Consider the following 72,089-nt stretch of genomic DNA (forward strand, 5'->3'; position numbering starts at 1 on the left):
TTAAATTTCAGTGAATTCTGGTTTAGGTGGCAGATGCTGGATGTAAGCAGTTGAAAGTGTTGTTATAGAAGCAGATAAATCATTTTAATTGTTTCCATTAAAAAATGTTTAAAATCATAAATAATATAGGTTGCAAACAAAATGAGACAAAGCAAATAGTACAGTAATAGATACACACCCATATTTATACTGTAAATCAAATATATGTAGTTACAAAGTAGAAATCCATTATTTTTAGGAAAGTTGGTAAGCATTTCCAAAGAGATGTTGCATTGCTGAGGCTATTCTAGGCTAATAGGAAAATTATTTGAATTGTTCAGCAATAACATCTTGTGTACTTGTGTCATGACAGCAGATTTCTGAAACGTTACTAAACCAAACTCATTCTTAATTCCTGTGATGAGTGACACAGTGAGTGAGAGCAATTATCCCAAAATGTAGCTGTTCTTTTATTCTCAAACTGATGTATATTTCCACAAAACATTGACTGACTGTCTTCTAAACAACCAAAGTTCAGTCTTTAGAAACTGCTTGCACACTACTCTATTCAGCTGTGTGGCGCAGCATTTGTGGTGTGCAAGGAACTGCCTGTGCCTATTGTTTTTGTTCCCAGATTAAAACTCTGAAGGCTTTGGCAGTCTTTCCCCAAGTCACTGGGCTCTGAAAATGCTCTCAACTTCATTAAGTTGATGTCAAAAGTGTTGGAATTTTCAAAGGCCTACCAACCAAATACTGCAAATGACAGTAGGTAAACTTTTTCATTTTATACGATCACTTGTGTGATTTGGAGACCATTCCATCCCCAAATGTACATCTGTTGCAGAAAAGGGTTACCAGAAACATGTAACAGGGATATCAAGACCATTGCTCAATAAGCACAGGCATTATTTTGCAATATTTATTGTGCTCTGCAGGAGTTTTCCTGGGATCAAAACTTGGCTGGTTTTATTAACAGTATTCGCAGTTGTGTCACATGGATTGTTTCATGTTATTAGAGCTGAATGCTGTGAGTTGCTATTTCAGAATTGCAAGTTATAGATTTTGCAGGAGTGCATTTGCATGCTGTAGCCTCTAACAAATGCTGTGTAATTTGAATACCACCTTTATCCAGCATGAGTCCCTCTGGTACGTATCGCTATCCAGGAAATGTGTCTGGATACCTTTCCCACTTAACCTGCTTGATTTTACATGACACAACCAGGTGCATTATTTTCAAGATGCATTCTTGAGTGTTTAGGGTTAAACCAACCCAAGAGAAGCATACAGGTAGCTGTCACTTAAACCAGTTTTGTGGAAATGATGTATGGGGATTTCAAGATGACCTTCATGTTCTTTACCAGAACTCAGCCTACATACAGACACAAGTACAATCAGATGTTTTTACTTGCATAGCTAAGAGACACGATTGGTTTTTTTCAAATGATTTGCATGTCTTTCTGTAAAGAACTATTCTTCTTAAGCAGCAGGTGAGGAAAAAAATATGGGTAAGATACATGGGGAGTAATGTGAAAAGAAATTTAATATATTTAATCTTATTATACATTTTTCTACATTAAATTCAACAGGCTGCAAATATATTTGCTAAAAAGCTTTGTGTAAGAAATATCTCTATAAGAAAATACATCTCATTAAACATTTCCTGTAAATAAATTATCCCAAATAACTGTGTTTTGCAAGAGCAAAATGGGAGGGGTAGGCCAATAAGAAGAGCTAAAAATGCTGGGACCCCATTTCTGCAACTCCCCTGCTCATTTTCTCTTATGTGTAGTGAGCACTTGAGCAATGAGAGTGCTTGAGTTCCTCTTCTGAGTATGTGCTGTGTCAGTGTAAATAAAACTTGTAAAATTGGTTCCTGGACTTTTTTAGTATTTTGCAATTTCTGAGCCTTATTCCTGTTTCAGTGATGTTGGAAAATGCTGGAGTAAGAAGAGCTGTTTCCAGTAGGGATGGAGGAGTGTGAAATACTCTTGTGCTTTAGACTCTTACGAAAGATAAGGGCAGTGAAGCTGAGGTCTGTGTCCTAATTAGGAAGGCTGAGTCAAGTGGTGTAGCTAAGCTAAAGCTTTAAGGCATCCCACTGGTGGAAAAATGTGTCAGATAATGGTAATGTGATCTTCAAAGTTAAACTACATACTGGCCTACCCATGTAGTGCAGAACTGAATAAACAGAAAAGTATCTTTTTATCTTTGTATCATAGAACATGAAAATGGGTAATTAAAAATGGGTAATTACAACTTAACAGTAGGTCAATTATAGAATCAGACTTCTTTAAAGTAATATCAGTCTCTTTACCAAAGTTTATACGAAGTAATATTTGAAAATAAGTAAAATTTTAAAAGTTTGAAAAGACCTGGGAGACAAGTCACAGGAGAGAGGCTGTTCTTTTTTAACCAGTACACAAACAACGTAGGGTTGGCAGCTGTTTCCACAGTCTACATATTTCTGTCATTCCTGGCAGAACACTCCAGAGTGAGAGCACATCAGTTTCAGGCTGAATACATGCTGGAGGCTGGTATGCTGTGACATCACATAATGTTTAACAAGTCATTTGTGGTCATGCCATCTTCTTACATCCTCTTCTGCAGGAGAGGAGATGCTCACAGGACCCAACTCCTTTTCCTCTGTTGTCTCGAGAACAAATCCATTATACTGCTGCAGAGTGCCATAAGATGCAAAAATTGAGTTTGTAGCACTATGCTCAAAACATCTCCACAAATGTTAGTTGAACATGTTATATTATAACAGCAACAGAGAAAAAACTTCAAAGATCTTCATGTTAAGCACTTCAACACTGCTATTTCTTTTGGAAATGTCTATAATGCAAGAATGCTTAGGCAAGGAAAGTATATTTAGGACTAATGAGGAACTGCCTGTATATAATTCTGGATTCAGCATGCACACATATTTGCTTCATCTGTTCAACCCAACGCATATTAGCAGTAAACTGAGAAAAATACAAGTAATTAAGTGCCTTACTATGACATTGAACTACATAAAGCATTTCAATTTACCCATGTATAGGAAACAAAACCCTGTTTAAATGCCTCCTCTTAGGTAAACTGCTGCTCTCTTGAAATTTTGAGATGGCCAGTTTTCACCTTCTTCATAAGGGCCTGGAAAACATAGCACTCTTGTCCTGCAGGAGTGCTTCCTTGCTGAATGTCAGCCCTGAATAACGAGGGCATGTGGACATTCACAGTAACTTTATTTCCATTTCTCACACCTGCAATGTGGCCAATAATGTGTTGACAGATGAGTCTCCCTGGCATGCACTACTTCCTATAGGTGTACAAGGTATACAATTTCTGTAGAAAATCCTTACCACACTGTAGACCCACTGTAGACCCACTGAACCCCTGAAACATCGTGGGACAACACAGTGAGGTAAGTGACATTCATTACCACTCTACTTGTTTGCATAGTAGCATTTCCCACAAACTGGAGAATTATTTACAGGAGAACCACGTGGTAGGTGAACTCCAGCTACACTTGTGTTTGCCACCAGCTCAAAAAGAAATGCATTTGGTGTGACTTATACTCTAACTGTTAATTTAGCCACTCCACTTTCATTTGCAGTCCCCTTTTTCCACCATGCCATAATGCATAAACACATAAAGCCACAGTCACTCAATACTATCTTCCCAATCCTCATTCAGATCTTCTGGCACACATGAAGTCTTGATTTAGAAGAGGAGGTCGCATCTTTCCATACTTTACAAGACAAACCCTTGGCACAGTCACATCGTTGGAAAATCTCCAGTCCATGGGAGCCTTTCTTGCGCTGTTTGGTGCACACCTCCCCCTGATGCAACACAGGCTTGCAAATTTTGGTCCAGAAGTGGCGAGCACAGCAGTGTCCCTCAATGCAGTCTGATGACCGTAGGCAGGGATCGCCTTCGTGTCCTAAAAAGAGAAACCAAATTACTTTACCTCATGGAAAAATGTGAAACTACAGATTCAGTGCAGACTTATGCAAATGGAACTGAGAAAAAGGAGAGGTGATATTTCCACCTGTGGCTATTGGAAGGATGCAAACACAAAAGAAAATATTAATTAGCAAGATTCAAGGGTGTAATTCATGAGACCTGCCATATGACTCAGTAAGGAGAAATTCAGCTGCAGGATTGTAAGCAGAATTACAAGTGTTCAATTACATGGCTGCTACAAGAGGAGGATGTCTGCAGTCTTGCACAACTGATAACATGATTGTCAGTCCACATCTGATACAGAGAAGAAAGCAGATGCTGTTTCAATCACAGAACTGTCGGTTGACATTACATCACTTTCTGAGTCATGCTGTGATCTCTCACAATAGACATTCACTCCCTGTGAAATTACTGCCTATCTCTGGTTTCCACTGCTGTATCTTAACACCAATAACATGATTCATGACCTGAAGAACAGAGCAGTCCAGTCCAAATGTGATCTTACCCTTTATGTGTGACAGCTTGGATCGGGACCTCCCCAGGTTGTGCCATCCCAAATCCTTGCTCGCATAATGACCGTTCTTCTTGTTGCGTGGCCCTTCTAGAGCAGGGATGTGAGGAGTAAGGATGCTTTCAGTCACTGGTATGCAAATACCTGCAAGGAAAAGACAGCCACTCAAAGATTTGAATGAGAGGAAAAGCAGCTGAGAGACATGCCCCGACCAGGTCAGGATGATGAAAGCACCGGGCTTTGGCCTCAGTGAAGCTCAGCTCTAATCACATGTTCATCTCTGGTTCCTGGCACTTAGGCTCACCACAGATCTGCTTCGCTCACTGTCCGACAGTCTCTCTGTCACTCTGGCTTGATGGTCGCAGCCCCTGGAGAGCTTCTTACAGACATCCCTCTCCAGTCTCCATGGAAATGCAATCAGTATGGTTATAACTCTCCCGAGGGAGAGTAGATTCAGGATTCATTAAGTCTCCTTTGCTTCCTTACAATATGACTTCTGTGCAGTCTTCCAGGGAATCAAAGCACACTGAATGTAGAGCTGTGATTTTAGGCAGCATTTTGTGTTTCTCCATCACAAAATATAAGAAAAGACTGGTAGTACCTGAGCCCTGTACTATTAAAGAAAATTAAGCAGAGTGGAACAAAGCAGACAATTAAGTTTTCTTGGCTTAGAAAAAGAAAATCTACCACCCAGGAAAAGATACTGTTGCTGGGAGCACTCATAGCAACAGATGGTGTCAAGAAGGCTGATTTTGTGCAGGAAAGCCCAGGGCTGGCAGCCGTACCGTTGTTGCAGCGGTTCCCGGGGCAGCACATCCCGTCCCGGTGGCAGCGCTTCTTCTTCCTGCGGCACACCATGCACGCGGACGTGGCTTGGTGAGGGCTGTGGCAGTACCGCCCCACCTCACACTCCTTGTCGTTACTGCAGGGATAGGCCTGGAGGGGAACAGAAAGGTCTACAGTGAGGCACGCCTTTGCACAAGGAATGGATGCAGCCTGTTAGAAAAAGAAAAAACAAAACAAGCAAACAAACAAAAACCAAGAAAACAAACTGCCGCTGAAACCTCCAAAATAAAACAGTAGCTGAGGTAACAATTCATGGGGCTAGGAGATGCAACTAGGGGTGCTCCACTGCAGCCACACAGCAATCTTTAAGCCCACACAACTGCTGGTCATTCCGTAAAGAATAAGAGAAGCTTGCTCATGGTTTCATCTTTCCTTACTTCAAATGTATATGGGCACAAGAGAATTCATATTTTTGTGGATTCAGGGATATGATTCATAGGCAAGAGCTTAAAACTCCACAATGAACAATCAATACAGCCATGAAAGCCAGTAACAGTACTGAAACACATCCTCCAAAAGGTAGCGTTTAATTTTAAACTCTGAGGAGGTATTCTTCCTTTGGCAGATGTCAAACACACCGGTTTTTATTATCAATAAGCTCAGTGTTGTCACCATGAGTATCTGCATCACACTTATTCAAATGTCTGTAACTGCACCACTCATCCCAGGCCCACACCAGTGGGACTCCTTGGAAGTGACCAAATGTCACTGGCCAGCATTTCACTTTGATAACCTTTCATTCCCTTCTAGTCTCAGTATACTCCTTATACTTGCCACCTGCTAAACGACACCCTATGGTATGCACCATGGAATGTATTACAGAGCACAAAATATCTTGCATGTTTAATTCCCTACAAGCAGATACATGGGTATACAATTCTTCTCTATTCATCAAAACCAGCATTACCTCATAGGAAAACAGACTTTAAAAAGGAAAAAGCAAAAGCAAAAGCACTGCATTCTCCCATAAAGATAAAGAAAACTTTGATCCTAAAAAAGGAAAAGAGAAGATTCATGAAAGAGACACAATGATACACACTGCCACATTCCAGGATGCTTTCTGCTGACTCCCACACAGCTACAACTATGCTATCTGTTTCAATCTAATTTTACTGCCTGTAAAATTAATTACAGATTTTTTTCCCATTCCTCAAAATTATTCTTGAAGCATTTGTTTAAATTAAAAAATGACAATAAATTTTGTGCACTTCCTGAAAAATTACGTTTACATTTCCTCAACTAATTTTCTCCAGTATTTCAAGTAAATAAAACTATTGTTTTTCAAAATTATTTTTCAATTAATTGTTCACCCCCCTCTAAAAAAAGCTCAACTGACTAATTTCCAGTGTAGCATGATTACTTTTCTGTAATAATTTTTGAAATCAAAACATATATTTCTCTCAGAAAAGAAAAACTTCAAGGTCTTTAAGAATACATTTTGAAAGTTGTTTCTTTAGGTGAAGAAACTCTTGTTTACCTATTTTCATGTGATTCTGTTGAGAATCACATAAGAAACAAGAGGTCTTCAAAGAAAACCTAATTTGTCTCATGTCAGTAGTGGGAGGGGAAACTATGCCATTTCTCATGTGACTTCATTAGTTGTTTGTCAAAATTTACTTTACAGTACCAAAAGTGCTGGCTGGGTATTTCCCAAGTGCTGTTGCCTCATTACTTCTGTCCTCTGAATATGTGCCTTTGAGAATTTTTCCAGGGTGCAGCTGTTTGGAGTAATCTGAACTATGTGGAAGTCTTTTAGCCTTAAGAATGGACATTTCCTCAAGAATATGAAATCAAAGAAGGCCAGATCTTTTAAGCTAGAAGTACCAATAAAAGACAAATAGTAATACCTTTTTGGTACTCTTAAGGCATAAGCAGATTCTACTTATTCTAAGTGGAGCTAAAGTGTTCTTTCCTCAATCTCATCACTCCTGTCCCTCATTTTTCCAAAACTAATAAATAAAACTGACCTAAAATTTATTATATAGTTACCATAAAAGTAAGATTTTCCTTATGTAAATTGTACCTTACTAACTTATGGATCTTACAATGCAAAAATAAAGCGATTTTATATAGATTTGTGCATGGTTAGACTGAGTTTGGAAAATACTAACTCTGCTAGCTGGAGGAAATGCAAATAGAAAACAGATGGACTGGCTGAAATCTGGAGATGAAGGCATTTTAGACCCTTGTCTGTCATCAAGACCTTCACAACCGCATCTTTTTTCCAATATGGGCATGTGGCATACACCTGCAACTTGTCAGCAAGAAGCCTACTTGCAGTTTTATTTTGGTTCCTCAAATTGCTTCTTAAAAAAAAGACTTCCCTGATCCTGAATGGTGCTAATGAATGCTCTCACATACCATATCTAGTGATTGTTTTACTTTTGGCTTTTAAGCTGAGTGACATGAAAAAGATATTTTAAGATATGCATCTAATTGTCAGTTCTACGCTCTGTCCTTGAGAATGGTGAAAGTAACAAAAGACAACTTCAAAAATTGCTAGGAAAATCAACAGAACCCAGCCTTTCTTCCCAATCTAGAGCCCATTCCTAAATAAAAATGATACTTCTGAATTGCAATAAGCCAAAACTGACCTACCTAAGGCAAATGACTGCAGCACATCAAAAAATGTCTGTTACATGTAGCTTAGATAATAACTAATAGGTCCACTCAAAAGACCAGCTACCAGCCAGCCATACAAGAAACCCTCTTGCAAATGCCTGCTGCCACCAACTATTTTGATCTGCCAAAATCACTATCGATTTATAGCCTGGCTATCAATCACAGGACCTTGAAACAAAAATACCTCTATAGCCTTGTATCTGTTTCCTAGTCACTAGACATTCATTAGAATAGAAATAACTCCTGCTCTCAGCAGAGTAATTCCTATTGCTGTGTAGCATTCATTATAGAAACAGAAAAATAAAATAACATATTGTATACTTAGCCTTGGCTAGCAGGAGGGAAATGCATCCATAATTATTCCTTTATTGTCAGTTGAGTCAATCTAGGTATACTTCTTTAAAATACAGGGTAAAGAAAACATACTTGTAAAAACGTGCATGTTAACTATTATCTATGTAAAAGTCAAGGTTTCCAAAATCTCCTGCACCACAGTGCCTGGAACAGAGTCTTTACGTTCAGAGAATTGAAGAGAACATTTCCTATATACAACACAAAGACACAGATCAGTCCCAGATGGAGAGGGAAGAAGCAAGCTGTAAACCAGTTCTACTTCCCCAGCAATGATAACTAATTCTATAAGGCACATCATCCCTTCACATTCTTCAGCTACACATATCATTTTCTGGTTGTAAATCTCCATCCACTAAACACAGCTTTGATAGCATGGGAAACCAGATGAAACTGAGATAAAATACGTAGCACTCTCTGAAGTTGCATTTAAACAATCTTATTTTTTTATCCCGCTTGCAGGCAATCAAGTCACCCGTAGCATGACATGAACTAGATGTCCTCTGTGATAATGAGTCACATTTTCAGAATGTGTTGTCTGATTAAGAGCATTGTTTTTCCTAAGCCATTCCAATTAGCTTTGTATCCCTGTATAAAAGACACTGTTGATTACTTGTCCAAAACTGTACAGCAAAGGGATTTTTTCAATGTTGGAGGATTCAGGCTAGATGTTGAAATGGGTGTTGCTTGTGCTGCGCCAAAATGTCACCTGCATCAGTCCACCAAGACTAACCCTTACCAGTCAGGTCACAACAATACTGAGATGTTAAACTTTTCTCTTGGGGAGAGAGAATATTCCTTCCCTTCTGAATTTATATTCAAAATTTCATGAATGCATGATAGAAATACTCAAGGAAATTTATGCAGAGGATAGAGGACAAAAGTTGGGGATTTTTATAGTTGAACAAGTCCTTCCAAGCACTAAGATCTTCCTTTTTATATTAACTTCCCAGGAAGGCTGTGTAAGGAACTGATTGTCTACATTTTATGGTTAAGTGGGTAATGTCATTCCCACAATCTGAGAATCATGCAGCAGTGAGGTTTATGCTTACCTTTGTCTTTCTCCTTCTGACAGAGGAGCTCTTAGCCCCTTTTCTCAGTGCAATGACACTTTCTTGATATTTTTACTGGAGTCATTTGCTATCACATATATTTTATAGGTACCACAGAGTTTCACTGCAAGCTGTAGCAATATTAAGTGGTGAGACTGTTGTGCTAGGAAGTCAAACAATTTGAGTCTCTCTGTCTGGCACTATAAAACGTAATGGAGAAGCACTCCAGGGGGAAGAGTAAGACAGACACTGTAATGTGCTGAAGGGTGAGAAGACTGATGGCAAACATACTTTATTGAGCTTTGGGAGATAAGGTCTCGAATTTCAGCATGGCCTCCAGCAAATATTTGAAGAGCATATTCCCAGCCAGTGTCTTAATCACCAGGCTCTCATCTGCTCGTATTAGGATGTTTCATTTGTTTTTATGCTGAAGTACCCCACACCGTACTAGGTAATTACAAGTCAGTGAAAGGCAGGAAGAGTCACTGGCATTTTTACCTAGACTGTGTCATCACTTATCCAGCACAAGCAGTTGAGACACTGCTGGCTTCAGACCTGCCTTCAATGCTGACAGGAGCTGTGCCCAAATAGGTGTTTTGATGGAAAAGATATCAGTAGTGATTCCCCCAAAAGCAATTAACTTTTTTTAAAAAACACATCATAAAATCCAAGTGCAGAGTCAGTCCTGGCAGAAAATCATGGCTACTATCCCTCCCAGCAGAAGAAACAGCATGGAGATTGTCCATTAGCCTTTCACTGCGGATGCCAAGCAGCATTCAGTGAGACAGATGAATTTCATGTACCACAGAAATGACAGTACCACTGCATGTATTGTTCTGCATACCCTGCCAGATTTGGTCCATACAATCATTTCCTGATTATAGTGGAGACTGAGTGGAAGAGGAGAAAAGCTACAACCAGTGGTATAGCCAGGAAGTGAGAGCTCTCCAGAGCTACCAGGTCAGTCCTTCATCATCCTCTCTCACTTGACAATGAGGCAGTAGCTATATTGCAAAGGTGAGACAAGGGACTAAAGGAAATGGACATATATATTAACCCAGGAATGGCCTTGCTTCCCTGGTACCCATATGTCAGAAAACTAATTTAAGCTTTTATTCAGTTGTGTGCATATTATCCTTATTTACTAATATCCTGTGCAAATACCTGTGCCACTAGGCTGTGCTACCACATACTACAGACATCTGCTGTCAAAATCTCTTCTATATCACATCTACACAACCTTTTATATTCATACAATGTCTGTGAGACTGGTTGCCACAAATGAATTGGTACTGCAACTCAGTTTATTATTCACTTGTTACTTAAGAAAAAAAAAAGTTATTTTCTCCATTTCAATTAATCATTCTTCTGTACATTTTAAAATAATGACTGTGAAGGAGATGGAAGCTGAATTCTCTGTAGCCAGTATGCTGGCTACATGATCAAAACTGTCCTGAACTATAGGCAAGAGGACAGAGTTTCCAACCTCCACTTGAGAGATGAACAAAAGAGCTTATTTGCCTTTAGTCTTGGGCATATTGCTTAATATTCCAAAGCCATCAGGCACAATGAAGCAACCAACTGGCTCAGTCATGGTGAGAGTCTCTCCTTCCCATCCTGCTTTGGACAGGACAGAACTATCTTTCAGAGCAAGGACTTGATCCCCATGGAGCAAACATATGAAATAGCCACAGGGGTGCCATGTTTTCTTTTTCTTTTCTCTTTCTCTGAAGAATTAGTAATCCAAATTAAAAGCATGCCAATAAATTAGGAAATGCAAACATATGCTTTAACCAAGTAGCCTGCTGTCAAGACTAACTACAAAGAATGCAAGTCATTGTTTGGCTCCCCAGTTGGGCCTGATTCTGAGTTGGGTCTCAAATTTGTTTTGGCCTTTAACAGATCAACATTGGTGGGACAGTTGTATGCAACATGTGGCCTGTAGAGCTAAATGAGTACATCACATGTGGGATTTGTCCTACTCGCCTCTTTGGAGACAGAGTGAAGATTCTCTCAGAAGTCTGAGAGAAATCCTAACATGATCTCACAGGATACAAACCTTAGTAACAATGGAAATAACAGCTCTTTATCCAGCACCATATGAATGTGATAAAGCAGAATGGAGGGGGTAAGAGGGGAATTCAAAGCCTTTTAATAACCAACAAACAAAGCAAACTCCCAACTCTTTGTGGGTTGTCTTTTTCCCTGCAAGGCAACTAAACTACTTACTGAGAGCTTCTCAGGTGTATCCAGAAAAATCCACCTTTGACAGACTCCAGCCTAACTTTCTCCTAGCTGCTAAGCAGACATATAGGTTAAGATGTGCAAGAGAAATTACCATTATTTACTATTTTATTATTAATCCCAAACAAGAAAAGCATTTATCAGCAGCCATCTGGAGTGATGTATTTTTCCCACAGCACTGCTGATGTTGCTTTTTTCTATTCTTAGCTCAGCAGAGGCATAGATGATAGCGAGGGATCTCACTGTGTGCAAGCACAAAGCCATGGTTAATTTATCCCACAGAGGAAATCATGCTGTGCTCTCAGACAGCTCCAGACATGGATCCTGTCTCAGACTGAGAAACCAGAAACTCTCAACTCTCAGTGACTGCTGTGGCACAGATCCTTCCTAAAAGAAAAACTTAACAGTAGTTGCAATGAAACAGTTTTACTTCTTTCAGTTGCCGTAGCAAGCTTAATGATTCAATTTTTCTCACCAAACCTTGTTTTTGTTAATATGACTCTGACCCATTTCTCTCTCAGACCTAAAGAGAAAAGTGCCATATTCAGCCTCTAGATTCAGTACAAGCACTTTCTTCTAGAGATAATTTATTTTTAACTCTTCAATTTAACACAACACTGCTGTTACATGAGGTCTGATTCACAGAGTGCTACATCATGGACACATATATTGCAGCTTCCAAAGATCATTCCGTCAAACTGTGTGGATAATGGTCCCAGAAGCCTGCATTATTAAACAATAAATATTCATTTTTCAAAGGAATTCTCAATCCACTGCTAGACCACCAGGGAAAGAACATTTCTATGACCTGCAGTAGTCCAGCTCTCATGATTTGCTAGAGCCAAAGAAAACTCAGATCTTAACAACCAGAAAACAAACCTCACTGAGGTCCCTCTGAACCAACTGAGGCAAGACTCACAGGGGTCCTCTCGCAAGTTTTCCTTGTCCAAACAATAATGCCATGGAAAACAACATCCTGTTCTGCAAGCACTAGGCATTTTTGGAGGGAGCTGTGCTCAGGGGGAGTGTGTAGCTGCATCTGGTGGAAAGAAAGTTCAGACACCTCCAAATAAACAGGGGAGCTGTGCTGCCCAATTTCACACAGCTCTAGTCAGTGTTAGCAGCGACTCTCCCAGTGCAGACAGGAAAAAACCTCCAAAGATTTTCCTGAATGATATCTCACTCAATGTGACCCTATGGGTCTCTCAGCCCATATAACTAATTTCAACAAGCATTTTAGGTCTAGACTATCTAGATCACTCCAACCTATTCTATAGCTTATTAATCTACATCTTCTCTTAAGAACTACCTACATTTTGTGTCCTACTGGGAGAAGGTAGTATCTGTTTAAAGCTGGCCCTGGTTTCAGAAAGACATATGGAGGAAGGTAATCTGAAAGAATGCAAGTGGATCAGCAAAATTTCCTGGAGGATACTATTATCTCAGTTTAACTTGCCTTAATTCAGTGCATTTTACATGTGGCATGAAAGTATAAACACAAATGTTTAACACATTTAGAATAATCCACCTTAAAATTTTATTGAACTTAATTCACCTTCAATTCCTCACCATACTTCTCTAAATTTTAAAATAATGACTGTGAAGGAGGTGGAAGCTGACCTCAGTAAAAGCAGGTAAAACCAGAAATGAGTTACATTTACAAGTAACTTAAGGGGCAGCACAGTATGCCCAAAATATGCACAGATGTACATTGCTTATCACAGAACAGCATCAAACTTGCTCCAGAATACAGCATGTACATTGCTGTCCCTGAGGGAGCACAGCTATGAGTTTTCCAATTCTATCCCATCTTTAACACAAATTATCACCCATAGGTCCATATTGGCATCACTCTGCTGAATCCTCTTTTCTCAAAGGAAGCAAACTATGTTTCCTGCCCCATGCACAGTGTACATACAGAGGTGCTCAGCTTTTCCCTGTCTACCTGGTATTGTGACCATGGTATTTCATAGCAGTGTTTCCTCCTCAACATTTAGAGAGATCACGAGCCACCTACTCTGCTTGATTTTGAAGGTGGCTTCCTGCTCTGTAGAACTGGGACCTTACAGAAGAGATGATTAAAGAAGGTACAAAAATTTGGGGAACATTCAGTTTGACCTCAAATCTTACAGGCTCTGTCTCAATGTGTCTGATTCATGTTGTTTGGTGAACCAGCAGCAGCAGCATCACAACAGAGTATCAAAACAATGTTGGGTAATCTTTGAAGTCAACAGTGTAGCTCTAAATCAATACGACAGAAAGCCTCCAAGTCTTGATTTTATGTCATTTTCGAATGCATCACCAAAGGCTGCTCAAAGAATGAAGGTTTGTTAAGACATACTTTGTTCTATGTCCAGTCTTTTCAGCAGACTGTTCTTGCCCTTTTATCTCTGCCTTTTCCCCACTCGTTTTCAGATGAAAACAGCTAGCAGACCCTATGGCTCCTTAAGTACCAGGCATTAAAACAGAGGGAAATAGATGATGTGGTTGGGTGTAGAATAACACTCTTGGAAACTGGCAGCGAGTTACTGCTTAACACCTGGGTTTGAACATCTACAAATCATGGCACACTGTCAAGGTGGAGCTCTTACTGGGAGCCATCTCTGCAAGCATGTATACAGAGCAAGAAAAATGAGATGACAGCTTTACCTTCTGTAGTATTCCTACTAAGCAAGTAAACTGCCTTTGCTTTCAAACATTCACAAATTCTAGAAAAATGAGGGGGAAAACCTGTCTTACTGAAGTCAGTGCAAAAACTCTTCTTTGTCTGCTACACTGCCTGGAGAGAGAATGTTTTCAGGTTATAAACATTTGTGCAGCATCTGCAGTCCTCACCCTGGAAATGACTCTTTGCTATTCCTTACAGAATACACATTGCATTGCAGAATTCAAAGCATTTAAGACACCATTTTTCAAAATGCGCTTTCTCTGCTTCTCATATTTAAAAGGAGAGCCCTGAAAGCATGAGTTTGTGGCAGATGGAGAGACAGCCAGATGCCTTATGTCTGAAAAGGATGAACTGCAGTCTCCACCTCAGCAGACTGCTGACCACAATCTAACATCATCATTGAATGCCAGCATTATTGTCTCCTTCCCTGATGGTCATCTGTGTGGGAACACCTGACTCATATGGCTCTCCCAACCCCCAGTTCTTTCTCTTTGCGTCAGAAACCACCACTGACATCTGATATTCCAAACACCTTCCCTCTCTTCCTCTTCTACATGAGTCCCTCTGCAACATGATGGCTGTGACTGCTCCATTGCAGGGGGAGCTGAGAATGCCAAAGCACCTACAGAGAATGGAAATCAGATGTCAAAATTCCATCAGCTTTAATGTCAGAACAACAAACCAGCTCTGAGGTACCTGCAACAGCTCCCACTTTCCAATCTCTTGTACAACAGATGATTCAGAGGCATTGCCACAGAAGTCCATGAGTTTTAAGGAAAAAGAAAGAAACAAAAAAAGTTATTATTTCTTCAGTTTTTACAATTGGTCTGCACGAGTGAGACTGACAAACAGGACAAGTCAATAATGCAGCTGGGGGCTTTCCTTTTCATAGCACCAAGAAGGATTACAGTATGAGAGTATAGCTTCTCATCCTGACTCATTCTAGGAGCAGTTTTGCTTGGATGAGGAGTCAGCAGTGCCTATGCAGTGGGAGAACCTGCAGAAAACCAGTTGTCCTGGGAAAACACCTGGTCACAGCCCCCTGAGGGCACAGGCAACCTCTGTGAAGTGCTTAGACTCATATTGCTGCTCAGCTGACTCTTCAGTAAGAGTAAAATGAAAAATTGTAATTCTAGGCTATTAAGGCAAATTATCACAGTTTACTCAATGAAGGCCAAAGATGACAAAGGGAAAGGATTCCTAAAAGCTCCATTAAAAATGCCATTGTACTCTTATTATATGATTAAGTTGGAACTGCCTACCAAATTCAGCCTGTGGTAAATAACGTAGCAATCAAGGTTTCAACACTATTCACCCTTTTACCCCCTTTTCTTTTAAAATGCTCCTGGTTAATTTTGCATAAACAAGAAAACAGGAACAGCACAGCAAGGCAAGAATAGCTTGTGAGTAAAACCAGATGAAGACTAACATATTTACATAGTGTAATGACTTCACTATTAATTCAAACAAACCCAGACCCCAATTCTCAGAAGAGAGAGCGAGCACATGCAGTCCAGGAGGCAAGAACAGGGTGGCTTCAGACTACATTTATGTCTGCAGCCCCTGAGTTAGTAGAGACTGCTCTTAGTTTCAGTCTGCAATAGTCACTGGGGGACCATCTTTCATTCCAGACACTGTACTCTGACTACACCCTCTTCTCAATCTTATGGGCCCCTTTCCATTTTCAAGCAAGGCTTCCTTTAATGCTAGGGACCATAACACAAAAGGGACAGAACAGTAGGATTTCAGAAAATATCTGATTTGTACGGAAAAAAACTCCACCTAATCCGAGGAAATGAAAGAAAAAAGAGAGGGGAAAGAAAGAAAGAAAAATAATCCTATACAATTTCTGAACGCAGCCAAAATGGACACTGTTCTATTCTAGTCATCGTTAGCAAGCAATTACATTGAATTCTGACATTTAACATGGAATTAGCTCTAAATCTCTTCTCCACCCTCAAAGTAAACTGTTCTGCTGCTGAGACATGCATTTATCCTCTTCCCTGGTACCTTTTATCCTATCTTCTGAACTTATGTTTTCAAGTACTCTCTTCTTGTCTGAAAATAATATTCTTTATGTGGAGTTACAGAACATTCTTTTGTTCCTCGATGTCTTGGATGTTGGTCAACAAAAAGTCATTAAAAAGTTTAATCCCCTGTGTTTGGCACTACATCAGACTGAGAGCAATTTCTTTGTAACAGCCTTTGGAATAAATAAGCATTAAAACGGGGGTGCTTTTTCCTTATACTGGTCACCCACACTTTATAGTGGGTGGCCCTTTCATTTATCCCATTACTATATTTCCACTTCTAAAGCTAAGCCAGATGCAGCAACCTGATACTACTTTTTAGTTCTCGCAACTTTATTGTAGTGAAAACTTCCGTGTATATCTGATTCTTGTTAGGAAAGGCAAAGAAGCAGGAACCATGGTAATATTGCACCACCTTCTTGACAACTTCTATTCTGCATGAGCTGCATTCCCCAGGGTACTGCATGCTTCATTAGCAGGCATTTTCCACATTTATATGCCCTGGATTGCAAACATAGAGTCATCCTGTATCTGGCCTCCTCTTGCTGGCATTGTAACCTTGCCCAGAGGCAGCCTCTGGGTGCTGTGTTGTCTAGGTGCTGTGCTTTCTTAAAATTGTACATGATCAGTTCTTTACCTGCTAGACAGTCTACACAGCGAAACCAACAAGGGCAGAAAAGATTTCAAGTGTTTTACTTCATTGGTTTTGTCTGCCTTTATTTTTTTCTTTCTTATTTCCTTTAAGCAGATGGACACAAGGTAGTGGAGTATAAATGGCTTGCTGTGCCAAGGCCACATAAGTACACAGAACAGAAACAATTCATTTAACTGTATAATTATTTCTTTTTTTTTTTTTTCTGAATTTGTACCCGTCTTTTCAGATGTGCTAAATATAAGTGATAATAACTGCAATAATTATCTCCTTTACAGAGAGACACAAACACAAATCAAGATGGCCATATTTTCCAGCCAAGTGGGAAAAAATGTATCCTACTTTTGAGTGATACCCATGGAAGCATAGTTTAGAGAAATAACTTGATTTTTAAAAACATATTTTACAGACAAACTCAGAACTGGCAAAATCTTTTAGAACATGGCTATGAGCAGAGTTCTCCTTAAATTTCATGCTGAAATCAAACATTGACCATGGCTATGTAATCGTGACAAGAAAAGATTTCCTTCCTTACTTTTTGCTACAGTGTTTGCTGGAAGACAAACAGTAGTAGTAGATATGAGGATATGACTTGCTGTTTCCCTATACTTCATATGACACTCCAGGGAAAAAAATAATAGACAGATAAAACTATTTATAACTAAGTCTTGGGTAGTTCAACCAGCAGTAGTGACGTTATTTGGATCCTTGATGTTATTTGCATATTTATATTTCTGACAATATACGTACATTTGTAATAGTTAACTGTACACAAAGTGTGATTCACCTATTGGGCAACAGATTATTTTCCTACGTGACAAGCAGGCAGAAAAACAGACCAGGCTGACATGAATTAAAAGTACTTCATCACAGAAAAGTAATGAACACTAGGTGGTTTTCCCTAGTCATGAGAAGGATATTTCCCAAGTCAAGTAATTCCCTTTCAGTTTCCTGCTCTTCTAAATCTCCAGGAGACAGGATTGCTCAGAATACGTTAGAACTAAAACAAGAAGACAGCACAATTCCCTTTGGGCCATGTCTTTAGCTCTGATGAGCAATTGGCCCTGAGGATCTCCCTCCACCTGCACTAAAGTAACTCTTGCATAGTGGTGGTTACACACCTGCTCTTGTTGGAAGAGCTGCAAAACCCACTAGGCAGTTCTTGGCATAGCCAAGTGACTAAATTCACCTGAGAGTTCGCATATTTTGTGAAAAATCACAGGGGAAAAAAAAAACCCAAACCAAAACAGAAAATTACCCCTTTTCCACAGACCACTCATTCTCAAAACAGGCACAATTCCTATTGTCCTAAGAAGTTTCTCCCAGGTAGGAAAATCAGCCCATAAAGTAACTAAGTACAACTGTTTAAAATTAGAGATTTTCCTAAATTTGATGGATTTTCCTTGAAACCAACTCAAAGGTTCATATGAGATAGAAGCATTCAGCACTTTGCCTACTCAGAGGATCTCTCTAAGCTGAGGCACTGGGGCACAGCCTTGTGCTACATTCTGCCTGAAAACCCATAATTGGTCATTTTGGTGCACTACTCTCATTTTAATCAAAAGCTCCTCAATTAGGCATGTCACTTCAGGTCCTGGCCCAAAGGCAAGTCAGTGCTTATCTTAAAGGGTTAACAGCCAAGAGATAATATATTTTAGAGAGGTAAACTTTGTCAGTATAAATAAATTATCAGTCAAAATTCTTGGTTTGAGAGTGTCAGGCTATCTCCACCTGCAACAACAGGATATATTAATTACTCAATACTTAGCTCAAGCCTTAGATAGCACATAGGGTATTTTCAAAGACTTAATCTAATGTAAGTGTATTTTCCCAGGTTTATTCAATAAAAGAGATTTTTTTTTCCTCAGTTAAACCAATGCAATCAGGCTGAAGCCCACGTGTAGACTGAGTGAAAGAGTATGATCATGGATACTGAGAAGTCCCTCAGTAAAACATGTCATAAGTGTAGAGTCTATCAGTTAGGCCTGTGTATGCTTCAGAATATTTCTTGAACATAAAATACAACTACATTGATATTTGGATGTTTTTCTAACACATTCTGAGAGAACATAATCATTCTGCTCCAAAACATCCCTTTCCAAATATTTTCTTTTTTTTCCTTAGCTCGTATTAACAAGACTTACCATGCTTGATCATGAGACCTGGAAAAAAAACAAAAACAGGAAGAAGTACATCCTAGTGCAGTTAGTCCATTTTTCTTTAAGTTGGTCTACACACACCCCCTTGCAATCACTGACCTATTCCTCTGCTGTAGTTTTAAGTCTTCATTATAAAACTCAATGAAGCAAGATGGGAGGCACTGACAAATATCAGCATTAGCAGCAGTGAAACAATGTGCCACACCACTAAGACCCAGCCATTTGTAGAGTGATGGTCAGTAGAGAGTGCAGGCTAAGAGCAAAATACAAATGCCTGGATCCTCCCCAGCACCTCTTTCAGCTATTCATGCAAACATTTACTGAATTTCTTTCCTCGTTTCTTTTCAGTGTCAGCTGCTCTTTACCAATGCCTAAGCCACAGTCATTTACAATGCACCAAAAATCAAAATTAATGATCTTAGAGTCTTCAAGTCAAAGCACATCTGGTCTCAAAACAAGACTGTGTCTTAGGCCCAACTTACATGTAAATACACACACATCTAAGTGGAAAAACACCCTGTGTGTTACAGATTTGCTGAGGAACGTGCAGCAGTACCCTTACCATTCCTATCAAGTGTAACTCAAGAAAGACTTTTGAGAAGTTCAAACGAAAAGCAGCAAGCCACAAGTCTAAATGAGACTCCATTAGGCAGAACTCTGCTCATGACTCTCCCAGATCACTATTTTTATTAGCAAGCTACACGAATAACAGTAAAGCTACAGTGCTTAGCAGGCTGGGTGCAAGCACCCATCCTGCCAGAGAGCTTTTAGATGTTGAATCCAGCACTGCTGCTATCTGCTCTGTGAGAAAAAAAACCTGATGTAAACAAAAGGAAATTTTGTGTTTGGCCAAAAAAGGGGCTTTCCCAGCCAAAATCAGAACAAAGTTTTAAAGTTATTTGATAAATCAAATGGCTAAAAAGCCATGATCTTATAATCTCTCCCTAATGTGAATAGTCCTCACAGTGATCCCATGGTTTCACTGAGCTTCAAAATAGATTTACTCATTGCAGACTTACCTCATGATCAAAGATTTGAAGAGCCGGTCATCAATACATGGCAGAAGAAAAATTATTAAATGTAAATTTTCTGCTGTTTGGAAGCATTCACTTTCAGTTATTTTAAAGCAACTTGGACACACTTTTGAAAAGAGGCATAGAAATGCTTTGTTCTGATCACAGAAAAGCTAAGACGGTGTCTGTCCATTTTTCAGAAACACCACATCCATTTATCTATGTACTGAGTAATGTCATGGTCTGACAATGTCCACCAAAATCCATTTGGTACATCTGAAATGAAACTCTTAAAAACTTAAATAATCTGATTTGCAGACAAACGTAGTCCCTGAATAAATGTCATTAGAGCAGTAATTCATTTAGAAAAAGCAGCTATAGAGCACTCCATAAATCTATTTCTGCTTCCTCTGAGCAAAACCCCAGCTTCAGAGTTAAGAATCCAGTCCAATACTACAGAACAAACACATCTGGGAGAATAAACCAGATCAAAGGCCTGATCCTAAGTCTTTTCCATTGGTAATTATGGCTGAGACAGTACTTCCATTTCGGCTGCCTCATACAGCCACCAAACCTACTCCAGAAAATTGATTTAAGTAGCTGCAAAGCATCCCCCACACATGACCCCATTAATTTTGATGGGATTACTGACTGATGGGTTTGTCTCCCAAGCACAAACAGTGAAGAAACACTGCTAATAACACCTCATCTCCCCAAAGGTGCAAGAAGTGGGTAAAGTCACCCTTAATTTGCTGCCATTCAATGAACTGCTGAACCTGGCTTGTAAAAATCAGGAAGTAGCACACGTCAAAAAGTATGCTATCTCAAAAAACCCACCACTTTTTAATGAAGAGTTTGCAAGAAGCAAGACTAAGGCTAGAAAGGAGGCTAACAACAAGACTAAGAAGAAAGGCTACCAACAGTCTGACATGGATTCTCAGAGAAGAATCACCAAGAAACACAAGCAGGGAAAAACTTCTTAAAAAAAAAAAAAAAAAAAAAAAAAGCTGTTTTTTTTTCAGAATGGTCTTGGGAATAAGATATTAGCAAAAGGGAAAACAGCAACAAGAATTGCCAAGAAGCAGATATATAGATACAACTTTAGAGGCTGGTCTGCACCCAAAAGCAGGACTGGTGAGTACCCTGAGCAGGCCAGGCTATCACAGCTTCTACATGAATGCTGATGTGTTCAGGATTCCAGGGAGGGAGACATACACGTGCTCCTATGCTTGAAAAATGTACTGTCTACATGTGCATACACCATACTAAACCCTTTTCTCACCTGATAAGAAAAGCAGTGATGAGTTCATTTTAAACATTCCTTCATTACCTAGATATATGTCACATGACTTTAGAGCAGAGATACAACATGGGACCACGCTGGTGTATGGCAAATAACAACAGACTACAACAGAGAGCTACTTAACTTGCAAGTGTCATTATAACCGTGCTATATCTGCTTATAATTTTTTTTTACTGAGGGGCAGTAGAGAAACCTTGGTTAGAGATGAGACCTGTATTGTTTTAAGCAAAGCAGAAATAGGAATTCAGGGCAAATGCCAAAAAGGTTCAAATCTAGCTCTAAAGGGAATTTACAAAGAGATTAATGAAGTCCAAAGCCTTTTAGGATAGGACAACAAATCAAATTGAAAACACAGCTATTCCAACAAGCAATCTGTATGTACTTATATAGTGCATATTGGTATACCTGTCATGGAAGAATTTGGTTTAGCTATCCTAGTTAGGAAACTGAATTTAAGTTTTATTTGCCTCTCCCTTTTGAAAACAGCATACTATTTTCCTCTTTTTCTTTTATGGGCCACCAAATAACATGTGACCAAATGTACCTATTTAGTGAAAATGAGTTCCATTAGTATGTAATCTTATACTTGCATTGTTTTCTTCTGAAGGAAAATAATGGGGAACAGGTGGTGATGCTTAGCATCAGGCTCCTGTTTCTAGAATTACAATCTACTGGGAGCCACCAGCAATCTCTGAAAGCTGTCATAAGTGCTCGCAACTAGTAAGATCCAGAGCACACTCAATACATTAAAGCTTCTTTTTGAAAATTTAAGTAGGTGTGACAGGAGAAAACTGGCTGAATGGTGCAGGGATTCTAACGTGTCCCTGCAAAGGGTCGTGATTTCCTTCTGCATCCCACAATAAATAACTCAAGCTGGCCTCCATTTCCATGGCAGAAATTAGACATTTAAAAAATTCAAATAGGTACCATATGCACCATAAACCTTTCTGGTTTAGCATTCAAATGCAGACTCATTCACATTGTTGGAAAATATGGGATTTAAATTCTCCTAGAAGAACTTCAAACAGCTGTTCCTTTACACTTATTTATTCTTTATTCAGTGCCACAAAACCAGCAATGCCAATAAATATCTCCTTGATGTTGTTTGAAAACCTACTGGAGTCACACAGCACAAATAGTTTTACCCAGTGAGTCACAAAACCACACATCAAATGAACACTTCTTTGTTTTATCAATCCCATCCTTACCTTACCAAGTAGGAAGTGGTTTTGAAATAACTGGATATAACTGAGTTTTCCAACGAGTTTTTATGATAAACACAACACAGAAACACCAGTTAACACATCTATCTATACAAGCAAAAAAGCATTATAGCCATGTTTTAAAATGTGGCTCTGAAGGTGAGGGGTAGGACAAAGCCAACACATATTTGTAGGGCAGTTTCAACTGGCATACAACTTCATAAAAACAGACATGGAAGGCTGGCTGGCATTCTTAACTACTGCTGGATGTCAGATATGCCAAGATGCACAGTTATAAGAGGAAAGAATTAATGCAGGCTTTTTTGGTGCCATTGTGATTTAAAATGATAGGAATTAAAAGAATATAAAATTATTTGCAGAGCCAGACTTCCTGTTGGTAGAAATTTGTAATCTTCCACTAATTTCCACAGGAATATGACAAGTAGTAACAAGGAATCAGATTGAAGTTAACAATTCACATTTCTGCACATCCATATGAGACCAATCTTACACTTCCTATTACTGTGGTTATTTTTTGGGGGGGAGACTCTAGTCAAAGCAGTCCCTTCAAGCAGAAATTATTTTATGCTTCAACAAAGCTTCTTTAGCCAAAGAAACACTAGCTTTGTGCTACAAATGTCCTGATTAGTCTTTCCATCTGAAATCAGGTTGCTGAAGTAAGGGATAATGTTAAATTGTGCCATCAGATCCATCTAAAATCAGTTGTTTTCTGAATTTCCTTAACACAGTAAATATTTCCCCTCATTTATCACACCTATTAACCTGAATCCAGAAAGTAATATTCTCTAGTATGTGCATGAACAGCAAAGTTCTTGACCAAAAAGCAATCACAAAATTATGACTATTGTTAATGAGTGAACCAGAAAAAGTGCACAGCCTGATCTCAGGAAAGGTTTAATCTCCAAGAGATTGAAAATTCTCATCCTGTTTGTGAACTGACTAAATTTAAATTTTAGAAAACAATACACATGAAAGCACATTATGCCATTTTTAAAGCAACCTGTTTTACAATAATTTTACTTTATTTCCAGACTCCAACCTTATCTTCAAAACTATTTAGAAAAGGAAATTTGCTATGCTTTTAGCATTTAGTAAGACTGAATAATTAATCTTAAAATCATGAATAATTTTGTTTTCAAAAGACCAAATTTCTTTAAGGGTTTTTTCCCACTAACAAGAACTGAAGGTTTTGTGTTTCTATCAATACTTCTTGAACTTCTTTTATGGTGTTTTCCGTTTTCTTGTTACTAGAGATTGCAAAATGCAGTTCTAATAACAACACAGTATCAGCAAAAACCCCCAGAGAGTAAATTTTAAACTTCATGCTTAATCCACATATGATAAATGGTCTTAGTATATAGGCACATATATACAGATATGTAAGCCATATATAATATAAAAAATATCATACTAGCATATACTATTACAGAAGGAAAATTATAGATATTGTCTTTACTATACCACTCCTAAAATTATGTCCTTGGCCAAAATTTTGTAAGTATTTTAAAGGTAGAAATGCTTTAGTTACCTTCATAAATTTTTTTTCTGACTGATCACTTGCTAAATCAATTTAAGCACAAATTCACCTTAGCCTGAAGCCCAAAGATATGGGATTTAGTTTTATATATTGCTGAAATTTCCTTTCAATTCAGATGACTTGCACAGGTGGAAAAAAAATCAGTGCAACTGAGGAAAAATGGTATTTTCTAAGTTATAATACTTACAGTGATTTTTCTTTTCAGAAAAGATCCCTTTGATTTCAAATTCACATGGCTACTTGAAAAGGCAGCTGAGTTATAACACTGCATTTTGACAGGATAACTGGCCCTTCAGTCCTTACAGTACTTTTCCTTCCTCCATCCTCAATAAGATACTACTACTACTACTGAAGTTAGCTCCATGGAAGAAGTGAATTCCTTGCAAAAAAAAAAAAACAAGGCAACAATGATTAATTTACCGAGAAACTACAATATTAGAGCAAAAGATAAACATGGAACTATGTGTCTGACCTTCCAAAAGACTAATTTTTGTTTGCCTTTCAGATTTTACCATCTTTCTTCAAAGAACAAAAATCTACACTTTTCAAAACAAAGTGTTGAAAGATGAATCTGTTCTGAATTGCATCATTCTCAACTAGCTGGTGGATGGTCCATACGCATTAACCATTTATAATTCATGAGGGATAATATTCATGGTATCATGATTTCAACAGTTTGCTGACAAACAAACTGTTTAACTTTTTCCCAATTTGCTTTTCCCCATAAGCAGAACATCAGTACCTTGTGGCAGCACACTTTGCAGACAAACTGCATTGCACCACATATGACACAGTTGCTCACCCTTCTCGGTTTGTAGAGTCTGGATCCAATTTTCAAATGAAAGATCACTTTGCTGAACATTTATTTTTCCTGTGGAATTGCTGTTTGGTGAATAGGCTGCTTTCAGCCTTGGGGGTTATTTATTTAGATTTTCATTCTCTTCAGAATGTTGGTGGAAAATGTTTGTCTGCTGGAGGGGTACCATATGCTTCTGATCTGAAGACTGACTGACTCCTACTGTGTAAAAAGTGAGTGAGCAAGTAGAAACACAGACAGAAGACTGAATGATCATTAAGCATCTAAATGAACTGGGAATTACAGTCCCAGTTTCCAAAGTCTGTCAGATGAATTGAGTTCCAGTCTAACTCAGAATCCTGGGAACCTAAATTTCTATACACTCAAGAGTTTAATATAATATCAGAAAGAGATGGATGAGAGAGCATGAAAGCTGAGAAGGATATGAAATGAATGCAGCATAACCTGCTGATTCAAGAGCAAATGCAGGTTCTCAAAACAAATATTCTTCCTTTCAGCAATAAATGATGATATTTTTCTGCTTAGAATCTGTACCAATTGTGAAAACAGCACCTTTTTTTTACATTGAACAACTAAACAAAAAAACCCAGATTCTTTTTATTCCAAGATTTTTTTGTTAGATATGCATTTTTAAAAATAAAAATATTCCAAGGCATGTTTAGAAAAACTACTGTTTAAAAGCATATTGATTTAAGCAGGGCCATATTCAACCTGTGCACTTCCTATTAAACTTTATGACGTTTAATTTCTTCTGTGTTTCTCTTCTCTAAAAATACTCCCTATTGTGTAAATGTTTGGATTGGTTATCTATGTTATCATCTTCCAAGTGCTTTTAGTTCCTTAAAATATCATATAGCTGTTTCAAAGAGGAGCATTTTTCTGATGGGGAAATTCAGATGGCATACACTGACAGGTTCTTTTGAATCAATGCCATAGAAATTTAGCATAACTGATGACTGAGCCAACCAAGTATTATGCTTGAAGTCCAACCAACAAAGCATTTGTGGCCCTTGTAAATAGAGTTTACAGAGCCATTGAAAATGCTCTGCTCAGATAGCTAATACACCATATGCACAAAACCAGCAGAACTAACAAATAACACACAATTAGCTGGGATTTTTTTTACCAGCAAAAAAGGTGTCAGAGATTTTAGCAAGCAGACAAGTTCAGGATAGCAAGTTCCTTTCCACATGTGCTTTAGAGAAAGGAGCAGACTGGACTTGGTCTCATCTACCAAAATTCATGTGCTGCATTAGCCATAAATGCACCAAGTATCTTCACATCAATCAACTGGTCACAAGATGTCACACCTTGCTGTCAAGCACAGTGGAGAGGCAGCAGTCCTGCCAAGTCTCTTACTGAACCTGCATGGTTGGAATCCAAGTTTGAATGCCAAAGTATTTAAACATGTGTGTTAACCATGGCTTTTAACTCTTTCGGAGTTTACAGGTGGAAGAGAAAATCAAAGGAGGGTTTAAAACTTATTTTTTTAATACTATCAATACTCGTTAAGTCAGAGATGGTGACCAGAGACTGCTGCAAGGGGAAAACAACAGAGGGAACACAATATTTTGTGAACTCCAACTTTTGCCTGGTGCAGAGAAGGATCTGGTGAAAGCAGGGAAAGACATGCGCACAAACATACATATACCAGGACTTAACAACACTGTGAATTCTACTTAGGCTCCTAAAATCTCTGGTCAAATTTACTTCAGAGATAAAAGAGGTGGTTATTAGAGTTTGACTGTAATTCTGAGTTGCTCTTTGTCCTCAGTTTTTTTAATCTATTTGGAGACAGAGCCAACCAACCCGGTACTTCCCTGGCATCAGAGTAGTTTCCATCAAAACTGCAACAACTTTGGAAACATTGGACTTTTCAAAACTTTAAAGATACTCAGCCCTGTGTATAATGATAATTTGCAAGGGAAGGATTTATTCATTAGCAAAATTCTTGAGGAAATTAGAAAGAAAAGCAAAAAGACACACACCCCACCCCCAACTCCCCCCACCCCACCCCCCTCCCCAAACCCCAAAAATCTTTATTCTGAGTAATGAATGACTTGAAAATCTTACCCTTTTTGGAAAGTATTTACTTCTGCAGCTGATTAAATTTTAGCAAAAATCTTTCAAAAGACTCCCCTGACTTATGTATCCTAAATACTTTGTAAATCTGTTCTAAGCCTCTTTGCCTCTTCTTCTTTCCATTTCCTTTTCATTGCAGTCATCTTTTCCATTTGCTGCAGCAATCTCTTTGGACTATTTAACATTTTGTCTAAAAATGTGTATAACAAAGCCACACTGGCATTCATGGGAGTGTTAGCACTGATGTCCATGGGTATTGGAGAGGATAAGAAAATCAGTGCCCACTATCATAGACCCAAGGATTGGGTTCAGCTCAGAAGTTAAGTTTTTGCATCTTATTTGTATATGCACATCCTAACAGAAGTACACAAAACACAAATGCTTACTTTGAACCAGATATGCTTACATTTCCTGATAAATTAAGGCAACAAGCTGGGATACTTATGATACTGATTTAAAAAAATATTGATTTTATGTGGATAAAAATTATTAACTGCATAAGTACATAAAAGTTGCTATAACCTATCAGAGAAAAGTGGCCAGCATCCAGCTATATGCAAATACTCAGAGGAATAAGGTTATAGGCAAACACAGAAGGATCTCTCCCAGTTGCACTCTCTCAGTTTCAGCCAAGAGCCCCTTAGACACATCTGAGGCTGGAAGTTCAGCACCTACCAGTGCCATCTCTCATCTCTGTGCCTGTCTCCTCTCCACGTGAGCAGTTCCCACACATGGCTCTCACAGCATCATGTGGCAATGAGATCCACAACATGAAAAAGTAGTTCCTGGCTGTCTGATAATTTCACACTGTCTGCTCTTGGCTCTTCTTCTACAGCAAACACTGAGCAATTGTTCCCCACTCACCTTCTGACTCTTCAGTACTTTACTACTCTCGATCCTGTTCTCCCATGGGCATCCCTTTTCCAAACTGGGTCTTTGCATTCTATTTACGTTCTCCTGTTTTTAAGCAATTCTGGTGTTATGATCGTCCCATCTTCATTTAATCCTGACTGCTTTTATATCTTTTCACAGTTACTCAGCACCATGAGATTAGAACCAGTTTAAAAATGTCCTCTGTTTTTTTTGGTTTTTTTTTCACTTCCTGATATTCCACTTGGATTTTTTTTAATATGTTCTTAGTATTTAATTTTTGTCTCTCTGGTGCAGCTTCACCGTTAAAGATGGCTAAATTTACTCTAAATTACAGGTTATCACTTATGTGCCAAATTGCCATCACACGGTGCCATATTATGTTACTTTACACTATTTGAATTTTACCCTTGGGATTTATCTCTCAGATGGTCAGTATACTGGCATTTACTGCAACTCTGTGGTTCACTTAAGTTTTTACTGTTGTGAATAAATTTTTGTCAAAATTTCTGTGCCCATTTTCCAGAAAATTTGCCAGTAAGTTGAACAGCATCCGTGCTGAAATGTTTATGTGAAGCTTTGCTCATAACCTCCCTGTATAGTGAAATATGGCTGTTTAATCCTGCTTATTTTTGATCAATTTTCTGTTATTCTAATCAGTTATGAAATGGGTTATATCTTGGCAATTCTGTTTCTTTAAAGTTTTTGTACTTGAGCTATAGCTCCATTGGCATAAGTATCCGAAGACCAAAGATGGAGCAATTGATTTTGATCAAATGTTCACATAATGTTCTCTAGTAGCTACTCTTTAAATTGATTTCCTGACAATAGGGTCATTTAGGGCAGAAGGGGATCAAAAGCAAAAGCAGTGGCCATTTTACTAACAAATGGTCAAAGCAAACAAGAACCAACACTTCCAGTAGAGTCAAAAGCATCAGGAGCAGCTGAGCTTCCTGTACCACAGGGACAGAGATATTCATTGTTCCACTGACAGGACATGAACTTTGTCCATGGCTGTTCTTGTCTCCTCAGACTGCTCAGCAGTGTGGATCACCCTGCCTGAAATTCACCCCTGTGCCACCTCAGCACTCTTTAAGCCCTCCAGTTACTGCCTCACAGAAACTGGCCTGCCTTTTGATCAGGGAGTAAAATTCAAATTGAAAGGGCTACATTGCAAAATTAAAACAACCCCACAAAAAAACCTGAAGAAACAAAAAAAACCCTATTCACACATACACACACAACGCACAAGCTCTACAACTACAGAACCAAATACTGACCAGCTGACAGAAGGAGCGCTGGAGGTCAAACCAAGGAAAGAGAGAAAATCAAATCCAGAAACTGTCGGTCTGTGTTGTGCAATCTGTTTTCACAGAATCAGCTAAATCTGTACTCGTGAATTCCACTGCAGCTTTTGCTCCTACCGGCCCTATATCCACAGTATCTGGAAAATGACTTAAACAAGACTCTAGAGAACAGCATGGGACCAGTGCTTCCAAAAGGCCAAAGTCAAAAAGTTCACATATCAGAGATATGTGCCAGGGTAGCTGTCCCAGCTGCACAACACATGATGTGTCAACTGCTTTACACAGGGTGGGTCAGGAAGAGGCTCATTAAAGACAAGCACTACAGCTCTCCTTGCAACATCTCTGCATCCATGTCCAGCTTTACAGGAAAAAAAAATTTAAAAAGATATGCTGGTTTAAGACATAAGTTACTCTGGATGAAGATTGTAACCCAGAGAGAAGGGCTGGTGTAACCGTGTCTGCTACATTAGATATGACCTATAACTGATTTTTTACATAATTATTTCATAATTGAGGGAACAGGATAAATTATTCTGATTAAACTTTCTGTAATAATAATTATAACAAATTATTCTGATGACCAAACTTGGATTACCTTACATAGGTGATGAAGGAGAAGAGAGGTCCTTGTCCCTGAGCATGCCTTGCACCAAGTCTCAGACAGACGACTTCGTCTGAATTACTCTTGTGCATGGAAAAGACCATGACTACACTCCCTAAATGCATGAAGAACCTAATTCCCACTGAAAACATTCAGGGAGGTAGGTACATAAATACATTTCAGACTCATCCTATCAGTAAACAGGGCCAAACCTTTGAGATGGCTTTCTGTGCAGAAGTGTGTGGCACTTCTTGGATAAGAAGGGCAATAAAGCAGCATATTTTGCAGAGCAAAGAACTGAAGTGTAGTATTTTTGGCAGCGTGAAATTGTGTCTATGGCCAAATTTTCTGGTGCATCTGCTGGAAAACAGTGCAAGAGGGGAGCAAGTTCATCACTTTTGTTTGGGTAGTGAATTGTCACCATCACTATGGATGCTACCCTCAGTGTACCTCAAACCTGTTAGAAACAAATTAAGATATCCTCACATGGCTGTTAAAGGAATGTGTTTCTCTCATTTTTAACTGTCCTTGACCCTTCTGACCCTTTAACAGTAAAATAGACTTCAACCTCACCAAACTTAAAAGTGACAAGGGCACCCAGATCTAGAACTCACACCCCACTATCACACCTTTCATACAATGTCTCCATTGACTTCTAGTCATCTAAAACCTTTAAAACAGAGTCAAGGCAGTGATATCCTGCTTATCTGTGCATGCCTATTGGAAAAGGCATTTGTGGGTACCTCTCCAAGACAAGAGCCTGACAGTGGATAACCACTCAAATGGCATCTTGGCTAACTGGGACTATCTGTGGCACAAGCCTATCAGAGATTTTTAGGGTGTTAATCTATCTTACATAGACAATCTGAAGCCCATTTGCAGCTCTGTTTTGGCTTTATTTTTTAACAGGGCCTTAAAACATATTTTTCCTCAAAATGACAACGTTCTTTTCTGCCCTCTTTGTTCATGGGGCTTTGTGCGCTCATAAACAGTTTAAGAGTTCCCTTTGCACCTGGAGTGCACATGTATGCCTGAAATAAAGATTCTCTTATCTATTCTTCACTGATAACTTGAGAGAATAGTCCTTAAGAAAAGGCATCAGCCTTTTAAATTCATTGGACAAAACCAAACCCAAGCCCCAAAGCTACAGCAGTGACAGCAAGGCCAGCGTGTCTGGGGAAGGAGGGATCCTCAAAGCTAAAGTAGAGAGGCTGAGACAAGGGCAAGCACACCTGCACCTCCTTTCCAGGTGGCAAATCCTGCTCAAGGACACAAGCATGCCTCCTGTACCATCTCAAGATTTTGCTTCATCCTTTATTTACCTTCCTGGGCTCTGTATTGCTTATTTGGAAAATCATGTCAAAAATGCTTCACAATTAGCACAATCTGAGCTATGCTGAAGCTGTGCTGCCACTCAAAACCCTCATGCTCAGGAAATGCCCCCCATGGACTTGTTTCCTCAGCAGGAGGTGGACCAACACGCAATGGATTGCAGTGCTTTAACTTCTCAGCTGCCTCATGCTGTTATAGCTCGGCTTGCGCTCACATCACCGGCCAGCCCCAGCAGAGGAAGAGCCAGCCTAACCACAGAACAGCCTAACCCTAAGCCAGCCTAACCACAGAACAGTTTGGGACTGGCAGGACTTTCACACCTGCTTGCAGCTTAAGCATCAGTACAAAGTCTGAGGGAAATTTTTCTTCGCAGGGAAAACCTTAATCTTCTGGTTAGACAAGATCACACACTACAGTTTGATACTTAATAAACTGTCATGAAGCTATAATACAAGTATACACTTGGTCACTTATCCTTTTAGCAATAAAAATCAATTGGGACTGAAGTTCAGTGGCAATTTGTTGCAGCTGCTGTGGCCAGGACCCTCTCAGAAAGTAATTTCCAGAGTATTCTTCTTGTTAAAAAGCCATTTTCCTGGCGAGGAGTGGGATGTCTGGAAGATAGCAATGGGGACAAATCCAAGAACAGAAGTTTACAAGCATTCCTAAAGAGCATTTTAAGAACTAAGTATTTATTTAAACAATTACAAAAACATTGTATGCAGCTAAGCAGTTTAGTACTAACCACCAAACTATAAAGTAGACTTGCGAGCCTAGGCAGTTTTTCTCTTTACCTGTAAGATGACACGAGGCAACATCAACATTTGGCTGCATATGGAGAAAGTGTGGAGAGAAGATGGCAACCTCCTATTTTCATGGTTCTTCCTTGGTTCCAAAAATTTCCATTCCTGAATTCTGACCTACACCAGCACTCTCTCACCCTACCAAAGGAATTGGTTTTGAATAATAAACAAATGGAAATTTAGCTTTGTTGGGAGTAACAGCAACTGTACAGGTCTGAAAGAACAACTTTCAGTCTCACTGGGCAACGCCATAGCATTCAGTTCACACAGAGTGGTTGGTTATGTGAGCCAGATGGTGTCATTATTGCTACCTCAGTGGATGATAAACTGAAATTTAAGAATGGCAGGTCTGGTAAATCATGACCATTTGCTATGTCCTGTCTTCCCTCCCTCCTGAAAAACGAGAGGGAGATGATGCTTAAAAAAGAAAGGAAGAACGCACCTAGTACTCCTGCCAGAGGGAGAGTAAAAGACTCATAGCTCAGTCTCTGTGTGGGCAACCAAAAACCCCAGAAGACAGAAAGAAACACAAACTTTTAATTTTTGAGGTAGAAAACAGTATCCTTAGTCCACAACAAACTGGGTGGGAGGGGTCTCTGCTCTCATTTTCAAGCCAGAAGAAAAGAAACAAAGAAGTATGGCAAGTACACTGCAATATGTACTGATCCTGACTGGTCAGGCCACAGCAGAATGTCCAGTTTAGTTTCTTTTCAGACAGCCAAGAAGAGGTGCACCATTTTCTGTAGGGACATATGGCAAAAAAAATCTCAAAAACTAACCCAGTTTGGGAAGCTACCTTGCTCTGTGCAAAAGGAAAAGTAAAGGAGATCTTCCCCTACCAGATGCAGTACTTTCCCTGATGCTGTTCCAGTTAAGAATGAGATTCCAAGAATAAAAGTTTCCTGCTGCAACATCAATGCATTGTGTTCGCAGTTCCTTTAAGAGATCTCCACCGTAGTCATTTCAGATTGCAGAGAGGAGATCATGCTGACAGCAAGTCACTGCTTTACTCAAGGCAAGCTGCCAAAACACGTACAACTGAACCCTGTCCTCTCATTCACTGGACCGATAAATATGCTTTTAAAAGCATGCACAGCCTGGTTCACACTTACATGATGCACAGAGAATGAGGCAGAGGGCTTGCAGAGTGAAGCAACACCTCATTCCCAAGCATGTGCAGAGCAGTCTGCCTTTGCTTACTGCTAAAAATGCTAAACCAGTGCCATTTGCACTACACATGTGCAACATGCATGTCTCAAAGATTCATTACTATGCATATGAAAATTCAATCATATCAAAGCTTAGCTTTAAGAAAGTCCCAAGGGGCTGAACCGTGTGCTTATATGCTTTGAGGGGGGGGAAACTCAACAACTTTTAAGTTTTTTTTTTCTTTTTTGTAGCATTGCTCTGCTCTTTCTGTTAGTAAGAACAAAATAGCTGCTGAATGAGTGAACTCCATGTTCCCACTGCGTGTTTGTATTCCATTTATTTTCATAACTCAGGTTCTGTTTGTGTGAACAAAAATGTATAAATCATAGATGCATTTAAGGCCTATCCCCCAAAAGCTGTAACCAAGATGAACAAAACTCATTATTTTATTTGAAGATTGCTGTGATTTAGTATTATGCTGTCCTTTAGTATGAACATATGTATCCTTTTAAGCCATCTTGCTCGCTCTCTAGCACTACATTCTGTAGCCCATTCTGGAGCAAAGGATTCTGCAATTAGCTGGGAAATACCATAAATCATCTATTTCCACATTTCATTACAATTTGAAAATTGCTTAATGTTCATTACAATTTCCATTAGAATAAATTTGACCTTCAACCAAAAAGGGGAAAAGTTACACTGAAGAAAAGTGATGTTTTGGGGACACACACTGCCAATGCACATCCTACACTTGGTGAAAAAAAGATGAGATGAAGTTCATGGTCTCTAATGAAAATAAAAACTTTTGCAGGCAAGAATCATTTTAAAAGAGGAGGAAAGCAAATCTTCTGATCTTCTTGGCTTTTCTATTGGCCTTTCACATCCATGGATATGAAGCTCATAGAAGCTTCCTATAGGTTTCAACCTAAAAGTACCAGAAACACCACCTAGAACACAGCAGTAAAAGATAAAGATTTCAAAAGGATTATCTTCAGTTCACTAAAAGAAAAAAATAAATATAAAATTCTTAATACACTTGGAATTTTACCAGCGCGGGAAGAGCAAAATGATGGCTTCTAGCTGCCTCCACCATGTCTATGGTGTCACACAAACTCCAGCTCCTTAAATCCATCTTACACATTTCATGACTGCGGTGCCAAAACCAACACAAAGCTCGACAGGACATGGTGACAAGCCCCATGGCAATGATGGGCCAAGCAGGGGCTGCTGGCTCCAGGTGTGTCCCACCACACCCTGATTCCTGCCAGCCACAGCTCGTGTGTGCATGCAGGTGGTAGCATGAACTTGGTAGGGACCTTGGCAAGCACATGCAGGAGGGGAAGCTCTCTGTTTTGAAAGTGCTCTCCAAATTAATATTTTTACATATATCTAAAACTTGTTTGGATATACTTAAAAAAAATAAGCAGATATACAAAACCTGGAGAGGAAAGCCATGCTGGAAAACCAAACAGAAGCAGAAGCTTCATGGGGCTCCTCCTTTGCAGAGCTAAATTCCTCCTGAACAACATTTCCAGGGTGAGGCATTTGTAAGAACAAGTGTAAAAGGACCAAAGGCTCTACTGACAAGCCATGAGATACGAAGTGCTTGCAAGATACATCCGGTGTTGAGATAATTAAGATCAAAATAAAACTTGTGCTATATTTGCATCTGCAAAGCATCAGTTAATCAAACATAATGAGTTAATCAGACTCACTTTTCTGAGGGGAAAATGTAATCATGCTTCATCATCTTCTGTGTTGTCATTAAGCACTGACAGACTTTCCATACAGAAACTGACTCTTCCTAAGTACTTGCACACCCAGCAGCACATCAGAGTTCTAGAAATTTTCTAGGCATTGTTGCAAAGCTAATAGGAAATACTGGTAGTAAAGCTACTTTATAGGAGCTTTTGCTCTATATTATGACATTAGTTAATAATAGCAATTTGAAGGAGACACCAAGCATGACCCAGGAAGGAGATAATACTCTGCACCCCATTTTTTGCAGTTAAGAGGGAAGCCAGTAGGTTATTTAGCAAGACTGATGCCAGTAAACCAGTATGTCACCCAGATTTCTAACACCAAACAGCAAGAACAAGGAATTAATCCTCTGGTAGCCTCTGCAGATTTAGCAATTCTGTATTTTTTTTATTAAATAAAAAATTAAAGGCAGCTATTGCTGGATGTAATTTCTAGCTATTTTAATTAATTTATTTTTAATCCCATGAAGAAATAATTTTTACTGTCTTGGTTGCTAGCTATTTAAGATATTGTGGTTACATTTTTGGTGTCTTTGGTACATTTTATTGTAACATTGTCAGGGCACTGCATTCAATTACTACATCTCATGCTGTTTTACTCGCTACAAAGCATCATCCAAACATTTTCTAGCAAGTCCTTGTGGGTAACTATGTCCTGTCCAAGAAACACATGTATGTCCATGCGTTAATAGGTATGAGATCAGTATCAAATTAGTAATTTGAATAAATGCCTCTTTAGTTTGGCTTCTGTGGTCTCAAACATCTTAGCTCAAGCTGCAATAGAATTTAAAAAAAATAAACACATCTTAGCATTAAATCAAGTGCATTTGGAATACTAAGGCTTATCTGATAGCTGTCTGTTGTGCCTCTGCAGCACTAAAACTTGTCCCAGCTTTTCACTCCTGTCTCCCTTTTCCAGACCTCATTATCACTTAGCCCCACAGATGTGTCAGTTCCCTCTACTGGATGTCCCAGTTCTTCCCTTCATTGCTACTGCTCCCAACATGTTCATGGGGAAAGGAAAGTCCCAAGGGGAAGCACAAACCCAAACAGATATGCAGCAGCAAAGGGACAAAGGGAATGAGAGACACATCTTGCTGGGGGATGAACTGAAACGACAGCTTGTGGCCAGGAGGTGGGAAGGGAAGAAGATAATAGCACCTATAGATTAAGGAGAGAAAATAACTTGAAATAAAGCTTGGTAGGTCACAACCTGCCAGATCATTAAAGGCAATTGAGTGTGAAGGCGCGCAAACCCTGGCATTGACAGAGGGACATGTCTCAGAGGAGAGAGGGGACTAAAACCCAGTGGCAGGAAGTCTAAAAGATGGTGAAGTTAATTAAAGAGGCTACAAAGTCATCAACTCATGCCAGGAATCTGTGGCATGGCCTTTCAAGCATTGTACAGTATGTTCTATCTTTCCTTTCAGGCTGCATCTCTATAGCTGAGCTAGAGCACTCACGTGGGAGACCTTGCCCAAACACAGTGGAAGCTATAGCTAAAACACAGAAAAATTAATCTATCTTCACTCTCAATTATGACCCTGTTCACTGTATCATATTTTCCTAGGGAGGGGATATGTCCAGAATACTTTCACAGACAGGTCATGGAACTGAGGTGTTGGATATCCCTAGAAGCATTTCTCTAAATCAAGTTTTAAAAGGAAATAAATAGCTGACAGGATATAATACTGACCTCCTCAAAGTAACCTAGATTAGCATGCACCGTAAAATACTGGCTTTGAGCAAAAATTTCCCTTGTGCAAATGCTGTAGACACTTTCTGATTCTCTGTGAAATTGGGGAAACATTAACAGTTTGTAGAAGAGGAAAAGCAGCAGTGACAGTAAAGAACAGTGAAGAGAATGAAATCTCACCGATTTAGCACATCAGTGCTTCTCATTCCCTGCTGATCCAAGGCAGTAAAGGGAATAAGACCAGAAAATAAATAATATTCCTCAGAAAGACATAAAAATGTTAAGTCTACTAAAATCCACATTTGCCCCGCCAGTCTCTCTGCAAGCTGGATCAACTTGCTTTGCTCATATGAGTATTTTCATTAATTTAAACTGGAACTTTGCCTGACAAAAGAGCACTGGATCTTCCCTTTCTGGGCAGAAGCACTGTAACTACCAGCTGAAAAACATCAACACTCCAGATAAGCCATCAACTATTGTATCAGTTGATTTATTGCTGATTAAACACTCCGAAGTTGTTTGTAGTCCTTAGAATTAACATAATTGAAAAGCAAATAGGTTGTAGGCTGATGGGACTTTCATCAGTTTTGGTGATTTCCACCACATGTAAATCCAGAGCTGAAAGCACAGCTCAGAGATTTTACAACAGCAAAATTCTATTAATTTATCTTTAACATGCATATCCTTGGTCCTTATTAAAACTATTTCCTAGTTGTAAACAAGACACTCAACTCACCGTCTAATGTTGCCAAGATATAAAAGATACTCTTACTTTTGAGACATTAGAAATTCCACTAATTCAATAGATTGTTTTAGAAAGAAATGCAGAGGCCTGCTCTTTTGCAAGTGGCATGGTAAACTTCAGTGCAAAGTCCCATAATCTAAACAAATTAAATACTAACCTAATATGAGAGTATTTCAAAAAAGATTATGAAAATATCATGTCTTAATTGGTTGATATGCATGACCCCGCTGTTAAAAATGCAGAGGCTTACCAGCCCTACAGCTGGAAGTATCACCAAAGAGAAAACCTTTTCAGAAAAGATACTCTTTTTCTCTTTTCTTCTCTTCTTTATTTTTTTCTTTTCTTTATTTTTTTCTTTTCCTTTTTTTCTTCTTTCCATTGCAATTCTGCATTAACTGTGTTGCTTCAGGCAGATGGCCAAAAGTAGCATCTAGAATTATGGGGAGCAAATCTGTGTCATTTTCACATGCATCTGTGTGAGGCCATGCCAGATCTGGGGACAGAATCTCAGAGAGAGAGGGTAAATTCAGTGCTGACAGCCCTTGATGGGAGGTCAGGCTTCACTCCCTGGGAGTCACAGCCACCAATTCTCTGGGGGTCTTTGCTTATGCTACAAACATGAAATCTTAATAGGCATGACATCTCCTCTACCACTACAGATACTTACAGAGCCATCTCTCCCTTGAAGTGTGCCTTGTGAGCTCATGCCAGTAACTAGAAGCACCCAGAAATCCCAGTCCAGGCTGGCAAGTTAGGGGCAAATCTTGCAAACACAACCAGTGGGTAGCACAAATTGTTTTTCAGGAACTGGGTGAATTATAATCAAATATTCTCAACATTGCACTGAATACACAGTGAAGTGCTGAGGATGTTGTACATGGGGGAAGGTGGCAAGACTTCTCCAAAAGGCAAAAGCTGGGCAGCAGAGACTCACAAAACTCATGAGACTGCTAACACTCAGGGGGAAAACGGGACTTGTATTTGGACATTTTGTGAATACGTAGAAAACAAAAGAAAATCCAAGGAGAACATATAAGAAGGTGCATTGGGCACCTCTATCTCCTGAAGGTGATAGCAATGTAATTGCAATTAGTAAAATGTGAACTAGAGAAGAGCACAGCACTTTAGTAATATGAAACTTCATCACAGCATCTCTTGCTAAACTTTGCTTAGAGGTAAGGAGAGGCAACCAAAATCTGCGCAAATTATAAAGCAATTGAGTGGCTAGGGAAAGAAAGCTTGGAAATTTCTCAGACACAAAAACCAAAACTACCACTACTGTTACTATGCTTGCACACAAAACCAAATTATAACATTCAATTATTAGGAAGCTGCTGTGAAACACTTTAGCAAATTCAGTGGATTAGTTGAATTTTCAGCTTCTCTGCTGCTATAAGAAAAGTTTAAGCAAGTACAGACCCTTCAGACATTGAGTATTTTGCCTTTTTAGTGCTGAATGTTGGCACACTCTCTTGCTGCTACAATGTTGCTTATGAAAAGCAGCTGTATTTAGAGATACTAATAATACCCAATAAAATCTACATTTTTTGAAGAAGTCTACCTCTTTCAACATCACAAAACGAACATTCGTGCCATCCAAGTCAAGACTTGAGAGGAAGAACACGACTGATGATTTTAAATGTTGCTTTATAGTTTAGCGCAAAGCCAGTTGAATGAAGATTATTTTCTATCAGACTTGCAAGTTTCCAGACAGGGTAGGGAGGAAAGAAGACTGCACAAGCAAGTCAGAGTGTTGGGGTTTTTCCCCTTAACCTTCTTTTTCTTTTCTATAACCTTTTCTATCTTCTTTACATTCCAACTCTCATAACCAAACAAAACTTTCACAATCATTGGAGCATATTCTGGACAAGGAACATAGAATTAGTTTTCTGTCTTATTAAACAAAGGACTGTACCTTAAAGTATACCACAGGGATAGCATGCTTTTTTATTCTCATCAAGGATAAAGATACCAGAGATCAACTTGCCAGGTGTGATTTCTAAAACCAAGTTTGTTACACTGCTGTGAATTTTTTACTTCACGTTCAAATTTTCCCCACCTATTCAAATTCAACTCATTTACTGTCTTGAGAGTTATCAAGAAATTTCTTCCTTTGCTTCTGGCAGCCTTTTGAAGGAGTTGAAAAAAAGAAAAGATGATAGTTTTATAGATTGCTCTTTCTTCCATCAGTTATCAACCCTACAGAGAAAAATGAATGGTTTAAACCTCCCACTTGCACAGTTCTTAACATCTACTATGAGATTATATTGTCCCAGGCAAGCCCAATGAAGTAAATTAATTAATTTAGGATATTAAAGCTCTGAAAATAATATGAGGGGGAAGACCAGCAATTATTTACATACAGCACATGGACAGACACTCAAGCAATGAAGCCACGTCCTACCTCTCCTTGCCGGTGATAGTGCTTGGGAGGTTTTCCCATCTGCTCTAGCATTTTGCCCTTCTTACTGCTAGCAAGCATCAGTCCCTGGTGGATGCCTGCAGATCTGTTGGTTGCCTGAGTTGGAGCCTCCCCCATCAGGGTGGACTTGATGGAGTTCACCTTGGAGCTGGAGCTGTCTAGCTGGGAGCTCTCCACGATCAGGACCGCGGCTAGTAAGAGGAGACAGCAGGAGCACTTATTCCACATCAGCACGATCATCTCCCCTCCCCCAAAAAAGGATTATCTTTTTTTGTCCTTTTATCTTTTTTTTTTTTTTTGGCTATGAGAACAGAAGAGAGGGGGTAAAAGTTTTTCTAAATATCGCCTGAAGTTGATAAGGAAGCAATGGATTTCAAAGCCACTCAAGGAACTGCTGCTCTGAGACACGGGAGAAAAATACTTTTAAAAAAGAATCTCCTAGGGAAAAAAAAAAAAAAAAAAAAAAAAAAGTGTCAAGTCTATAGGCAGTGAGCAACTGTCAGGTCTGTGATGTCTTTTTCCTCCAGGTCCTCGAGAAGTCCAGGCAGTGAGAGCAATATGCTGCGAAGGAACTGCACCCGGGCAGCTCCCCGGCAGCGCAGGCACCAGCACGTTTGCTAAAGCTTCAGAGCTTCAGAGGAAGAGTGAGCGACTTCCCCCCACTCCTCCTTCTCTTGCTGCTCAAGCCAGCAGAGAGGAAACTCAAACCAGATCCAATCCAAGCAGCACCGGCAAAAGCTGGGCTTAGTTTTCTTTCACTCTCTCTCCCCCCTCTTTACTTTTTATTCCCCTCCTCCTTTTTCTGCCTTTTGCCTCAGCAGTCAGCAGGAGTGAAAGCGCCCGGTCTCCTCCTACTCTTCCTCCTCCTCCTCTCCTCCTCCTCCTGCAGCCCGGTCGGTGCGGGGCGAGTGGTTCTGGGCATCCGGCGGCGGGGCAGCCCCGGGGCCGGCCCGCCGGGACCCGGCAGGGGAGGCAGAGCCCCCGCCGGGCTTCCTGCGCCGCTGCCCCTCGCACTCGGTGGTCTCGGAGTCTCTCGCTGGCCCCTCGGCAGCCCGCAAGCAATCCCATCCCCGGGGGGGACACTCCGGGCAGCGCCTTCCGACCCATTCCCCACAGCCCGGGGGTTCCCCTCTCTGCGGCGGGGTCAGCCCGGGCCGGGCGTGCTCCGCTCCCGGCCCCGCTCCTGCCGTGCCCGGCCCCGCTCGGGGCTCAGCCCCCCGGGCCCCCTCCCCGACACCGGGCTGCCGCACCGGGACAAGCGTGTCGAGGCGCCCCGGCAAACCCCGGAACGCTCGGACGCGCAGAGCTGGAGGGCGTGGGGCGGCAAGCGAGCCCTGCCGAACCCGCTGCCCCAGCCAGAGATGTCCAAGCTCAGGGCACGGCCAGCCGAGAAGGCTGCGCTGCACTCTTCCACACCTGCCCCTTCTCACACTACAGTGCCAACATCAACCCAAAACACTTCGTATTCACCTTCTCCATTTCCTCGGCCTGAGCACACATCCGATTGTAAAACCCCCGGTGCTACGAAGTATACTCACACCATCCAAGACATCACCTCGCTGCAGCACCAAAACAGCGTGTTTCAGAAACAGAAGGTATACAGGGACACAGAGCACAAAATTAGCAGAACAGTACAACTCTTAACTTTTCCCTGCAAAAGCTCTAGAACAAAGAAGAGAACATCACTGTGAGGCACTCAGTTACTGCCATGGAGCAGCTACAAGCCCTTGTCCTTCCCCTGGGCATGTGAAAGAGAGTGGAGGGAACAAAAGATGGTGAGGGGAACAGCGTTCTTGCTGTTCCACATGTTCTTGTATGAACATTACCTTGTCTGGGAACAGTGGAGAGAATTTTCATGCTTTTCCCCTCTTCTGGAGGGTCCCTCCTCTAATCAATCATTTCCTCTTACTCTAACCCTTTACATAGCAGAAAGGGGGGAACAAGAAATGTGCACTTCGAAATTTCATTTATTGTAAATTAACTGCTGCGCAAACAGCAGCTGCCAAGGCAAGAAAAACCAGAAAGGAGCCAGGCACCGTTGTGGCCTCCAGGGCTGCTGCTCCCTCGCAGTGAGCAGAAGCCCTCCTGGGGACTTGGGAGCTCTGCAGGAATGCCCCAGGAACCACACCACCTTGGATAAGGTCTGTCAAATGTTGTCTAGCTAGCGTCATTTGACTGGTAGCAATGTGTCCCAACCTCATGGGCTGTATTATATTAAACAGAGCACCTTGTGAAGAATGGAGTAATTTCCGTCTTTATCCACAGCTCAAACCTTAGAATTGTTTGAGAGAATTTAAATACATCTCCTGGGGCAGTTTTGGGATATTTTATCTTCTTTATCTAAAGATCTCTTCAGGGAATTACTAATTTTTTTTGTTTTCAAGGAACAACTGAAATGACATATCAGTGTCAAGACTGAGTTTTAAACTCTTCTACAGAGTACGGCACTTGCTCTGACTCAGGCTTCAGACGAGTTTGTATTTACTGGATTTGAAACTGAAATAAATTTTATTGGACTTGATTTCAAAAACTTAGGTTCAAAATTAAAATTGATTTTTTTTTGTACTCAGCTTGGCAAAGAGCAAAGAATGAAAAAAAAAAGCCCTCAAGTTTGTCTTTGTAGCATTTCCTTTTTTTCTATCTTTGGGCAGCTTCAAATAAACTAAAATTACCTTTCTGACTTAATCCTTGGTAATGCTTGGAGACATTTTTAAGGAAATGTTTCTGAAAAATCAGAAAGGAATTTGCTACTTCACAGGAAAGAGATGTAAGCCAGTCTTTTTTGATTGTTTTTGACTTGGCTTTTGACACCCAGGCCTCATGGCGCTTCAGCCCTCCCAAACCCAAAAGCAAACAGCTATCCATGCCCACAGGAAAAGCTCTAATAGGTAATGTCATGGAAAATTCTTATCTCACCTGTGTTTCTCTTACCCAGGAACAAACACAAATTTTTAAGTCAGTGGTAGAGTACTATCCACCAGAGTTTCTTGGAATAAGGGAAGATTCTAAAGAAAACAAAATAATTTGATGAGACATGCAAAGAGAATTCATGCCATTAAAAACACAATACAATGACCGCATGCCAATGTCATACAGCTCTTCTTGAAATAAATGGACATGGGTGGTATTAAAAGAGGCACACAGTACATAACGGATCAGATAGTAAGTAGGCTCTAAATTAATTAAATATATATCTATTAATACCTTATTAAAATTTTTATTTACATTAATACATGGAAAACTCAAGCCACATTACAAATCTTTAGATGTAAAAACAAAGTCCTTGTACATCCACAATACTTAGAAATTTAAAGAAAACTGGGAAGGAATGATCAAAGCTTTTCAGCTATCTCAGAACAGGTGCTCCAAACTCATTTTGTCAATCAGTCTGGATTCATTGAAGTATGAAGTTCATCAGTCAGTTATATTCAACTAAGTTTCCAAGCATTAATTTAAATTTTGTGGGAAAAGAAATGGGTAACTTTCCAACAGGGCAAGACCTATCTTGTGACTCACTGCTCTGAAGGGCAGATATTCTGCAGCATCTCTGAGGGACTGGGAACAGGTATTGCTTCATTAGCCTGACAGACATTTCCCTCCAGAGGAACTGCAGGGCAGCTGCTGCCAGGCCAACAGGATGCTCAAGACCACAGAAAGCAGATGTAGATGGGCAGGACACCAAATTTGTGCTAGGGAGGAGCTTTTGTTTTTCTCCCCTTAACAAAAGCTTGTACTTGTAGAGAAGTACCTGTAGAGAAACTAGCTATTTGGTAGTTTGATGGGGAGTTTTTTGTTTTGTTTTTTTCCCCCCATTTTTACCTAGCATTCAACCCATGCCTTTTCTACTTCAAATACAGACTTCCAAACTGATGTGTAAATTACCTGTGCTCCTCACTTCAGCAGCCCTGATGCACATCAGAGTCTGTACACAGACTGATTTCACAATATTCACTTAAACAAGCCAGTATGGAGGCAAAATATGAAGAAGCATCTCTGCTTTCCAGATTTATGACTGTGTCACTGCAACTTAGGTTTTGAGAAACATCAAGAACTTCTGAAACATAAAATGCCACAGGGCACATTGTGTTTTGCCATGGGGCTCCTCTACCAGAGAACCAAGTGCATGGAGTGCACTAAGCAGAGGTTGCCACACTACAGATCATGCAGAAACATAGTCTACCTCTAAGTTCTCCACTCAGTTTGATGCCTATTCTGGAGAAGCTAAGGCCCACATACTTCGTGTGTGGTTAGTCACTCCACCCAGAGCAATTCAGTATTTTGTGTCCAAAAGGACACTTTGCAAGTAACCATACAGAATAATGGAAGCAGCACTACCCAAAGAAAAAAAAAAAAACAAAACCAAACCAGTGAATGGCAAATCCTACATCAATCCTACATCACATGTGGGAAAGTCACAAGAAATCTCTCACCAAGTGCCATCCTGAGTCTGCTCCTCACCATTGCATACATAACCACAAATCCTCCTGGGATGCTCAAGAGGTGGGACTTATCCCTTGACTCTGGGTACATTCCACATTAACTGTAGTTTCTTCCTGAAGAATTCCAGGAGGCAGAAGGAGAGGCTGAGCTGGTTACAATCCAGGCACAGAAGCCTGTCAGCCAAGAGGGCCACGCTCATTAAATGCCAGTGAGACCTCCAGTGCAAATACTGAGAACTACATCAGCGGGCCACAAGTGTTCAGCTCTCCTTTCATTATAAAAACCATATTTATTGCAATACAGAAGTCTGCATTTGTATCTCTTTGGAGCTAAACTAGCATGCTTTCTGTAAGAAATATAGAGTTTTTCATGTGTCTCACTTGCACCCATGGAGAGGAGACAGGACACAGATTCTCTTTATTTCTAAAGCCGGTATTCATTCCCTGAACAAATGCTGGAGGTTTAAATGGTTCAAACACATACTTCTATTTCACAAATGCTTTGGTTCTTTTAATTAAACTTGTTTATAAATTTAATGGGACAATTGAGTGGCCTTAAGCAAACAGAAGTTTTACAGAATTTTTCCAGTTATACAACTTATTCTTGACAAGAAAAGGCATAAAATTTATTTAAATTTGGGGTATTTTCATTCACAGATGTCAATATTTTAACTCCTTTTTTACTGTCTCTTTGTTTTTCTTTGCCAGGGAGTTCCATTTAGTTAATTGTAGGCCTTTTTTCATTTTTCTTGGGAGAAGAATAGGATTTGAGTGGGGGGAGGGTATCAGGAGAGACATGGAAAAGAAAAGCAACCTTTTGTCCTCTTGCTTCCCCCTCCTTTGACTCTGAAAGTTTTAAGAGACTAAATATTTGGAAAGAGCAGAATTTAGCAGAAGTCAAGAGAAAAGCAAGAAATGAAGGAACACAAGAAATTAATAAACCAAATTTAAGACAAAAGAGAAATAGGATGTAATGAAGAGATCCTTTACCTGACCTCCTCCAAAGGGGCAAAATTACACACTGTAAATGTAAAATATTATGGGCACAATTATGATCCTGTATATTTTACAGCATCTATATTTTAAGCCATGTGACTTTAGTTGAACCCTTTTTGATTTACACCAGCTTTAGTTAACTCTAATGTCCTATGTTTTCCTTTCCCTTAAACAAACAAAATTACCTGTTCTTCAAATTAAATCTGTTTTTAATTCTATATAAAGCATTTAGGAATACTTGTCATACAAAAGACATTCTATTACATAGAGGTGTATTGTTTTTTGTTATTATTTTTTAGGTTTACAGCTGCACTGAATTTCCATTGCCCCTCACATAAACTGTAACAATTTGGATATGGCCAAATCTCTCCTAGCATTGCTCTTGGGGCCTATTATGTCTTTTATTATATTTTTGACTAAAAAATTAAATCAGGACCATCAAACAATAATTAGATTTTGCTAAGGCTATAGCTCAACAATATTATTTTTTTTCTAAAGTACATTTAAGGATCTCCTCCTTGAGGATGACTTTTGGGTTCATTGATTTCCTTTTTTCACCATTTCTATATTTAGGTCACAACCAAACCCTCTCAACAGAAAAGGCTTTGCACTAGACAGGCTAGAGTGTGCAGGCTGGTGGAATGGGGACCAAGGGCAACAGGATGCCCCCACTCCAGCACTTCCAGCAAATGTCTCATGGCCTGGGACTGTGGCCCCAGCAGAGCCCCCAGAGGACAAGCTGGGGCCTCAAGCCATGACATGGCTGTCCAGAAATCCACAGTAATGCAACCCATGGCCACCACAAACCTCTTCTCCACAGGCAGCATTTCTGTATCAACAGCCCTCATTAGAGCTTATGCCACGCTGCACTGAAGTCCATAGGTGGGACTCCTGCCCCAGGAATTGTCCCCCGCTCCTCCTCCTCTTTCCCTCTTGACAGAGGGTATGTGAAAGCCGCAGCCATAACCCTGCGAGTCAAGAGTGCCACGGAGACCCTGCTGCAGATGCTGGGACAGACGGCCATAGGAGTAAAACTCCTCCTCCTCCTCCTCCTCCTCTGCCTTCATCCCTTAGGGCTCAGTGCGGTGGGACACGCTGTCGGTGCCCTGCAGGGTGGCGCAGGGAGGGGCCGGCAGCGGCGGCACTTCCAGCGGTGGCATTGCCAGCAGTGGCACTGCCAGCAGTGGCACTGCCAGCAGGGGCACTGCCAGTAGTGTCATTGCCAGCGGAGGCATTGCCAGCGCTCTCTCGCTGCCACCACAACACCAACACGCCTGGCGGGAGCTCGGTGCCGGCTGCGGAGCATCCCCCTGCTGACGCCGTGCCCGGCCACATCAAGCAGCCCCGGCTCACCTCTTCCTCTCCAAAGGTTCCCCTCGCCCCAAAACTGTCAGCAGGCACAGCCACTGCTGTAATTGCCGCCTGACCCGGCTGGGTCGCGACGGGAGGCTCCAGCTGCAGCCCGAGCAGGAGGCACAACCACAGCCTGGAAGAGGCAGGCTCACAGCGTGCAGCCCCGGGCACGGAGACAGGAGGAGAAATATCACGTCCTTTGATTTCTGTATTTTTGGGTCTAATTCCTAGCACCATGCTCCTCGTGAGCAGGAAGGCAAATGATGCAATAAAACTGTTTTGAAATTCTTATTTATATTTTTTTTCTCCTGCTGATATTTTTTGAAAAAGGTGAGTACTGAATGTTACAGTTATTCCTCATAAATAACTCCTTTTGCTGATTAAAACAGGCCAGGATGGTGTCAGAGTTAATTCACAACACAGAGTGCTGTGACTAGCTTGGTTGCTCACAGTCCAGGGTTTCAATCAGCCTCTCTGACAACAATTAACCCTTTGGAGCAGGAATAACCAACTTCTTGGAAGGATGGCAAAGCACTCTCAGCCCATCAAAATTAATAACCATTGATAAACATTGCTTCAAAAGCCAATGCAATAATAGGTCATCTTAAATTATTTCAAGCTATTTATTTTTTTTGTCCAAAACACCTTCACCATGTCAGCGAACTAAACACCATCTGACCACACTCCCAAAGCCACCTGTATTTTAGCACTGATCAGACAAAGAAGTTCTTTCCAAAAGGAAAGTTTCAGCCAAACACAATGAGGGGGCAGGTCCCATCCCTGGGAGACCACAAGCTAAACCCCCCAGTCTCCCCCACAATCTCCCTGGGTGCCAGCCACACGTGCAGAGCAATGGCCAGGCAGCACTCCCCGTGCTCCTGCCGTGTGTGTGTGAGCAGGAATGCTGCTGGCCCCACCAGAGCTTTCCCCAGCACCAAGAGCTGTGGGGAGGATGTCTGTGAGCGACACTGGGAACGCTCAGCACGTGCTTTTCCAGAGGATCACAACTCACAAACCAAAACACGAATCCGCGGTAGCTCAGAAAGGCGGCTGGATTGATATGGAAATAGCTGAAATTTCAGCCTCTCTCCCTCCCCCAGCTGCATATGTTGAAGAGTTGTTAAAACAAGAAAAATATCTATAATTAGCAAGCCTACATACACCCATTTTCTTTGCAATATTTTTAGCAATATTGAGCCAAGTTACTCAAACTTTCCGAAGAAAAATAACTGTAAGGAAAATTCCCTTCTCTGAAAGGAAGGGAAAATGAAAGCAGTAGAAAATTATGAGGTTAAAAAGGGTTAGAATGGAAACCATTGTGCAACCTTAGCTATAATAAGGACTGAAAAAACTGATTGTTGTTTATTACATTTATTTCATGTTGTCTGATAAACAGTTTTCATGTTGTCTTCAGCAGTCACAACTGAAGACTGTATAAAAGACCAAAAGTAAAAATACGTTTGTGCATATGCTTTGGCTTTCAAACCTACCTTATATATGGTTTTGGAGTTAGGATGGTGAATCTAGAGGCTGTAGATATCCCACTCTCAGGGCAAGAGCAGACCCTCTGCTTTATAAATAACTGTGGTTGCTTCCTTCTCTGTATGACTGTTCAATTTATGGCCTGTCTTTTTTTTTCAAAAAACACCTAAAATATAAAGAGATAAATATTTTAAAATAAGCTTCTTTACAGCCCACTTCCATCCCCCCACCCCTCAGTTTTTGTACCACAAGTATATTGCTTTAGAATCTGGAGATTCTAATATGACGGAAAAAATTCCTTGCCCATAATAAAAGAATTAATGCTTAATGGCTAGTTCATTAAACAGGCTCAAAATCGGTCCTACTAACAGGTTGATACAACTGTATTTTATTGCATAGCAGAGAAAAAAGAACCTCAAGGCAGCACTAAAGATAGCATAGCTCTTTGATCTATCTGTCACTGAAAGTGGACAGCAATAAAATAAGGAGTTCAGTCCATAGTGTTTTAAAGACATTGTCTACACATCTTCTAAATAGAGTAGGAGCAAAGTGCAGGATTATGGTACATTTTTCCCCCTAAAATCTTTGAAGAAGGTAAAATTAGGATAGCCATTTAGTGAACTGTGCAGGCTTCATTTCTGGCTTAATGCACAGGCGAGGGAGAGCAACTGTGAAGCTCGATGGTTACAGTCAGAACAAGGTGCTGCAGTTTTCCTCTTGCCAGTGTATATTTATACTCAGCTCTCTGGCTGTAGCTATTTCCCCATTTTATTCTTGGTGCAGGAAAATGACAAATAAAGGTGAGGAGAAGAAAAGGGAGGCTCTCCTCTTTGGTGTGCAGCCCAGTTTGCTAGTGAGAAGGGAGCTTGCTTCACTGCTCAAAGCCCAAATAATCCTGGGAGCATCTAAATTTACTCTCATCTGGCTTGGTAAACCAGCCTCACTCACAGCCTTTGGTAATTCAAAGACAATGACTATGTAAACCTCAGCCTCAGCTTCCTTCCCAAGGCTTGGCTCCATCTATCACTGTGCTCCAGTCTCCTCTGTCCCAGAGTTTTCTAGATGAAAGAGTTAATTGAACCTTTTTGCCAGCCTTACTCAGCTTAACTTCTCTGGGTCTTAGAAGAAGTTAGCACTTGAACCTCAGCTGGTGACTCAGAGACCCCTGCTAAATGAATTCCTGGTTCAAGTGCACTGACACTGATGGAGTTACAAGAGGAACAGAACCGGTCCTTTGCCTTATTTGCTGTTATCCACAATAGGCAGCTCTATTTTTCTACATAACAAGTACCAGAATACTGACTATATTAGCTGCCAAGAAATGCAGAACAAACAGACTTACATGTTTTTCCCTTTATTTCCATCATCTGACCTTTGCTTTTTATGTCTTAGGAGCAAGCTGCAACTTTATTTACATGTATAATCTAGATGAAATGCTAGTTTGTGTGCAGAAAGCTATGTGGACTTTGGTCTTTGAATTTGACTTTCCTTTTTTCAGAGCATAACATAACAAATTAATGGAAACATGGAAATGTGAGGTTTTCGAATGATTCTCATTTCAAGTTTCTGATTCTTTCAGCCCAGACTTGATCCTTTATTCTTCCCTAGAGGTTTGAAGCATTAGTTCATAGTCTAAAATATAAACTTGTGTCCTGACACAAAAGGTACTAAAATCACTCATATTGCCTAGTTCCATAATAATAACTGAAGATTGACTGTAACAAAAGGTGCTACTGACCATCTCAATTTTGCATGAAGTATCAGTAGAGAGAAAATTAATTATTAAAACAGTGGAATTCAAATTATTTGGAAGAGAGAAAAATCTAAGAAACAGAGTAAATATTAAGAGATTTAACATAAAAAGTGAACCAGATAATAATCTAGGTATGACTTATGGGAGGTGAGAAGAGTTTAAATAGAATCACAGAATCACAGACTGGTTTGAGCTGAGCAATCCCAATTCCCTCATCCTTTCCTCACACAAGAGGTGCTCCATCCCTCCCAATCAACTTTGTGGCCCCTCCTTTGGACTCGCTCCAACAGGTCAATGTCCTTCCTGTGGTGGGGACCCCAGAGATGGACACAGCTCTGCAGGTGGTGTCCCCAAGGTTTCAAACCTGCAGCTGAATACATTGACTCTGGTTTTCTTCACCAGGCTGATCAACTTTGGACATTTACCTTATATTTTCCAAACCTCCAATTTTTTACTTCTGTGTATCTGCGTAGACTTGGCTCTGATTGCTAGTGAGAAAGAATATCCCACTTATACCCCATACTCTATGTCCAGGCTATGCAGTCTTCCCAATTTTACATACCAAATGAAAAACAATATGATACTGAGATATGCTAAATCTTAGTGTTTCTTGGTTAGGAATTTTTCACAAAACAACAGTAAGTAGCCCACAACATTGAAACAAGAGGAACGATGAATAAAAAAAAAATAAAGTACTAACTTCTACTTATAGTTCTTATTAAAGCAAAGCATCAATTCTGACATAAATATTTAAATACTGTATATGTTTACTGAAAAAATCTTTTATATCCATGCCTCTATACATCAAAAGAACACTACTATGACAAAATCGCTTTATCTAAAACTGAACAAGAGAAGGTTCTTCACAGGGATTCTGTGCATAATCAAAGAAAAAATAATTTGGGTTAACTGATGTACCTGTTTCATTAATGTTTTTTTTACCATTCACATGGTTTTATTATATGAGTTTTTTGCTATCTCTGCTCCTACCAGTTTACAGATGATCACCAACTCGGTATGTCTGCAGCAGGAGCTAGGAGCTTCTCTGTGGAAAAAAACAGCCTTCCAAATTGTATGGTACTATTTATTAATCAGTGGCTAAGACACTGTTTTTTTTCATTTGCTACCACACACAACCACACACATGGTCAGCAACAAACCATCAAAGCAGTCCAGATGGTTATTCCCAGAGTTAGGTATTTTTCAGACAGGAATGTAAAAAATCTAACAAACCAAAGGAGGAAGAACTAAGGCACTTTTTGAGGGGACACCATTTACAACTCAAGAGCAACAGTGACATTAACTAAGGCACAAGCTTAGCATGAAGCATCTGGGTGGTAGAATTCTGCTGCTTCAATGAAAGCCACTGTTACACTGCATTCATTATCAAAGAGAGAAAAATCCCTCTCAAAAAAACCCAATAAAATAAATCAAGATTATTAAAACTTACTCACATGCAGTGTCTCTCTGACTTTAACATTATTACCTCTCAGCTCCTAAACACTGAATTTACAGGTGACCAACTAATCACAGCACTTTTTGATAGCTTTTTCATTCTCCAGCAACAATGCCACCTGAGTTTTGACTTGAAGGTTGTATTATTTTTTGATTGCATTCATTAAAATGAGAAGAAACTTAATGTACTCTAGTTCTAATTCTTTATATGATCATAGGAAATAGGACTACATTTTCAATAGCTTTAGAAAACATTCATTCCCATAGGCCCAGTGCTTTTCTCAAGGTGGAAAAGATGAATATTGCTTCCAGAAGACAAGTACAGTAGCTGGAGATGTGTACAGCAAACTTGGTTAAGTTAGTTAAATTCTGAAGTTCAGAAAATTTTGCTTCAAAATGCTCCTGGGAGGAGGAATGTGGTCTCAAAAAGCAGTTCCCCATCAAACTGGCACATTAAAGCCTCTAGGAACTGTTGAGCAGACCTCCCTCCCATCAGCCTGTCAGATATTGAACTTCGCAAGACAAATGAAACTATCTCGGTTTCATAAGACTTGTAAAGCAAGAACGTATGTAACCTGCTTTTTCAAAATACACGTGCTGCAAATACAAATACTGACTGTACTGACATTTCTCCATTACAGCTTAAAATAACATGCTGTGTGATGCCTATATGCTGAGCTGTTAGCTCAGTTTTGCATTTTCTAAACACTGGGTTTGCTTTCAAAGAACAACACTCCGGTTTCTGTACAATGCACGAGAGCACACTGGCTCTTCAGCTGGGAAACAAAGTTAAGAATGTGCGGGCTTTGGCTTCAAAATTAACCATGCTTTAGTAATCTAGTATACTAAACTGTTTCTTATTAATGTATCATGCAAATACTCTCCAGTCCTCCCACAAGTCTGACACTTTCCCAACATATCAATAGCAAATGTTCTGTGAAATGCAACTTTTCTGATGTAGGCCACCCTGACTTTCAGTGTGATCTCAACCCACCATCCAAATCTTCATGGCAGATGCAGAATGGGTTCTTTAGTAAGGGAAACAATATAGGGGGGAAAAAAGTTTTGTTGCTACTTTGATACATCAAATTAATTTTCTTCATCAGAGAGACTGCTTTTGTTTACTCTTTTTTTCTTAATTGTGGCTGAACAGCATCAGGTTTATTGTGTTCTCAGAGTCAGAATGTAAAGTTACGTCGGGAGAGGGTCGGTACCAGCCCTTCATTAGTGTAACTAGCTGATTTTAAGTACAATTTTGAAGTGCCTCAGCTTAACCCCAGCTGTTGTCTGTCTTAATGCAGAGGAGATGGAGAATATAACCAGGAAGTTTTGTTACATGACAAATATGCTCTGCAGAGGCTGTGCCACCACTGTCCCATCTCCCAGAGCAGATTTTTATGTGACATTGCTGTTGCCAGTGCACCCGCCAGCTTCACATCCCTTCTCCAGGTGGCAGATACAACAAGGAGAGCACAAGGTAATATCTCATTAACCAACAAGAGCTATTTGTGTGCAGGCTGGCAGCAGCAGAAAGCAGGGGGACCTGCCCTGCTGGCCAAGAGGCTTTGAGGTTTGCCCCAGCAGCTGCCCCACCTCGGCTGCCAGCAGCACCAGTGCGACCCTCACTCTCGCTGCTTCAGATCCACCAGCCTGAGTCCAGGGCTCACCACAGGTTGTGGGACTAACAGGAGGCCATTCAAAATAAAGGCTATGAGAGCAGTATAGCCACTGATATTTGGTTTTCATATGTTTGTGCTTTACATTTTTTTATGCTACAATTAAAGCCACAGTGTGAGCTACTCTCCTCTGACTTAGCCATGGCATCTTTCAGGAGCTTTCTGTAGGCACTGCTGAAATAGAGAACCTTGAGAAATTATAAAGGAGGGTATGGTATTCTAAATTTTAGCTTTTTCTCTCCCTTCTGCTTTTAACATTCTCTGCTCAGATGCACTAAGGTTTTCCCCCATGAAATTCAGAGCTATCCCTTCACAAAGGCTACACTAACAGTGCAGGAGACAAAAGCCATGTGATCTGTGCAAAGGCAGATCTGGGGTGACGCAGTGGCTGACCAGAGGAGTGAGCTCAGAAAAATAACAGTGCACACATCAGGGGTGGAAGGCAAATTAAAGAGTTTTAAAAGCTTAGGTGGGGCTGGATGCTAACCAGACACTGGTACCCAGAGTACAGAAAAAAACAGACAGAAGTGCCATGATAGTAACATGGGTCAAGGAGAAAAAAATTAGCAGCTGTGTTTCAACTGAACTGCATTTCAGAGGGCAGCTGACAGGCTCCAGTGGCCACTTATGGACCACACAAACATTTCAGCACTTGCCTCTTTAGAAACAGACAGGAGATGCAAAAAAAACCCTCAGCAAACAAAGTTAGAGTCCCTCTGCAATGCTCTTCACTGCCTAGTCCTATAGAATTCCTATACTTTTTTTTTCTTTGTTTGCTCCTTTCTAGATCCAGGTCGTAGAGCTGGGAGATGATGAGGAACAATGTTTTGGCAAAACACAGGCCACTGCTCAATGAAGTTCTGTTTGTACTAGTAAGAGTTTCAGCTAAAACAAAAGCTAAGTGAAGTAGTCCAGAATTTGGCCCAGGGGTCCCAAAGAAATGTCCTCAGCCATATTTCATTCTGCGTCCATACTTAAGTGACAGGTGCTCTAGCTGTGTCCTCCTACTTCAGCAAATGTAAACTCACCACACTGGTAAAGGACAAAGAGCTTTGCACTCTTGGAGACACAACAGAAAAATGAGGGGGGAACTGGTTTTGCTAGACTTATTTGGATTATGACTTTTTTACCCCCAAAACTGAAAACAACTGGAAATACATAGGAAATTCAGGAGATTTAGGGGTTGTTTATACAGCAAATGAAAACAACTGACCCAAATGCCTCTATATTTTAAAGCTCCAAGGTAGGGGCATATTAAAAATAACCAGGTCCTCTAGTTTCTATTGCCTAAAGAAAACTTAAATCTAAAATAATTGTTTTTAAAAATTGATTTCCTTTAACATGTGTACAAGATTAAGTGGTTACAAATAGAAACGCTAGATATTCTGAAATATTTATGGCAAATATCTGAGTTGCTTATTCTGGCAGCTTCCATAGGAAGGGATCATTATGGCATCTACATTTTTTTCTCCCAGAGAAACACCAGGAAAAAGAATAGGATAAAATGAATTCAGAGTAAATTGCAGCACATACCTCTGCTTCCGTTCCCTGGTAAAGAAAAGCCATTATATGCATACTGTAAGACTAATCTAAACTTCTTTTCCAAACAATGGACTCGAATGAGCAATTGAAATGAGTGCAATTCTTAGCATTTTCTGCTTTCAATGGAGCAATATCTGGTTCATACATTTTTTCTCCCCCTGTCCCATCCCATTTAATAAGAATTTCTTTATCTTCAGGATTATAAAGCACGGCCACATGCCCTCTAGTGAGCTACGCAACAACTGCACCTCGGTAGGTGGAGAGTGGTCACCTCGTTTAAGAGATGGTTCTTTACACTACCATGCGCTGTTTTCCTCACAAAGGTGAGGAAATATGTTTTATGCTTATGTTTTATGCTGTCTCGTGTTTTATGCTTAAGTCTTCTGCACCTTCTGAGAGTTCCTTTTTTGAGTCCAGGAAAGAAAATGTTCTGAATGAGGGAATAGAAATACTTAGTCCAGTGAGCAGCATTTAAAGCAAAGCTAGACTTGGAAACTACTAAAGCCCTGTTGCTTCAGCTAAGTATCAAAGGCTCAGTGTACCAAGAACATTTTCCTAAGTGTTTTCAGATTTCTTTGGGAAAAAAAAAAAGATTTCTAACCTAATAAATAAATGCCCAGAGGCTGCAAGAAATGTACTAATATACACAGAACCATCATGGCTTGGCCATGCTCTCCCCTGTTTTGGAAAGGATCTCTCCCTCCTCACACACCACTGAGTGAAGTGGATGGAGGCATATCTCTGAATGTCTTCCAGCATGAGGACCTGGGAAAGGATCTTCTGTATCATGTCCTTCTAGGAGGGCTCATCTGTCCCCTTTTAGGCAGCAGCCATTTGGAAATGGAGCCCTGCTGGTGCTGAGGAAATGGTGCTTGCAGCAGGCAGGTTTGTCCCAGGCTAACCCTTGACCAGAGGACACTCGGTCACTTCTTCAGGGGGCTCTCAGATATGTGGAGATATTTCACAGGTCACACGTGCCTCCTATGCCACAGACTGGCAGCTCCCCCTAAAAACCATGCTCTTGTTCTAGATAGATAATTCAGCTTTTAGCCATCAGCTGCACCACTCCTATGAGCAAAGTTTAACATGTGCTGGGAACTTTACAGGATTCGATTAAAACACAGGCTAACCCAAATCTTCCTGCAGTTTTTTTTTTTGCTTATTTGTGACCCTGCAATTACCCACATGCTTAAAGAGTCTTACTCTGTCATAATCCATAATATTTGGCCTGATGCTAATAAAGCCTGATTCAAATAAAGAGAATAAGAATTGCTGTTGCAACTGCCAATGGTAATAATGAAGTATCCTATTCCCATTATACAAATTAGAGATGCATGGAACATGGGATTCCTGTTTTATGATCATCATTCTCCATAATTAAGAAAAAATGCAGTATAGTTATACCAAAAGCAGCAACAAATAAAAAGATAGAGGGAAATTTCAAATTAATCTAGACATGCTCAAAAATTACATAATATATCATAAAAATGAACTTCTGATTTACATATTATGTGTGACATTTGGAATTCCAGTCTCATCTGAAAAGTATAAAATGCCTTTTTGAAATGTTAATTTAATTTTTCATGTGACAAATGAAGAACTGTTGTATCCAGTTACACAACACAAGTAACCGTCACTCCCTCCTTTGCCATTTTACCAGCTTCACACCAAAAAGCAGCATAGCAAATGCCCTTTCCAGTTGTTAGACTTTGGTATATTTTCCAGCTGTTAACTCGTGACCCATACATTTACCCCAAGTCCTCCTTCAGCTGTGTTAGGTTCAGCTGTGCACTTAGCAGGTGGCTTGAATGTATTTCAGCCTGACATTATGGGCTCACCAACCCAAAGAGATGCATCCGTCCTAAAATCCCCTTTCCATAGGGAATATCTGCAGATTATAAATATGATTTTAATATGAGTCTATATCCTTTCTGTAAGAGTTTACTTAGAAGTTACTACTGCTGTCTGAAAATCTTGTCATCCCAACTGGAGTAGGAGCTGGAATTTCTCCATATTGGGCAACAATAAATGTTCTTCATATGAAGATGTTTATCTGGATGCAGCAAGGCAGTTATTCCAAGGGAAATTATGGTTGACAGCTTAAAAAAGTCTGGTTAGTAATCCAAGTGACATCTTGGGATATGTAAAAGATTAAGTAACAATGTCTGGAATGGACTAGATCAAGACAAATCCAAGTTCAATGGGAACTTAAGCAACTAAAAGAGCACTAAATAATCTCAGGAATCCATCTAAAGATTCAAGATGAAAACAACCCCATTCCTTTGCTTATATTCCCTTGGTCTGGTTCACAGTTTTGTTCTTGATGGATGCCTATCTCTTTAGTCAATGTCTAGCCTGACTCTTGAGCCAATACTTTATAGCAATAAGACACATTATTTATAGGAATAAAATTTGCTAGCAACAAAGTCTGATCCTTACCAAATATGGTCTACTTTCTTTTTGTAGCCCACCACGGTTCATAACCAAAGGGATAAAAACCCACAAAGTTTTACTCTTCACGTTAGAAGCCTTCAGAAGAGATGAGTGTTTATTTCCAAAGCTTTCACCCAGAAGCAGAGATCAGAATGAATTCAGGGAAAGTACAACTACTCTTACACCTGATAGGAAAGAAAAGCTTCTCCCCTGTATTAAAAATGGTCTATTAAATTTTCCTATCTACCATATATCCCTACTAAACTACAAAGTTCATGATCCTGAGGTAACCCAGAGACCTGGAAATCTGCTCAAGAGAGCCCTGACCTGGTGGTTTCACACATAATTTTCACAAATACATTTTTATTTTTAATATCAGTTTTACTGTCTCACCTTCCTTACCTAAGCAAGAAGCAAGATTTTGGAATTTGATACTGCCTGCCTATTAAATTTCTGTGAAAATATTATTTTCACACTTAAAATTTCACCTAAACCTGCAGACAGGCAACACAATATGGCAAAATAATTAATTTATAAACTGCTAAATAATACAGCCCAACAACTACCATTCATCCCTCCCCATCTGAAACCATGTATCCCAGTCCTTCTCATTATTTCAATATTTAGTTATCTTCTAGAATGATCTCCCCACAAACACTTATGGGGATGATAATTAAAACAACCTGAGCCTATTAAGCATAATCAATTTGGTAACTGAGATAACTCAGTCTCAACTTCTAAAATGAACCAGCCAGGCAGTTGTATTTGGAATCCCAGAAGAAGACATGAATTTCAGCTCATCCTCTCCTCCCAAGAGGACTAAATTATGTTACTCCCTGTGTTCAAGTGTGTATATAATTTAACTGCTTGAAGGTAAAGAGAAGCTTGGGGGTCTTGTGGACATCACCTGGTCCATAAAAGAGATATTTTCTGAAAAATTGTGAGGAACATTAGAACATTTCTCGCCTCCACCAAGTGTTTCAGGAACTGTTGAGCTGACTAGAGATGATGCTGGCACAGGCTTACATGGTGCCCTCTAGATAGGAGAGATCACAAGAGCAGATCCTGTACATTTCCTTGTTACATCCCAACAGCATTCCTGCCTAAGTCCTATGGTGTAGGGCAGGAAAATCTCTGAAAACACCCTCCCAGGCAATAAAGCATAATGAAACGTGCTTCAAAAGAAGTTAAGCAGGGCTCTGAAGATGGAACAAGAAAGCAGTCTGCATACACAGAACTTGTACTGGGTCATAAATCTCATGCATGTCTCTCATTCCTCTCATGAACTGCCACGCTCTTGCTCTAATGAAGTACAAGGCCAACCTATTGTACCCACCTTCACTAAAGCCAGCAATAAAGCTCTGTATGTGTCTCTGGGCAGCATCAAAACAGATTTCACATTATTGTTTTAAATGGCAAGAGGACTGCATGGAAAGATGTCTGTATTTTCTTAATAGCTGTAACCGCAGTACGTAGCACATGTCAAAATTTTGAAAAGAGAACAGATTCCCAACGCTTTGTACAATGTATACGGTTTCCTTGCTTTGATGTCTTTGCTCCTTTATTGTATTAAATTATCTGGATTAAAAAAAAACAAAGAAAAAAAAAAGAAAAAAAAAAAAAGAAGGTTGTCTTTTGTCTTGTTTCTGTACTGTCAAACATTATTTGAGCTAAGAGAACAGCCAGGGCCTCCGTAACAGTTCTGGGGAGGGGAGGAAGGAAGAAGGAAAATTATTAAGTATCCTGCCTATTTGCATAGTTCAGTATTTCAGCCATGAGAACTGCAGTGGGACAGCATTGTTCCAAGTTACTTTAGGTAACTTTTAAAACCCACATGAAAAGGGACCTACCCTATGACTCCCTAGGGAAGTCCTCCATCCCTTCACACCACCATTTTCTGCAGTTCTCCTACCTGTCCTACATTTCTCAGAGGGACAGGATGGAGGATGATGGCAAGTGTCTTTGGTCACTGCTTTGGGGATGCAGGTGATATTTCTTGCATGCTTTTTCTTCTAACAAACAAGCATGACAGAGAGAAAAGATCAATTTCTCTTTTTTTAATATCTAGGGGAAGATGCCTGCCAACAGGAATTATATTGCTCTGCTGACGTTTTTTCTTTACCTGAAGCATCCTTGAAATCAGTGCCAGCTGTTGCAGAGAAGGATTTCGCTGCCCTAAACAGAGATTTATAACTTCAGGAGAAGGAATAAGTGAGAGGAGCACAGAAACCTCATAGAGAAAAGATTTTGCTGCCATGGTGGAGAGCTGTACATCAAATAGACCTGTCTGTGCAGAGGAGCTGTAAAAGAGTTCTTTCAAACACTCAGCAACTGTAGAACTGGATAAAAAGTGTGGCCCTTTGAAGTCAAAGGCAAAACTTCAGGTGACTTTAGGCTGGCCACAGTTTCAGCTTTGAACTCAAATTTGAATGCAAATTTAACAAATCACCAGGCATAATATGATTCAGGTTCTTAAAAAACAATCAAGGCACTGGAGCAGAGGTCTCCCTGGTCCTTTACTCTGGCTTATTCAATGGGAGTTTCCACATGCTCTGCTTGTTACACAGCTCAGTCCAAGCACACATTTCAGCCTGTAACCCTGAAAGTAGAGTCAGCTTTCATTGAAATTAGTGTTTCTTTTTGTAAAAACAGTCCCCAAAGTTTACATTAGGAGATCTGCAATCTGCCGGTCTGGCTTGAGATCCTCTAGGCCCTGGACACCCACAAATCTCTGTCTGTAACATCAGAAATGTCCAAATGCTAGCAGATTGTGATAAATTCCCATTTTGAGGTCACAAGAGGGAGAATTAAGAGCTTAAATGGAAAAATGTTAGTGGAAGTGATGTGAACTTACTTGCCTGCAATTGATCATGTTCAATAAACGTTGATCACATATTTCTTGATCTAGACCCAATGGCTAATACATGCAGGAAAAAATGTGCTGCTTCTGAGCCATAAACAAAGTGTGACAAAGAGAGGAAATTAAGAAGGTCAATATTTAGTCCTGAATTACAAGCAAGGCACAGGCTGCAGGCAAAAGAGTGCAAATTTGCATTACAGGGTAAATGAATTCCCAGAGGGCTCCATGCAGCAATGGCTGAGGCCCAGTCTGCTGCTCTCCTCAGTGCACACAAAGCATGCATTTGGTTGGTAGTTTCTTACATAAAATCAATGATATGTAAAACAATCAAAGCTAGAAGGATGATCACCAGACACATAACATCCAGAGAGCTCTAGTACTTCTCCCCTTCAATACCAGTATTTAGAAAATTCTCATTGAAGACAAAGAATTCACACATAAAGACTCAAAGGAATGCTGACCAATTTCATGTATGCTCTGTATTGAAGTCCACAAGCACAGCAGCAAGGCTAGTAATGACTAACTCCAGGAAAATAGCTCAGGTGGCACGTGAGACGGGTGAGTCTCAGAATGCTAGTGGGGCACAGCAGGAACAAGGAAATTGGCTTTGTCAGCTAAGCCACCATGCTATAGACCTATACACTGAAGCTCCAGTCCCAGATTTTTGATTTTTAGCCTCAGGGCCAGTTAAGGCAACTCCCTCCTCATACTCCCTTCTTCCCATGCCATCTTTCAGCTGAGCTGGTTCAGTTTTCCACAGGAGCATGAGAAAAATCAGGAAAAGAAAACAATTTTACACAAACAAAAATGTTTACAAAATTAATCCTACACAAATGAAAGCAGAAAAACGACTATTTTAGGCCAGGGCTGGCCAATAATGTCACTTGCTCTGCCACATGACAGCAGCATCAGCAGCACTGGGGGCCAGCATGGGAGCAGAAGAAACTGCTGCAGTCAGAAGGCCAAGCAATGGTGGTACAGGGAAGGCTGGCTGTGATCACAGGCTCTCAACCACACTAATGTTTGTTACCATTGATAAATCAAATCCCATGAATACCACTGAAAGCAGAGCTGGGAGTGCTGTGAAGATGTTTATCACTGCTAAGGAAAAACTAAAGATGAAAATTTGTAGCTCTAGCTTTGAGAGATGATGGTTCCTCACCCTGGCAGAAATTTTGACTCCACCTGAGTACATGCTTTGCTATGTCAGCTGCCACCTATGGCTGGATGTACAGACAAAAAAAAAAAAAAAAAAAAAAAGGCTTAAATGCATTTATGCATTTCTTAAGGTGTGTTAGACTGGTGTGCCAGAACTGACCATACCTGAGTGCTACAGTTTGCCAACAGAAAGCCCACTAATTCGTTTTTTTCACTTGGCTGCTAAATTAAAATTGCTTAACTAGACTTCTAATGAGGCCAAGAATTATATAACCTCTTTTAGTAAGAAGCATACTTAAACAGAGGCTTGAAAAAATGGTGTAGGTTTCTTCTAATATGGTTTAAAATGTTTTCCCTTTTGAATTGCAAGAATTTAATTCTGACACCTCTGCAACCTCATATAAAAGAGTCTGGTTTTATGTTTATGGCTAACACTTGAGATGTCTTGACTTTATTTGTTACTGGAATAAAGTTACCAATACATTCATTCACATGAGGAAGTCATGTAAATAATGCCTTGTAACTTCCCATGTAACTTCATCCTAACAGAGGCACTTAAGGTCTAGCAAGCATTTTATTTGCCATGAAAAACCAAAAAATTGTGCATGGCAGCTAACACAGAGTGTTTTAGTCTCCTGAAGATACATGAGACACAAAAACCCTAAAAACCTCTCAGCAAAAGCCAACAAAGTGAGCAGTTATCATAGAACCAGAGATGGACTCACAATCATAGAATCCACCACCGCACAGCACAGCCCCAAAAGTCACGACATGTTTCTAAAAATTTTGACATTTCTTGTCCAAATTCTTTGTGAGCTCTGACGGGCCTGGTGTTCCACCAAATCATGGTACATCATTGCAATGACACAAAGCTGAGTTACAGCAGCAACGTTCAGCATTTAAAATCAGCTCTTAACAAAAGCAATTGCTGAACTGAATGTTTTTCTGCTGCTATACTTAGAAGATGGACACAACAGCCACGGGGAAATTCCAAGCTGCAAAATCACCCTTGGTGGTTTTGGCCTCAGCCACATCCTGCTCCAAGGTATAGGATGGAAGCTGAGTGCTGCTGTAGTGAGGGAAGCAGGAGACAGCTGGAGAACAAACCATCTTTTCTCACAGCAAGGAACAATACCAGCAGGGACACCACATGGCATGGTCCAGCCTGCATGTAGGTAAACTGGAGGGGTTTTAACACACAAAAAGAAAAACAGGGCAGCAGCTGCCTCTGTTATTTCAAATATCAGGAAAGCAACTAAAAGTGAGTATTTGTCTCATGATTTGAGAAATTGCAACACTTGCAATACCAGCAATTTTGCCCAGAGCTTATGTAGGGATGTACGCAGCTGTGGGAGTTCATCCCTTGAGGAATTTGAGGTAAAATGCCTGAGCCATCATTTTAACCAAACAAAGCAACACATGACATGTTCCCTTGCTACAATCACTCCCCAAAACTCAGTAACCTGAAAGTATCACACTCTACCATCATGGGGAGGGAAACAAGTAAGACTGGTTTTTACTCTCTGAAACATCCTAGGTTTCACGTGATGCCTCATGTTTAATACCTGAGACAAGGAAAATCATCACTGAAGCAGCTTCACTTAAAGAAACCTCTCACATATCTCACTTGAAATGAGCCACCAGTGCCGTTGTGGCCAGGAGGGCTGATGGTATCCTGGGGTGCATCAGGAAGAGTGTGGCCAGCAGGTCAGGGGAAGTGATCCTTCCCTTTACTCAGCCCTGGCGAGGCACATCTGGACTGCTGTGTCCAGCTCTGGGCTCCTGGGTACAAGAGAGGCAGGGAGATCCTGGAGCAAATCCAGCAGAGAGCCACAAAGGGATGTGGGGTCTGAAACATCTCTCTTATAAGGAGAGACTGTGGGAGCTGGGGCTTTTTTGGGACCCAGACTTGGGATCTGCAGAAGAGAAGACTGAAAGGGGATCTCATCAATCTGCCTCATCAAAGGCAGAAGCCAAGAGGATGGTGTCATAGTGCCACATTCTTTTCAGTGGTTCACAATGAAAGGACAAAGATAAGTGGCCATAAACCAAAATGCAAGGAATTTCACCTCAATGTGAGACAAGCTCCTTTACATTCAGGATGCCAGAGCACTGGAACAGGCTGCCCAGGGAGGTTGAATCTCTCTCTGGAGACATTCAAAACTCACCTGGTCATGTTCCCGTGTCACCTGCTCTAGGTGCCTTGGCAGGGGTTAGACTAGATGATACCCAGAGATCCCTTCGTAACAATTCTGTGATTGTGTGAAATCTCTCTTTTGTTTTTTCTTTAACAGAAAGCACACAGCCTATTTGGAAGTAAAATCTCTGTATGGTAAATGTTTATCCTGTCACTGCTCAATCATTTCCACTCCCATTGTTCACACTCTGCTACCCTCTTAAATAAATAGTTCCACCATATATGGATAAAATATATACATTCTTTTTTAAAGGGAAGTCAGAACAGAGATCACAGTATGAAGAATGCACACTGAAGTTTTTTCTACTTAAGACATTCCCAGCTTTGCTTTGTCTTTTCTTACCTATTTGATTCTTCCTGCAGTTGTCCTCTTTGAAACAGTCTTAATGTCCTGACTTGTTTGTACTCCTTCTATTCCATCACATTTCTACTGCAAAACACACCTCTCTGGGACTGCTTAACTCTTATTTAGGGTTAGAGCTACCTTACCTCCAACATTTTCCTCTGTCTTGCTCTGAGCTTCCATCTCTCAATGTGACTGTGTTTACATGCAGCATGATGAAGAAATTTACATGAAACATGAATGTCAATGTGACAAACTTTCCTTCAGAAAGAAAAGACAGTCTTTAAACCATATAAATTAAAATCTAATGCTAGGGGCTGTGTTTATCAATAACATACACAGGAACCATACAGGAGTTCTGCCACAGGAAGAGAGAATCAAACCCTAGATTGCATGGGTTTCTCAGATTTGAATGGCAGATGTCATTTGATAAAAAATTCAAATGTACACCTCAAGTACACCTCAGGTTTAGTTCAGCGTAACATTTCAGACCCGCTTGTGAATGTCATATTCTGAAATCAAGGTATTTCTATAAAGTTGGACTCAACAGCTGAGTGTTTGTAGAGATGTTTTCAATTATAACATTGAGTCCAGCAGTTTAAAGCCAAGACTCCTAATTTACAACAGTACTTGTTAATTTACAACACTGAGCTTGTATAACGTTTAAGTAAACACTGCACTTCTGGATGACAGAAAGCTAAACAATGAAATAAAACTTCAGAAACATATCTACTCCTGCAGTTTTCAAAGAGCTTCCAGTTCTCCAAAAACAAACAGCTCCCAGCTGCCTGACATTTATACTCATGCATCCTGTACTGCTACATATATAGAGGAAGGGAGCAGCAACCTACATGCTTTTCATTCAGAAAAATCCATCAAATCAAATTTTAAGGTAAATTCTGCTTTCATCCAGTGTATTTAATTTTGCTTTGTGAAGGGAGGGGAATGTCAAGAAGAAAATAAACACTACGTATAAACATGAAATGTACTTTAATTTTACTACTGAAGAGCTAACTCAGTCCCCAATTCTTTGTTCAAATTAAGCTAAATCCTTGTCTTTCTCACAAGCATTCCAGCTGAAGATAGCCCCCACACATTTCAACCTCCTGTGGCTGACAAAAGTCAAATTGCAAGCTCTTCCTTCTAACCATCCATTGCCTCAACTCCTTTCCCACTAAAATTTTTTAAAGTTTCAGCTATCCAACTTTTTTCTTGGCTAAAATGCCACTCTCCTCTTCTCACTCTTCCCAACACCTCGATACTAGGGCTAATCAAGTAAGCAGAAGCTGCTCAGAATGTCAGTTTTCCAGAAAAAATATCTTCAATGTATTTTTCTAACAGCCCAAAATAAGATGACAATGGAAACTGACTATTTGTCACTGAGTTATTGCAATTGTTGCAAGAGGACTACTCTTCACTTAAAACAAATACTGAACTGAAAACCTTATTTTTTACAAAACCATTCCAAAAGGCTGCTGTTCAAAAAACTCTACAGATTATCCCCTTTAAGGTCCTATTCGGTTTTCCCCTCAAGTCTATAAAATCAGAGCTTTCAGAACTTTAGAGCTTTATCCTCAAATACAGTGATCTGGAGAACATTTCAATATGGAAGCCCTTGAAGGGGTAAGAATGCAGAAAATGTGTTTCACAACAGTCTTCCATGGTACAGAGTATGAAGAAAGGACTCAGAGGCTGGAAAAGCTGAGGCATGTTCAAAGAAGCTGAGGGCCTGAGGGCAGGTTTTGAAAAGCCTAAATAATGACTTGACTAGCACTGGTGAGCCACGGAATAGGACCAAGAGCATCAAAGGCCTCTTAGGGAGAAATGGGACAGGACAGTGGCTTCACAACTGTTTTGTGAATATGCACTGCTCAGGATCTATAATACCACAACTAATTAAAAAGGATTTAATAGACATTATTCTCTGGGGTGGTGGGAGGGTGTGTCATGTTACCAACAACATTTTGTCCTTTGGGAATGTTTTGCATATTTGCAAGCAGATATTTGAGTAACAGCCTAGGAAAATGCCCTCCAGACTCACTGCCAGGTCTCTGGAGCAATCTAGTTAGAAACATATACAGCCTCATCCAGAGAAAGGGCAAGATCAACAATTCCCTCTCAAATTAATGGGATTTTTGAGTGTTCAGCATCCCACAGCTGGCTAAGCCCTTTATGGAGCAGTAATTGCACACAGTTCTCTGACTTGGGTGGGGAGAGAAACTTGGGATTGGCAACCAGAATAGTACTCTGTCCAAAAGCCCATTCAGCTACTGTCTGAAGACAGAAATCCTGGCAGTAATTGCATGGTCATTTTTGAAGAGAAAATTCCCAAGGACCCCAGAGGGATTATGCCTTTGTTATCACAGGATTCAGCCTCTGAATTATTACTGATTATTACTGATAAAAGCACTCAAAAAATCACAGGGATACTCTCCAGCAAGTTTAAGTATCACAAGTATAGCTTTAAATTTAACATGATAAATTCAATGGCTACCAAAACAAATTAACAAACAAAAAAAAAACAACCCAGAAACATGAAAGGTAGAATATTACCTCATCACAATACTTGAACAGGAATGAAAAGCTAGCACTCAGACCTAAAAGAACTGCTATGAGACAGAAGTCTGAAGCAGAAGGCTTAAGCTTGAAAAAGGAAGGGTGCAATCCTACTAAATGTAAATGTTAGTATTTTACAGATATAGATTTATCAGACATGAATCCATGTCACATAAACCAATCTTCTCTCCTGTAATAGGATACATGCCCAGTGGAGATGCAGTAGATGCCATAGAGTTTTAGCAGAACAAGTCTTTCAATACTATCTTCCTTGACATTTTCATAAGCCACCAGGGGAGACAGACTAGAGGAAGCACTTTATTCAAGGAGCTCTTGTTGGTGGCTCACTCACTAGAAATATGCACAAACATGATTTGTGTGTGTGTGTGTGTGTGTGTGTGTGTGTGTGTGTAGATGCAGCCAAGGAACCTGTCCTCAGTTTGATATTTCCAGTATTTTTACTAATGGCTTAATGGCTTGATTTATAACTTTATTAAGTGAACTAAATAAGTGGTCTGAGTGGAAAAGGGCTACAAGGACAATGAAGACAACAAAATAAGTGCTCTGAGTGGAAAAGGGCTACAAGAACAATGAAGACAACAACTAGTTTTCATAACAATGCTGATAATGTTGAGAAATACTCCTGTTAAAAAAAAAAAAAACCAAAAACAACATCCATCCAGGGTTGTGACTAAAGAGTGGAAAAGGTGCTTTTTTATTTAGCAGAAATAGAAAGCACACGAAAGAGCATACAGCTGATAAAGTCTATCCTGAGTCAGACACACAAAGCAAGGAGCTTAAAAAAATTGCCAGGAAAATATATCATCGCCTTAATTAGTGAGAACTTGTAACAACCCATGGGGCTTCAAGCAATACCAGAGCAACACAAACGTGAATGCATAAATGACAGCTAAAATTAAAGAAAGAAAGAGGCATGAACCAGATCTGTGTTGTCCTTCTTGCCTCCTTGTTTTCACACTTGTTATTATGTCCTGTAAGCTCAGAAAGAAACTGCATCACCCAGTTCCTTGTATTTAGCCCAGGGGTGACCCAAGGTCACACAAAAGAGGGTGGTGTTGGTGAAGGGCTGGGAACAGCTGATATAACATTGTGTGGGGATGCCACTGGCAAAACAGAGAAGAGGCTCAGTATGAAAGCGTGGCACAGCAAATTCCACCACTCCTACCTCCCACAGGGAACAGCGTTTCCATCAGCCCAGCCTCTCTCCTCACTTGCCCTCCCTTGGGCTCCAAAGACACTGCCAGGATGCATATTCCACATTCCTCTGGCATATAAAAGAGATATTAATAATTCCTAGCATGGCATTCAGGGGAAATAGTATGCCCAAGAGAAGAAATTATACTCCCAAGTCTCTCAAAGTGAATTACAGTTCATCATATCAGAAGATACAGGCAACACATAGGAAGAAACACTCACAGGGGATAAAGAGAAGGTGTGGCTCATGAAAGTGGAATTGAGAATATCTTGTTTGAATGGCTGGTTTTAATTTACACCTCCTGAAAGCACCAATAAACCTTGGAGATATGCACCAGTGCTGAATCCCAGTGATATCAATGGGGCTGTGAGAGTCTGTGACTTGCCCAGGCTGCATGCTCAGAGATAAAAGAACCCCTAAGCGTCTGCTTGGATCCAGAACCTGTGGACCTTTAATTTCTACTGACTGACAGAAAAATGTCCTCTTGCATTAAATCAAAAGGAGTTTTGTATCACTCTGTGGGATAACTTGCATATCAAGTATTGGACACAGGCCCAGCCACTGCAATGAGAGCAGAGCAGTGCAAGGATTTGCCATCACACTCCTCAGGGAAGCCAAGAATTTGCAGGATTGCTGTGTGACTCCTGAAACACCAAACTGAACTGCACAGCCCAGCAAAATAAAACATTTCAGGCAGATTACTTTTACAGTTGCCTTACATTAGCCTTTGCACAATAAATATCTCTTTGCTGTTTCGTAGTTATATGAGAAGGTTTGAGATCATACAGAAATGCATGAAAGCTGGTTTAAGGAAGATGATTCATTATCACAGGCTATGAAATAAGGCTCTGATAAGGCCCCTTCCAAATCTGTTGTTATGCTGGAATTTTGCTATTGAACACAATGCAAACAGGATTTGGATTCAAATGAGGGGGTTTTCTATGACACCCAAGACTGCATCTGGCAGTGGTCAGGATTCTTCCTTTCCTGTCTCTCTAGTGAATCTCAGTGATTTTCCATCCTTATTTCCAGGTAACACAGTATCACAGAGGCTCCCACATCAAACACCTCAGGCATCTTTCCCTTCTCATCTAAAAGGAGTTTCTTCTAGACTGCAGTAACAGCCTTTTCCTAACAGAATATAATCTGTCTCTTAAAAAATTCAGGGAACAGAAAATTAAAACCGATGTAACTACAGTTTATCTTTCATGTTTCAATATTTCATTCAAAACTGATTGGAAAAGCCTGCTCATTAACAGCAGTTGTTCTGAAAACAACAGCATTTGCAACTTACAAGCACTCAAGTTAAGGAACTAGAAAATTTTACAAGCAAGCTTTTGACTTTGTAGATTCCTAAGTGGTTTACCATTATTTAAAAAAAAATCTAATGAGGATTTTTTAACTCTTTAAAGAAAACTAATAGTATTCAATGCAAATAAATACAATTTTCATCTCATCTATCAAAACACACAGACAGCAGTGGATAGACTAGGCATGTATGATATGACCCTAGTTTACTCATTTCCCTAATGCATCCCAGCCTGTGTGAGAAAAGCCTTCTGAGGCCCCACAACAAAAACGCTGTGTGATTTCTCACTCAGAAAACCCTAGCACAACAAAATGAGCCTTCCAATGTGACCCAAAGGACACTAAGGAAAGTTCTTGGCAAAACGATAAAAGATTGAATTTCCCAAGCTATGGCCCTCTCAACAGCATAGATTAGATTTTTGATTAAACCAACTATGAGATCATCTCCAGCACAGAGCTAACGACTGCTATATTGTCATGCCAGGAGTATGTTGTTATTCACACTAGGGCAGGAAGACTTTCTACTTAACACTTAATTTATTTTTATTTAAACATTACATAGCTGTAACATAAAACAAGAAGAACCTGGTGCTGATGGGTGTGATGATCTCTGCACTCCCGCTCTCTACATCCAGAATGGCTTTTGGTCTTTTCAGGCATACCTAAAAAGCACAGTCACTCCACCAAAAGAATGAGGTGATTTCTGAAGCAACATATTCCCAAAGTATTCAAAATTAGTTGCAGATAAAATTTGCATTTAGTTCCAAAAAAAATCTTATTTTTCATGCTGTTTGTCATCTTGATTATAGTCACCCTCAGATGACAGATAATTTTTAATAAAGTTGTCTTATTATCTTAACAAAGGCATTTAAATAGCATATTTTAATTGAAGTTCTCTTTCTACTAAGACACTGCCATAGGCGGTAGTGTAACAGTCCTTAGAGAAATCACCAACCAAAGTCAGTTTTATAGATGCAAAGAAAAATATTCTTCACAATCAAAAGTATGGCTGAGGAGGAGCAAGCTAAACAAAACCTTGAAGTCCTAAACTGAATAGAAGATACAATGTGAATGAACCTGGACTAAACTTATTCTCCTACAGTCTTCCAGTGATGTGCTTAGAGCAGCCAATCAGATGTGGTATGATCTAAGAAATACAACGATCATTTATCCTTCTGTTAATTTCCAAGAAATAGTGCTACTCTTTCAGAAAATTAGGCAGAAATAATCCAAAGACATAATTTTACATTCAAGCCCCATAATTTCTTAAATTGATAGCTGACACTTGATAAAAAATTTGACAAAAGGGCTAGAGAATCTGTTTCATGCTAATGTGTTTTCATCCATTTTCATCTCAGATCTTAAAAAAATCCAGGGCTTGTGCAGCTCAAAATATGTTTCAAGTGACGGCAGAGGCATCTGTGAGAGGCAGGGTGATAAATGGTTTTTGAGCAGATAGTCTCAGCATTGCTGCACACTAACTCCACTGCAAACTTGTGCACGGTGGCACAAGATTAGGAAATGGAATGGATTTAGCAAACAATGCACACTAACAGACATCTGCACCCTAACTATGGATAAAGAGTCATGAATGATATTTGTCTCCCTCCTCAGTCTTTTTCTGTAAACTTTCTGTAATCATCAGCCACTTCTCTCCTGTGCAAGAAACACAACTTTGATTAAGAACAAACTAGAGGTGAGAACCTGAAAGAGGACCCAAATCACTGAACCTCTATTACCTCAGCTTCCATGAGATTTAGATTCAGAATTTTAAAGCCATGACACCCTTCACTTTGAAGAAGAACACACCAATAATTAAGATTCTGTTCAGATGCACAAAGTCTCCTAAAGCTCTAAAAACTCCCTTAACAATCCCATTATGGGCAGGAAATAAAAGATAAACTGCATTTTGTCCAACCAGAGCAGGAATGCAGCAGTACTGAAATAGCTTCCTGGATGTGATCAGGCACCATATCATGAGCAGGTAATGTCAGGTACCTGTACTCCAAAAAAGATTTGATTGTCTAAAAGTGACTCAAAGGACTTTGGAAACCTGAAATATACACTGCCTCATCAGCATTTAATGCCATTTCCAAATAGTAAAGCAAAAGAGAGTCAAAGTTGATGGAGGAATTGAAAGGGCACTACTGATGATGTCAGCATTGCTAACTGCAGTATCTAAATTGGTTTTATTTGATCCCTTTCCCATAAGTAATCTGGGCTGGCAGAGAAAAGCTCTGTGGTGTTTCAAGCTGTGATACTTCAAAGCTCTGTGCAGTAGCTACCAAAGAGAATAAAAACATAAACTTTGCTCAGCAGCCTCAGCTCAGGATGACGAAGGTAGTCATCAGCCAGCACGGATCAGAGACCGACCCTTGTAGCTGCCTGCAGCCTTGCATGGAGAGCCCCTTCCCAGTGGCCAGACTGCCTGCAGAAGACGTCTTTTACAAATCTCCACCAGGACCAAAATTCATTCTAATTCTTGTTCTCGTGGTGCTTTTCCCTGCAGAGAACCTGGTCTCTGGGAAAGACACTAAGTATTTTACTTAATACCCTCCTGTGGAGTGACCGCTGAATTAATCACATACAAACGTGAATAACCATTGCTAAAGCAAAAAGCAAGAGATGGAAGTCTTCAATCAAAGCCTCACAAATCAGTAAGAGAAATAAGCAAACAAAAAAGGTCAGTTAAAAATATTCCTCTTCCAAGTAGGAGCTGAAACTAATTTAAAGTACACATTCAAAAGAAATGTACCATCTTGTTTACTGAGAGCAGTAATGCAAATAAATGGCTTCTGAGAGAGCGCTAGACACAGATAGCCAATAATTCCCAGTTTTAATCCATCACAATCAGTGATTAAAAAAAATGTATCAGAATAATTGGGTCTCCCTTTTTTCTAAATAAATTTCACTAAATTGATTAAGCATCTTAAAGAAAATATTGTGTTTGTTCATATTAGAAAACTCAAATCATATCTAAGGATGCTCCTTGCATAAGAGTCTCTGGATGATTACAGTTGATTTGTAACTTGAAAAGCATTTATGCCTTTTGAAACTGTGTCTGTCCATTTTGCCCTCAAAAGAGACTGTAAAACAAATATTCAATATGCCCTTCAGCCAGACCTCTAAATCAATGAATAGGAATTTCAAGCTGACCTTGAAAGCTTGGCCCTGTGGACACCTGTTCTGAAGGACAGCAAGAGAGAGGGCACCTGTGCGAAATTCCTGCTTGATAACGCTCCCATATGGCTGCAGCCACTGCTTTGCAATTTTACTTTTTCACCCCAGCTGATGAGAGTAACTTGTTGCAGAGGCACCTAGCCTGAGCTGGGACTTTGCACATTTCATACTATTAGCCTACAGGGAGAATAAGGAAGAAGAAAATCCCTTCTTTGTTGGTTTCATGCTGCAACAATGTGACTATACCCCAATTTTTTTAATCTGTGTTACTTCCAGTAACATTACCAAAATATATTCCAGGAACATTAGCCAAAAAGACACTGGTTATTGTTTGGGGTGGGTTTTCTTTGTTTTGTTGAATTTTTTGGTTTTGTTTGGGGTTTTTGGTTTTTTGTTGGTTTGGGGCTTTTTCGAGGCCTG

At 40.0% G+C, this 72,089-nt stretch overlaps 1 protein-coding gene across 2 annotated transcripts; it reads right to left on the reverse strand.

Moving 5' to 3' along the window:
- Positions 1-1,018: 1,018 nt before the first annotated feature.
- On the reverse strand, positions 1,019-39,981 carry DKK2 (dickkopf WNT signaling pathway inhibitor 2). 2 transcript variants are annotated; one of them, XM_058803981.1, is made up of 5 exons: positions 39,754-39,962; positions 8,871-8,880; positions 5,224-5,374; positions 4,433-4,582; positions 1,019-3,904 (listed from the first exon to the last, which is right to left on the reverse strand). In XM_058803981.1, exons 1-5 carry the CDS (start codon positions 39,960-39,962, stop codon positions 3,654-3,656), a joined length of 771 nt encoding a protein of 256 aa, XP_058659964.1. In that variant the 3' UTR covers positions 1,019-3,653. The 2 variants fall into 2 exon arrangements, with proteins under 2 accessions (XP_058659964.1, XP_058659963.1); XM_058803980.1 differs by lacking the exon at positions 8,871-8,880 and having other exon boundaries at positions 39,705-39,981.
- Between the last annotated feature and the right edge of the window lie 32,108 nt (positions 39,982-72,089).

The sequence above is a fragment of the Ammospiza caudacuta genome, chromosome 4, assembly GCF_027887145.1.
Source record: "Ammospiza caudacuta isolate bAmmCau1 chromosome 4, bAmmCau1.pri, whole genome shotgun sequence".
Classification (NCBI taxonomy): domain Eukaryota; kingdom Metazoa; phylum Chordata; class Aves; order Passeriformes; family Passerellidae; genus Ammospiza; species Ammospiza caudacuta.

Coding starts and splice junctions, on each gene's coding strand:
- DKK2 (XM_058803980.1), bottom strand. CDS start 39,962: ATGATCGTGCTGATGTGGAATAAGTGCTCCTGCTGTCTCCTCTTACTA. Junction 5,375..39,704: donor ACTATCACCGGCAAGGAGAG/GTAGGACGTGGC, acceptor GTTCCCCTCCAG/GCCTATCCCTGCAGTAACGA. Junction 4,583..5,223: donor CGGGAACCGCTGCAACAACG/GTACGGCTGCCA, acceptor TTTTCCTTGCAG/GTATTTGCATACCAGTGACT.